Consider the following 72089-nt stretch of genomic DNA (forward strand, 5'->3'; position numbering starts at 1 on the left):
ATATTTGTATTATTCTTTATTATCTGTGTCCTGTCCTGTTGCTGTCTCTCTGTTGCACTGTGGAGCTTCTGTCACTAAAACAAATTCCTTGTATGTGTAAACATACTTGGCCAATAAAGCTCATTCTGATTCTGATTCTGATATATCATGAAATTTAATTTCATGTCATGGCAACACACAATGGAATCGTGGGTTGTGTTTGTAGGATGCCTCTAACAGTCACAGCATGTTTTTATTTATTATTTTTTTTATTCCCCAAGCAACCCACATGTTATTTGCTACTATAAATGGTTAAAGACATGTATTACTTATATATATATATATATATATATATATATGCTGTATATAGATGTGTTTGAGAGGTAACTTTATAATCTGACTTGACAGCTTGTTTTGGACAAAATAAAGTGGAATATTTAGGGTGATGCCTCTGAAGAAAAATTGTGCTGAGTTCATATGAAATCTTATAGATACAGTCTTCAAGATTAATTTGCACTCACCGGTGTACTGCGGGTTACCCAACCTTATTCAAGGGTCCCTTCGTGGCATTACAAACAAGTTCAATTCTGGTTATATTTGCCTATGCAGCTGTCTCTACTTCAAAGAAGATAAGCAACACACATTCAATACCTCTACACAGATTTTTATTCCACCTCAGGAATGAAAATTACAGAAAAACTGTTTATCACATGCTTGAAAGTCCATTTTTGATACTTACGAGACTGCTGGGTATTCTGGTTCTGCTGATCGCTCTGGGCCCTTATGTTGTATTTAGGTTCAGACAGGGACATGGTCTCTGGCATACTGCTTGATGGGTGGTCGTTGTGATTTCAGATCTAAAATCCTCACCGATATTACAATATTACAAAATGTCATATTCTCAGTATTCCTTTGATCAAAGTTCTCTTATCTCTGTACATTGTTCCTGATCTTACATTTTTGTAGAGTGTGTGTTCTTTATTACTATTCGTTTATGATTTCAGTTAAATGAAATTAACTGATGTGGTGATATGTGGATAAAAAATCCAAGGTAACGATTCAGCAACATTTTATTAGTTGATTTATTTTTTTATTAAAGTCCATGACTTTAATAAATTCACCTTTTGGATTTGGTTATGCATTATGCATCATCGCTGCTTCTGGCAGCCTTTCCGTTACTTTTTCTCCTATGGTGAACCGATTTCAATATTTTCCCTGTGACTCGCTCACCGTGTGAACCTCGCTCATCTGTTCAGGTTTAGAATGTGCAGCGAAGTGGAGGATCAAATTATTTATTTGGAGAGGGACTATGAATGGAAAATATTAAAACTGCATGTAGATAATGATCTGTGATTTTTTTTATTCATCCTAATGCAATGAATTAATTATAGGTCCCCTTTCCTTTTCATAACAGAGCAGGCAAAACCTTTGCCAGGTGAACTGCTTAGGCTTCATTTTATTAACAAAGCTTAATTCAAAGCTAAAATCTTAACAAAACATACTGAATCTTTGTCATAAATGCACAATAAAAGAATTATCTTTTAAAATTGTTTTTTAACTGGTGGTTTACTGTTGTATTTTATTAGGTTTGTATCTAGCTCAGCATTCACTGAAAGATTTGACAGACATGACGATGTATCAATGTTGAACCATCATGAAGAAGGTTCAGATTTCTCTTCAGTGTAAATCCATCACAGTTTCTTTAAGTCACTCTGCAATTGTTTTAAAAATTTGGAGCTGTTTGGAATTAATTGAAGCAGAAGTGGACATTCATTACAGATAAATAATTTCTGAAACCAAACGTTTAACAAACACCATTTACTGTCAAGTTTATGTTCTGTTTCATGTTTGATTAAGTGAGTATGAACTTGCTTTACTGTTTTCCTTGGATTTATTATTAAAAACTGTGTTTTTGGATTACCCCTTCATCTTGCGTTAGCTTCAGCAGCTGTACGTTACAGAATAACCAGCCCAAAAGGTAAAGTTTTGCTGCAATTTTTTTCCCCTTGCCTTTTGTTTTTCCCCAGATGGATATCCCTGCCATCCAGCTCCTCTGCATGGAGCAAGGAGACCGCTCCCTCGAGGACCACACGAAAGACTTCATAGAACTGGCAAATCTTATCACCTTTGTGGACCGCTCGCTGTGTGTTTTCTATCAAACCAGCCTCAGTGAGTGGTACCATGCAAGCCTTCCCGTGGATGGCCCTCAAGGGAGTTCCGCTTTCGTGGAGTGGGTGCTGCAGTGGACTGTATTTCTCTGTATGTCCCGATGAGAAGGATATCTCCAGCCTCACTCCCAAATGCATGGTGCATCCGGATGCATGGAGCCAATTGCCAGACTCGTGAGCCAGGTCGTAAACCCACAACTGAGCCAATAACCACCCCAAAGCCTGAGCCTCAAGAGTCGTCTGACCAGGTGCGTGAGCCGGCAACACCACATGTGCCTGAGAGAGTGCTCATGGAGATCGAGGGCTTGGAGGGAAGCCCCTCCCACACTCCCGCTGCTGAGGTTGCGCAACTGGCCACTAGACATTATACTGAGGAACTTATGGACATTTTTAAAGAGGATTTAATAGACTGTTTTGGAGAGGTAATAACCTATTCTTCTACACCTCCTGAGTCTCCGCTGGTTCCGTCCAGCTCTCCTGAGTCTGCTGAGTCTCCGCTGGTTCTAGCTCACCTGAGTCTCCGTTGGTTCTAGCTCTCCTGAGTCTCCGATGGTTCCGTCCAGCTCACCTGAGTCTCCGCTGGTTCCGTCCAGCTCTCCTGTGTCTCCTGAGTTTCCGCTGGTTCCATCCAGCTCTCCTGAGTCTCCTGAGTCTCTGCTGGTTCCGTCCAGCTCTCCTGAGTCTCCTGAGTCTCCGCTGGTTCTAGCTCTCCTGAGTCTCCGCTGGTTCCGTCCAGCTCTCCTGAGTCTCCTGAGTCTCCGCTGGTTCTGTCCAGCTCTCTTGTGTCTCCTGAGTTTCCGCTGGTTCCATCCAGCTCTCCTGAGTCTCCTGAGTCTCCGCTGGTTCCGTTTAGCTCTCCTGAGTCTCCGCTTGTTCCGTTCAGCTCTTCTCTGTCTCCTGAGTCTCCGCTGGTTCCGTCCAGCTCTCCTGTGTTTCCTAAGTCTCCGCTGGTTCTGTCTAGCTCTCCTGAGTCTTCTGATTCTCTGCTGATTCCGTCCAGCTATCCTGTGTCTCCTGAGTCTCCGCCCAGCTCTCCTGAGTCTCCGCTCGTTCCGCCCAGCTCTCCTCTGTCTCCTGAGTCGCCGCTGGTTTTGTCCAGCTCTCCTGAGTCTCCGCTGGTTTCGTCCAGCTCTCCTGTGTCTCCTGAGTCTCTGCCCAGCTCTCCTGAGTCTCAGCTGGTTCCGTCCAGCTCTCATGTGTCTCCTGAGTCTCCGCCCAGCTCTCCTGAGTCTCCACTGGTTCCGTCCAGCTCTCCTCTGTCTCCTGAGTCTCCGCTGGTTCCGTCCAGCTCTTCTGTGTCTCTTAAGCTCCCAGTGACTCTCAAGCTCCCACCCAGCCTCCCTCTCCTGCCTTCTCTCCTAAAACTGCCCATTTCCTCAGCCCTGTATCCGCTGGTTCCTGTCAGTCCCTCAGCTCACACTCAGTCAGCGCCCTCTGGGTGCTCTGATCTGCCCCGGGACTTCCAGTCTCTAGCTCCCCCTAGGCTGGAGATCCCCTGTCTCCGCCTCCAGTCTCCGAGTCCTGGACTCCACCTCCGTCCTTCGACCCATCTACTCCGCCTTGGCTCCTAGCTCCCTCATCTCCAATGTGGCCCATCATCCCACTGGCTCCACCTTGGTCAGTTGTCGACCAACTTCCACCTCAGGACTCCACTCCCCTGGGTGCACCTCGTCCTTCCGTCCCTCTGGCTCTGTCAGGCTCCTCCTTCCCTCCGGCTCCGCCTTCATCCTCAGTCACTTTTCTGGATCCCTGCCTGCGCCTCAGTCACCTGAACGTTCAGCTCCGCCTTGGCCCTCCGGACCTCTGGTGTTTCCCTGGCTCTCCGTCTGCTCGGCTCCACCTGGGTCTCCCCCTCCAGTGGCTCCGTCTCCCTCGCTCATCCCCAGGGTATCATCTGCCAATACTCCACCATGGTTACTCTCTCACTCGACTCCGCCCTGGGGCCTCATCCTAGCTGGTCTCTGGATCTCCATCAGGCTCCTCCTGCTCCTGGCTCCTCCCTCCCTCCCTCTACTCTGCCGTGGCCTTATGAACTATGCCCCTTTCCCATTGCCTGCCTCTCGCCTGCCCCACACCCTCCTCCTGAACCCCCACCCTCCCTCCTCTGTTGGACTGTTTGTCAGCGCAAGGATGAGCCTTTCCAGGAGGGGGGCGATATGTCCTGTTTATGTTCTGTTTCATGTTTGATCGAGTAAATATGGACTTGGTTTGCTGTTTTCTTTGAGTTATTATTAAAGACTGTTTTTGGATTACCCCTTCGTCGTGCACTTAGTTTCAGCAGCAGCATGTTACATTTGCATTCTTTGCTTGGTAAATGTAATTATCAGTAATGCTCGAAAAGAGACATCATCACCATTGTCATATTGTAGAAAAACTTTCATTATTCATTTAATTTTTGTTTTATTTATATTATTATAAATATTATTAATGATATTATAATGTTATTATAAATAATGTTTATATCTGTGTGCATTGTATTAATGCAAGAACTACAAACAACAAAAAATGATCAGATTAATTGCTGTTGAATATTTTAAATCTTGACAGTATTTTACATATTCCATACACATGTGGCCTACCACTATACCTATACCATATAAACATCAGTGTGATTTCATATTCATTTATTTATTTATTTTGCATCCCAGTGAAGAACTACACTACACTACTTAAATTGGTAGAATGGTGTGAGAATAATGATCTTGTTATCAATACAAGTAAAACTGAAGAAATAATATTTGGGTCTAGACTTGATGGTTGTACATCCCCTGTTGTTATTCATAATGAAAAAATCAGACAGGTCAAAATGTACAAGTATTTATGATGATGTTGGATGTTGGAGATGGTGGATGATATGCTGTCTTGGAAAGATCATATCGATACTCTCTGTAAAAGAGTAAAGCAGAGAATTTACTTTCTTCGTCGTCTTAGGTCTTTTGGAGTGAGTAGGAAGGTACTTTTGCTCTTCTTTATGTCTGTGACATATTATAAATATACTGCAATAGTGTAACTCTACATGGTTCAAGAGTCCATCAGATAAGTTAAAAACAAAATCGTTTAATTACATAAAAACCTGTTCAAGGATTGTTGGTCAGCCTCTCGAGAAGGTATATGATTTAGCCTATAATAACAACTTTTTAAGGCTAGCTAATAATATAGTAGTCGATTCTAATCATTTCCTGCACAATGAGTTTGTCTTATTACTGTCGGAGGTACGGGGTCCCAAGTTTCAACAGAGTGCATTCATTTGTGCATCAGGCTATCCTTGAGTTGAATAAGACACTCAATCAAAAATCATGAGTATAAGAGGTAAAAGTGAAAGTGTAGAGTGTAGTATATGTAATGAAGGATGTCTTAGCTTCAAACTGTTAGATATTTAAATAGGGATAGTGCTGACTGACACTATGGAACAGTGCCCAGGTGATGTCCCTCACCTGTGAATAAGAAGGTGGGGTATGTGATTAGCGGGGCTCTTAAAAAAAGCGAGGATTCACGTTATAGTGCTCTCCTTGCCCCTTTCGTTGTTCTCCCCTTCTTTGTTTTGTGATAAGATTTTGTTTGCTCCGCAAATGGTCACCACCACTGTGCTTTACGAAAATGAAAGAAAACTTGAACGAAAACTATATCCACGCACGCTTGTGTTGGACCGAGTACTCGATACCCAGAAGGAACGCGACCAGGCCAGAGTGAAGACGAACTGTTTATAGGTGAGTGGCTTCTCTCTGGGCGTTTAGTAGCTAACATACACATCTCCATCCACGCATTTTGGAAAGGACTGACTCCCACGTTATTTGCATCACGTAAGGAAAGTTGTTTGTGTTGCGACAGGAAAAATAATAATAAGAAGAAGAAAACCCCTAGACTGGCCGTATTAGCTGTTTGTTTAGTAGGAGTATCCACTGTCATAACAAAACGTTTAGTATATGTAATGTAGGATGTAATGTAATACTAATGTATGTGTAATGTATAATATGTGATGTCTTTGTACTGTTTAGATTAAATGTATTTGCTGGTGTTGAATGTGCTTTTTTATGTAAAGCACTTTGAATTACCACTGTGTATGAAATGTGCTATATAAATAAACTTGCCTTGCCTTGCCTTGCCTTGCTAAACATAGATAATGTTACGCAAGAAAAAAATTCAGACTTGTCTGACAATAGGGTATTATCATCATCATCATCATCATCATACCCACAATACCTAAGACAGAACCACCAATCAATTAGAAGTTGCTGTTTCTATCAGAAACAACCAGTCTCATGAATCAGTGTAAGTGACATAATCAGCATAATGACATAAACTAAATAATTCACACAATACTGAATATACTTGATACGAAACACACTAATAATACACAGAGTAATCATTGATTGTAGATCAATTGTTTGTTGTTTCAAATCAAAGTTTGTGAGAGCTCACTGTTGCGATCTAAAACGTGACAGCTCCTTACAAAAGTGTAATCTATTACATGCAAAAGTCTCCTAAATGTGTCTCCAACCTATTTGCAGACGTGCAACTGTGCAGTTTTTCTTAGTAAATCACCAGTATTTGTTACATTCCATAATCACATTAACCGCAATGAATCTGAATCATAATGAATTAGCATGCAAGAGTTTCATCTAAACTAACTTGGCTGTTTTCAAATAGCAGGGCTTCTGCTGTTCCCACAATGGAAATGTAAAGATCTGTCTGAGCTCGGACTTAAGCTCTAAATTTGGCTCATCCGGGTTCATCAATCTCGGCATCTCGCTCTTTATCTGTCAACAGGCTTGCAGCGACGTTTCAGTCTTAACACCTCTATTGACTTGCCTGTGTATTTGAGAGACTGTTTCTTATTTTACAGCTATTCGATATTCCACAAAGAAACTGTGGGCTTACATCTGTGGGCTTAATTTCTATTTAGAGGATAATAAATGAGATGAAGTGAATACAAGCTCATTAAAGAAGGTCTCAACACCTGACAGACTGTCCTTTATCCATTAGGAAAAATGTTACTTACAATGAGCGTTTTGAAATATCAATTACATTTTTGTTACGGCACTATGGATACGCTTATGTTTGTTAATCTAGTCTTTTTGAGTTGATGACCTGCTTCTGACTCTAAATGCTTTGTTATGATACAGACAGTTTGTGAAGGCTAATGAGAACTGAGAAGCACTGGAGAATCATGTCCGCTCAATCAACAATTCCAGCAAATTACATGCAAGCTGCTTAAGTGCCATTACATTTTTCCTTGGAGACCTTTTTTTTTAAATGAAACATTCATTATGTTTGTTGTTGTTAGAATAAATCATGATCAAATGAAAAAGCTAAACTTTCTGATGGGATACCATCATGATCTCTATGGTCAACTCCATCATGCAAATTGTGGTTCACATAATTTAGGAAAGTTTTTTTTGTTTTTCTGTCATAAGTTATCTGTATCTTTTGGAAAATCTGTTTTAGAGTGACAGAATTTAAAAAAAAAATTTTTTTTTTAAATAATAATTTGTAAGAAAATGGAAGAAGCAGATCACACCAAAAGCATGGTTGAATACCTCTGAACCGATTCATAGAATAATTTACAAGGATTTCTTGATACACAAACTTTCTGCAATCAAATAGACTGTTTTGTTCTCAAAACTTAGTTTTAACCTTAATTTGTAGGACATATTTGCATATACTGACTCACAGGCTAGAAATGTAAAAAACCTAGTGATACATGCACATAGTCAGGTCATTTCCAAAAAGAAATCTGATATTTTAGCTTCAAACTGGTTTTGGGACTCTTATGGCCAACCTGTAATTAGCACAAACCGGCCAGAATATATTTGCGTTGTTTAAAACAGCACAGCAGCATGGATATAGGCTTGGCAGCAGTCCACAGTTTAGTCTATGATGACCACGGTGTAGATTTTGAAAATCAGCTGCTGTTAGTATTGGAGGCGTCACAGCTCAGTGTGCACTGAAGTGCTGCCAGGAACTACTGGTCTTTAATTTGGTCAGGCAGGTGTGGGATTTGGTCCCGTCTGGGTCCTTATTGCTTGACGAGGCAATCACCAGCCTGATCAGCTGTGCACCTCATTTGTTTATAAGCTTTGTAATGATTTATGAAACCAGTATGATTTGACCCCATCAAGAGTGTTTGAAAATCTCCACCAATATAAAACTTTGGTATTTTAAGTGAGAGCCTGACTTAGTCATGTTAAGCGTTGGCAGCCTTACTTTCCAATATATTTCAGTGCTAATGACTAATCACTTACTAAAATGAAATCTGTGACCTAATTCAAATATCACAATATAAAAGGAAATTAATTTCTTGGATCAACACAAGGCCACTGCAATTAAAGTTAAGAGGGGGGAAATGATATTGCCAAGATGACTTTTACCTTAATGTCTCCTGTGTGTTCATAAAATGCTGTTACCAGTTATCATTAACTTTTAATGTTAGAAAACAGTCACACTTTATTTTAAGGTCTAATTCTCACTATTAATAAACCATTAACTACGACTTTTGCCTCAGTAAACACCTAATTTGCTGCTTATTAATAGTTATTAAGCTAGTTGTTAAATTTAAGTATGGAATATGATTAGGGATGTTAAGCCCTGAATGTTTTAGCTCCTCAGTACCTGAGTGAGCTCTTATCACATTATACTCCTCCACGTCCGCTGCGTTCTCAAAACTCTGGCTGTTTGATACTACCTAGAATATCAAAATCGACTGCAGGCAGCAGATCCTTTTCCTATTTAGCACCCAAACTCTAGAACAATCTACCAAATACTGTCGGGGAGGCAGACACACACTGTAAGTTTAAATCTAGATTAAAGACACATTTCTTTAACCTGGCTTACACATAATACACTAATACACTTCTATTATTCAAATCCATTAAAGGATAGTTAGGCTGCATTAATCAGAATCAGAATGAGCTTTATTGGCCAAGTATGTTTGCACATACAAGGAATTTGTTGTAGTGACAGAAGCTCCACAGTGCAACAGAAGGACAGTAACAGGACAGGACACAGGTAATAAAAACAAAATAACAAGAAATAGCCAATAACCAGTGTACAAAGCAGCAAAAAAAAACAAAACAATATATAATATAGACAACTATTTATGCAATTAGATCAACCGGAACCGGGAACACTCCCCATAACATACGATGTACTCGTTACATCGTAAGAAGAACGGCATCTACGTTAATATTTATCTGTTTCTTTCTTATTCTGTTTCTCAGTCCGTGTCCGGATCAGATGGTGGATCGGCACCGGGAGATGATGTCTTCCTGATCGTCGGCGGAGGCCGAGACACCTGGATGAGCCCCGGGGACATATCCCCAGTGAAGACCTCGACTTTAAATGCAATAAAACTAATACTAAAAGAAAATAACATAAAAATATAATAAAATAGCTAACTACATAATACTATTATTGTTAGAAATTGCAACAATATAAAATAGAAATAAATATATTTATACATTTAAAATTGTAATTAAAACAAGTAAACAATAAGTAAACAATAATCTCCTGGCCAGAGGAGAACTGCCCCCCCCCCCCCCCCCCCCCCCCCCCCCCCCCCCCGACTGAGCTTGGTTTCTCCCAAGGTTTTTTCTCCATTCTGTCTCAGAGGGAGCTTTGGTTCCTTGCCGCTGTCGCCTCTGGCTTGCTCAGTTGGGGTCACTTAATTTCTAGTGATTATCGTCAATTTGATTTCACAGATACTATTTAAACTAAACTGAGCTAGACAATGACATCTCTGAACTCAATAATGAAATGCCTTTAATTGAAAATTGAGTGTTTAATCTTATTTTAATACATTACTGACACTCTATCCTCCAATTGGATACTGTTAAGTGCTTTGACACAATCTGCATTGTTAAAAGTGCTATATAAATAAAGGTGACTTGACTTGACATGTAGAATATGGTCATGCAGAATATGTGCTTTATAAGCAATAATAAACCGCCAATATGTTAATAATAGGCATGCTAATAAGTAACTAGTTTATAGGGAGAAATGGTCCCTATACAAACGTTATACCAAAAACATTCCATGCAATAACTTAATTTATTTATTTATTTATTTGTAATGGCTAAGAGTGGTGGATAATTTGCATAACACATCAATAAAATAATATCAAATTCAAGCTACATGACATGATAAATTTGAGTCACTTTGACAAATGTAAAGACAAGACCAGGGTTACATTTACCACTACAACTGCTTAACCACCATATATGATCACTAAAGGAATCAGCCATGTATTCACAAAGGTTTCCGAAACTGCAGTAACTTTGATGTCATTATGGCATCAACTTTTAATAAAGTATTTGTATTCTGATTTAATCTGTTCTTGTGTATATTTAATACTAAATAGCTTTAGATCTTCAAACAAGATGCAACATAAATCAAAAGCAACCTGAGTGAACACATACAATTTTTTATTTTTTTTATGATTTTTATTATTTGTATTTATTTTATTTTATTTTAGAAGACAAATTGTATTGTTCCCTTTAGAGTAACTCAATGCTGCGTCCAATGGCGATGCTATGGGGAATGCCTCGGTGTAATTGTGTCTGAAGCACATGTGCAATAATTCCAATCCTAATTGGAGCTGTGTAACTGCTTGATTGTGGCACATGTCTGTGTGCCGCAGAAGCTTTAAAAGACAACTGAAACAAAGCAGTGTTAGCTTGAGTCTTCTGCAACTGCTCTGTGTAAAAAGTTTTTATTATATTTGGTGTTGCTGTAGTGTCAAATGCAAGTAGTAGAAAAATTATAATGCCGACTAGTTTAGATCAAGTGTGCCTCCCTGCTTGGGAGTGGAGGCAATTTTAATCCCATATTACCATCCCCATGGCCACAAATTACTCCTTGATCATGGGAATGATGGAATATGGGTATGTGGTAATGCCTAGAGTTGAAGAGATGCTAGCCAACAGATGCTATTTCTTCCCTGAGTTTGTATCGTCCCTTAAGGCCTGACATTGCCCACGACACCCTGCAGGATAACATCTGTTTAAGTGGCCAAAGCTTATGCCTGCACAGCCTCCTTTAGGCTTACCAGGCTGACCAAGAGATTGTCATCATCAGGGATCTCCTCTCAGAGGCCAGTGGGACAATCTACCAACCCAAGCCGGAGATGTAGAAGTTAAGGGTTTGTTGTCCTAAATTCTAGAGATCCCTCCATGAGAAAACTATAAACCCTAAAGTGTAGAGGATTCACTTTATGGTTCAGAAAACACTGGTTGGACCTAGTTAACTGCCCAGTTGCTTCAGTATTGCAGTTCTTTCAGGATTGTTTCTTTGTGGGTCTATCCCCATCCATGCTTAAGGTCTGCATGGTGGCCATAGCTGCTTCCATGCAGCATTAGGCAGTGGGTCTTTGGGAAGACACCATTTGGCAACGTGTTACCTTTATGGTACTCGCAGGATAAGGTTGGCTGTTCATGTGAGAGCTCCGGCCAGGGATTTGGCCATGGTTTTATAGAGGTTGACCATGGTACCCTTCAAGCCTATGGACTCAGTAAAAGTTCCTTACACTAAAAGTAGCTTTACTGCTTGGCATTACTTCTGCGAGCCCTGTCAATTGCCACTACCATTAGATCTGCAGGCTCTGTCAGTTTCCTGCTCAATATTTCCTGGATAGGGTCAAAGTTCTTCGCCCTAGACCAGGCTAGGCTGGTTTTTGTCAACACACATTTATTAGGTTTTACAGTCTAGATTTAGACCCCACATCAGGGTCTCAAGTTTTGTTCTCAGACTCGTTCACATTAAAGGGGTCATGAACTGAGAACCAAAATCCCCTTGATCTTTTGACATATAAGAGGTCATTGTATTATAAAAACATCCTGTAAGTTTCAAAACTAAAAATTTTTTGTCTAAAAACAGCTTATATTGAAGGCAGTCTGCCAAAATGACAACGTGTGGAATGTTCTACTCAGGGCCATCCTTTGGGTGGTGCAACGGGTGTGGTCACACCTGGCCCCATGGCAAACAGATAGCGAATGGACACAGGGGGAGGAATGCAATCACAAACAGACTGAGGGGGCCCCACTCCCAACCTTGCCCTGGGCCCCGCATCAGCTAAGAACGGCACAGGTTCAACTCTATGATGCCTCCGCAGAAGAGGATCAACACCTGCTTATACATCACTGCCTGTTTAGCCCCGCCCACTGATTCTACAGCTCTGCCTATTTAGCCCCACCCTCCGATTTGCGCAAGTAGTGTTTACCAGTGTTGGGGTAACACATTACAAGTAACGAAAGTTATGCAATCAGATGACTTTTTTAAGTAACTAGTAAAGTAATGCATTATTTTTAATTTAGAAGGAAATATCGGAGTTACTTTTTCAAATATGTAACGCCAGTTATTTTGTTTCTCATGTCTTGACTGACAGCCCTCATGTTCCTATGTTGAGAGAAATGTGCAGAGTGCAGAGGCATTGTGTGCGCTGTGTGAACATGATCTTACTGTATTTTTAGACTAAATGTGAACATATACAGTCATGGCCAGAAATATCAGCACCCTTGGTAAATATGATCAAAGAAGTCTGTGAAAATTAATCTGCATTGTTAATCCTTTTGATCTTTTATTTAAAAAATTCACAAAAATCTAATCTTTCATTGGATAATAAGAATTTAAAATGGGGGGAAATATCATTATGAAATAAATGTTTTTTTCTCAAATACACGTTGGTCACAATTATTGGCACCCCTAGAAATTATTATGAGTAAAATATCTCTGAAGTATCTTCCTATTCATATTCAAGATTTTGAGCACTTCAGGGTTATTATGAATATGAAATTATCCAGCCATGGCTTCCTGATTCACAGAAATATAAGTAGGAGGGATAACATAGCCCAAATTCCCTTAATCATCCATCACAATGAGAAAAACCAAAGAAAATATTTCTGATGTGCTGCAAAAGTTAATTGAGCTTAACAAATTAGTGAAGTGGCTTTAAGAAAAGAGCTAGGGCAGTGAAAATTCCCATTTCCACCATCAGGGCAATAATTAAGAATTTCCAATCAACATAAAATGTTACGAAAATGCCTGGAAGAGAACGTGTGTCTATATCGTCCTAATGAGCAGTGAGAAGGAGAGTTTGAGTGGCTAAAGACTCTCCAAGGACCACAGCTGGAGAATTTCAGAAAATAGTTGAGTCTCGGGGTCAGAAAACCTTAAAAAAAAATGGTCAAACAGCACCTACATCACCACATGTTGTTTGGGAGGGTTTCAAGAAAAATTCTCCTAGCTCATCCAAAAACAAACTCCAGCATATTCAGTTATCAGACACGACTGGAACTTAAATGTAACTTGCTTCTATGGTCAGATGAAACTAAAAAATGAGCTTTTTTAGCAGCAAGCACTCAAGGTGGGTTTGGTGAACACATGGATAAAAAGTACCCCATGTGTACAATGAAATATACTACTGTATTTTTGATGTTGTGGGCCTATATTTCTGCTGGAGGTCCTGGACATCTTGTTTAGACACTTGGCATCATGGATTCTATCAAATGCCAACAGATAAAATATCAATAAGTGACTGACTCTGTTAGAAATCTTATAACGGGCCATATTTATATCATCCAACCATACAATAATCCAAACACAAACCACAATTCCCTGAGAACGGAATGAGATGCTGCATCACCTCGCCATACTTCCTACATGCCTGTGAGCGGCTTGCTTCAGCCAATCAGAAGCTACCACTGCTTTGGTCCGAGTGTCTTTTGTAGCTTCCGTGGTATGTTGATGCGCATAATGGTCAAACAGCCCAAATCAAGATTGGAGAAGTTGCTCACATGCTTCAGATGCTATTAAACTGAGGTGTTCCGCATAGCATCACCATTGGACACAGCACCTCTTTCCTTTCTCAGGGAACCATTGTTACAGCCATAACCTGAGATGTTCCTTAAAGATATAATGTTTCAGCAAGTCTGGTTGATTAGGTACCAAAAAAGCATGTCAATATTAATCAGAAAAACATAATTTCTTATCAAATGATAAAATGTTAGGGTGTTAGGGTCACCCTGACCTTCAAATATCATGGCATTTAAGGAGGTCATTGTCCAGGAGTTAAACAGGATAGATGTGACAATTTACTGATACATTGAGTGATCATTGACAGGACAAGCTGAAGCTCTGTGTTACGACTTCTCCAAAATCTAATTGAAGTTAGGTAGAAAGATGAGATTGGAATTGTGGGTCTCACAGAGGACCGGTAATTTAAATAATGAAACACAAAGACTGGTTATTGAGAAATCTGTTCTTCTCAAGAAAGATTGCTTAATGTGAATCATACATCGATCCCAAAAGATAAAAAAAAACAAAAAAAAACATCACAGCTAGAAAATGCTCAAAAAAAAGAAAGAAAAAGGAGGCATGTCATATGTTTGCCCAAGATAGGCAACCTGGGTGATCCACACTGCTTCTGTGGACAAATGTTGCATTTTCTGGCAAAAATATACAATAAGGGCACACCAAAACCAAAACCTCTTTCCAGCTGTGCTTCTTTGCTGCCTCAGGGTTTGAATTATAAAGTGTATCAAAACATTTCCCAGGAGAATGATGGGACAGCAGTTCATGACTTCACGGTTTACAGAGGTTTGGTGATGCAACAAGACAATGATCCATTAATCCATCAGAAGATGGGTACACTGTAGTCATAAAGGGATGGACATGGTCAGCAACAATACTCAGGTAGGCTGTGGCATTTAAACGATGCTCAATTGGTACTAAGGGGCCCAAAGTGTGCCAAGAAAATATCCCCCACACCATTACACCACCACCACCAGCCTAAACCGTTGAGACAAGGCAGGATGGATCTATGCTTTCATGTTCTTTACGCCAAATTCTGACCCTACCATCTGAATATCGCAGCAAAAATCGAGACTCATCAGACCAGGCAACGTTTTTCCAATCTTCTATTGTCCAATTTTGGTGATCCTGTGTGAATTGTAGCCTCCGTTTCCTATTCTTAACTGACAGGAGTGGCACCCGGTGTGGTCTTCTGCTGCTGTAGCCCATCTGCTTCAGGGTTCGACGTGTTGTGCGTTCAGAGATGGTATTCTGCATACCTTGGTTGTAACAAGTAGTTATTTGAGTTACTGTTGCCTTTCTATCATCTCTAACCAGTCTGCCCATTCTCCTCTGACCTCTGACATCATCAAGGCATTTTCGTCCACACAACTGCCGCTCACTGGATATTTTCTCTTTTTAGGACCATTCTCTGTAAACCCTAGAGATGGTTGTTCGTGAAAATCCCTGTAGATCAGCAGTTTTTGAAATACTCAGACCAGCTCGTCTGGCACCAACAACCATTCCACGTTCAAAGTCACTTAAATCCCCTTTCTTCCCCATTCTGATGCTCGGTTTGAACTTCAGCAAGTCGTCTTCACCACATCTAGATGCCTAAATGCATTGAGTTGCTACCATGTGATTGGCTGATTGGCAATTTGTGTTACCAAGCAATTGAACAGGTGTACCAAATAAAGTGGCCGGTGAGTGTATATATACACAGATGTGCTCATAAGGTTACATACCCCTTGCAGAATGTGAAAAATGTTAATAACTGAAACAAAATAAGAGGGGATCATGAAAATTGGATGTTATTTTGTTATTGAGTACTGTCCTGAATAAGCTATTTCACATAACAGATGTTTACATATACTCCACAAGACAAAATAACTGAATAAATAATAACAATAATAGTAGTAAATAATAATAGTAAATTGTACTCATTTTGTCTTCTGGGAAACATGCAAGTATTTATGTAGCTTCTGTTGTCCAATACTAAATGAAAAAACATGATCGTTAAACAAAATGAGAAGAATTTACACATCATAATCCTGTTCAAAGGTTTACATCCCCTGGCTCTTAATTCATTGCGTTGCCTTCTTAAGCATCAGTAAATGCTTTTACCTTTTGTAATAGTTGTGTATGAGTCCCTCAATTGTCCTCAGTGAGAAAATAAGGATCTCAAAATCATACAGTCACTTTTGGAAAGGGTTCAAATATGCAGAAGATGCTGGAAAACCAAAGAATGTGCAGGAGCTGGAGGATTTTTCTGAAGAACAGCAGGCAGTTGAAATGCTCAGGACCAACAAGGGACTCATGAACAACTATCACAAATATAAAACAGTCGTGGATCATCCAAAAAATGACACATAGTATTAAGATTTCAAGCATATGTAAACTTTTGAATGGGGTCATTTTTATAAATTCTGTTATTATTTTGTCTTGTGGAGTATATGTAAACATCTGTTTTGTCAAATAGCTTATTCAGGACAGTACTAAATAAAAAATAACTTGCAATTTTCATTATCCCTCTTATTTTGTCCCTCTCATCCCTCTAATATTTTGCACATTCTGAAAGGGGTATGTAAACTTATGAGCACAACTGTATATTATAATTTGAAATTGTGAATGCCCTGTTAAAAAACCTTGGAACAGAGCATCGAAATCAGACAGACAAGTATTGACTGGGCCAATATGGATTTTGTTCAGGTACCATTAATGTGTATCTGTAGTAGTAAATGGCTTATTAAGTAATCAGATATCAGACCTATTTTGCACTCTAAATGAAAATTGATCGTGAAAAAAAATGGACACATATGAAATATCTTTGAAGGTTTTGCAAGGAAGGGTATTTTAGAGTTGAGTGCTTGGAGAAAGAAGCCATGTCAGATAGATGTCAAAACCAACAGAACCTAGACACAAATATTATTATAGACCCAACCCTGTTCCAATCGACTATCGACTGTCCGGCAAAGTTCAGCTCCAACTCTAATCAAACACACCTGAAGCAACTAATTAAGGTCTTCAGGATCGTGTGAAAATTAAAGGCAGGTGTGTTTGATTAGAGTTGGAGCTAAACTTTGCAGGACAGTCAATCGCCAGGAACAGTGTTGGGCACCCCTATTATAGACACTGTTCTATTATGAATTTGCATTTTTAAATTCCTAACCCTATTACAGAGAAGTGTCTCGGACATGCATACACTGTACTTATTATTAAATGAACTGAAAAGGCCACACCATATCAACAGAGGTGTAAAAAGTACTCAAACATTTTACTCAAGTGAAAGTACAGATACTCAGTAAAAATTGTACTCTATTAAAAGTACAAGTATCTGGCCAAAAACATACTTGGGTAAAAGTAAAAAAGTACAACTTTAAATTGTACTCAAGTATTAAAAAAGTAGAAGTACTTTCTTTTCTGACAGACATTCAGAAGTTTGGTTAAAGGGAGAAAATGAAACAAAATGCAATGGCACAGGTCAAACACGTATATCTAGTGCAACAACAACAATTAAAATGCAGCGCAGCAGAACACAGAAAAAAAAAATACAGGGAAAGGGATTAAAAGGAAACTCCATCCTTTCCACCCTCATGCCATCCCATATGACTTTCATTTATCAGATGAACACAAACTAAGAGTTTTAGAAAACAAATCATGTGCATGGGTCATCCAAAAATGACACTTCAAAAACTACACAACGTGAATATGACAGTAACTCATGCAACCCCTGTTATTGAATCAGTGTCTTCTTAAGTGAAACGATAGGAATATGTAAAAAGGATACAAATAGTAATATTTTAAACTTGACCACCGTGTTCACTTTGTGTGGTTTCTGAAGTGATTCTGTTCCCATGCATTATCTGGACTAAAAATATTGTGTTCATCTTAAGAAAGAAAGTCATAAACATCTGAGATGATATGAGGGTCAGAATTTTCATTTTTGGGTGAACTATTCCTTTGAAGAGCAAGATGTGATGCAGAGAATGGAAACATATTCCAGACAGAATACAAGAATGTGTTGAATTAATGAGGAGAGTCATAGAATTACAACATTAATGTTTTGAAAGGCCACTTTTTTTGTGTTGTCTATTCAACATAACTGTCTGAAAGGATAATTAATCTTTTAATTGTTTATTTGGACCATTTTGAGTTTTTTATCAGCAAATATTGATAAATAATTATTTAATTAATTACATTAATTAAAGAGCAAATCATGTAATTATTAAGATTTTTTTATTATTATTCATTGACAGTCCTAATTCCTACTCAATGTGTCATATAATGACATATTATAAATACAACTTATCAACTACCTGGTAAGAACATTACTAAACATGAATTACAATTAATTTAACATACAATGTTTATTTAAACACTTTTGGAGATTTTTATTTAATAAAAAAATATTCTCACAAAAATATTAATTGTATTTAAATTCTCATCACTAATTTTATTTGCACTCAATCTTGTGCATTCAGCTAATTAATATTACACAGCTAATGACTCTATCGAAACAAATAATGAATACACTTTTTTGGGGGAAAACACAACTTTGCTACCTCAATATGCTTCCTCAGATTTGATGGTGAGCTTCTGAAGCATGATGCAAGTCATAACTGAAGTAGAAATGTGTGTGTTTTATGCATGAAAACAATAATCATTTGTTCTCACATCAGGCGTGCACGTTTGAGCTATTTAATGTGCATAAGATAAAATAAAAATGTAATGTACTTTTCAAGATGAAATAAAATTGTAAAAGTACAAGTAGTCAGTTTAATTGTACTTGAATAAAGTACAAATACCCCAAAATAATACTTAAGTACAATAATCAAGTAAAATTACTCAAGTATTTTACACCTCTGCATATCAAAGGCACTGTGACTGTGTAATGTGATGAAGAGAGTAAGGCCAATTTCACAGCAATCACTATTTGACTGGATGATTGTACATAAAAGTGCCCTAGTATTTTACATGTCTATTCTTATGCTCTGATTGGGTGAATGGTTTAAAAACAGTTTTGTGCATCTTCAATTGAGGAAGGAATAGCTTTTAAGATGCTTGACGTGTGCTGCCTTTAATAGGCTTTTTAATGTGCAGTCACAGTTACGATCAGATCAGGCTCTCTTGTAAGCATCATATGTGTGTCTCCTGGGGCTTTGTGGAGGTGGGAACATCTTGCGTGGAGATCCTGGTCTGCGTGATCAGAGATGCCAGCCTTGTCTTACAGTCTCCTTGTGGCTCTGAAGGAAGCCCCTCTCCACACGCTGGCTGCCCGTCTGAAGCTCCTCTACCATCTGCTTGGGTTTCACCACAGAGCGCACTGCTGACAAACTGAAAACACACGCGCTGGTTATTAATGAAATGCGAGCCAAGTGTCAAACCATTAAGCCATTATGTCTCACAAATCCTCACATTTCTCAGAATCAAAAGGAAGGGAAAAATATATTTTGCAAAAAGAAAAGAAGGCCTATTTTAGTGTTGTGATAAAACAGCCTCACACCATCCACTCCCAAATGAACCATGCCACAATGCAACATAATAAAAATAGAATTTCATGAGGTTGGCACACACATATTGATCTTATTTAATTTTACTTCCACGATAATATGTGTAAATACAGGATGGGTTGATCAGCTCTAATGACAGAATCTGCTACTGTGGTGGTACCATGGTAAAGTGATGGCATCAAGTGGTTATCATATTAAGGTATTTACATCAAAGACTACCATGACACTACTATTATGTTTTAAAAAAAACACACATTGTATTACTATATTGTTTTTGTTAGTGATGTGGATATTGCACTCTCTATAAAAGTGGCAAAAAATAGCAGCGGGACAATAAACAATCCTCCCTCGGAAAGATTTGAGGATAAAACAGAAACCTGCAAACATGAAAAAGTTTGCCTCGAAACCTTAAAAAAGAAAGATACTTCAGCCAGGATGGAGAGTAACACTCTTCATCACTCATACTGAGTCAATCCACAAACGCTTAATCAGCTACAGACAATCTGAGAGAGAAGCTAACCGCTCGATATCTCGCTCTCGAGTGGCCTGACAATATCAACAGCAGCAAAGGGCCGCCGGATTCATCACAACTCTATTAAACACTCTTCAGAGATGGACCATGAATGATCTGGGTATACTATTAATGAGGAAAGTTTTCCATTATGTGATGTAGCATATCAGAGACTGAATCAGACAAATTTAAGATGCATCCGAACATTGAAACATGAGGAGCTGGAGTCCCACCGAGAGGCCCAAGGAAACAGGACGTCGTAAATCAGACTCCTAGCTCCAACTAGTCTGAAGCAAGCAAACTAACCAGCAAGCCTCTTTCACAAAACAGCTTACAACCTTGAGACAAAAGAACACTTCTTGATAATTCCAATTCAGGAAGGAGACTGTCAAATTTGTTGCAAGTAATCAAGACTGATGGTCACATGTAAACCTGTGATAGAAAATCACGAGCTACAGACTCTCTTGGGCAGGTCTTCCCCCATACAAGACAAAGACTTGAATTCCTTAGGAGACCTTTTAACCTCTCTCAGAACATGCCTCTTATTATCCATAGAACTACACACTAGAGACAATCTGTTCAAATATTATGTATGTTTTTTTTATCATTATTGAATAGCTGAAGGATTCAGATGCGTGTTTGGTATGTATGAGTGTAAAAAATCATGCTTTAAATGTTTCTTCCAATCAATTCTTTGTCAAATGCATCATAGTCTTGTTACAGAAATCATGTCCAAAAGTATACTTTGCAAGAGCCTGTAAAATTTGGGCCATGTGACTGATAACATGCTGATTTATGGTGGAAGGAACACCCCTAGCTAAGATAATAGCCTATCTAATTGGTCAAGACACCAGAGGGGATATGTCCAGAAGCCAAGTTTAAAAACTCAGGACACCATCAAACTCTCTCTTCTTCTTCTTAAAAATCCTCTTCTTCTTAAAAATACTCTCTTGGCTCTCTTGGTCCTCTCCCTTCTCCTCTTCTTCTCTTTTGCCACCGCGTTTTGATGCTGCTCTTTGAGCGTGCTCTGGCCCAGGTGCCAGCTGCTACCATAATGAAAAGAAAACCAACCTAGTCTCGTTACATCCTTTTATTCTTTTACTTTATTTTCTTTTCCGTTGTGAGTTTCGTGTACTCAGTTAAGTTTTGCCGGCACGCCTCGTCTCCGAGTTCAACTGGAGTCTGTGACCGCCTCAAAACTTTTACCAGCCACAACTCCATAGGCTTCCCAAGATGTCACTTCAACGACTACTGAACTCTCAACCAATCAGACACTTCGGGGAACCCCTTTCCTGCGACTACTACGACAAAAGGGATTCCCTTAGCAAAGCAAGCAAGTACCTCCAGATTCTAACTGAATCAGGTGCAGTTAATATAAATTTTAGCCTCATTGAGAAACTCAAAGCGAGGGTTAAATAAGTGATTGATGGTTGTTCAGGTCTATGCAATAGCACATATTGCTATAAACTTGGGATTTCACATTTCCATTCTCTAAACTCATCCTTTCCTCACTTTCTCTCTTTCTGCAACTTGTGAATGCTTGTGTTCATGTGTTAGATTAGTTTATGTCTTAGGTTTATACAAATAAAATCTTATTTATATTGAAAAGAGAAGTATCTTGTGTTTTGTGCCCTCAAGTTAATGTCTTAATCTGTCGATTTCGTTACTATGCTATTTAATAGTGTTTTCACTATATTTTGGATTTTAATATCCAGTGCAGAGTTTGTTATACGGCTCCTTCCGTGAATCGCCGTAACACTGATTCTGTTCAAATCCCTATAAAATCATAAATGATTCCCTTTGACCTAAATTAAACTATTTCTTTAAATTACATATTAATATTACGTTTTTTTTTTTTTTGTTACAGTGAAAACAGCCAAGATAGCATTTTTTTTATTTTCTTTCTATTTCTTTCTTCTTCTTTTTTTAGGAAGAGAGAGATTTATCCATAGGAAAAAGACCGTTAAAAACAACACCGTTTTTACCCTGTCAAATACGGCTCTGTCTACAGCAAGCTGTTTTATTGCATGTTGCTTTAAATGCAAATGAGCTCTGCTCACCCCGCCCCTCTCTTCTGTGGGGTGAAGAACCGCTCTCTGAGAGACGGTAAACTTTAGTCGCATTCATCATGAAACTTGCTAACAAGCACATTATTAGGAAAGGCGATTTGCAAAGATTCATTAAAAAACCTTACACTCACTTCTTCTGGAGGTGAAGCTGGATCATGAATGATTCGCGCAAACATGAACACATTTAGGTAGATCAGGGGTGCATTCCCTTTAAGTAATCCACTGCGTCTTCAGCGGCTCAGATGTCGGGAGTAAATGACGACTGCTATGTTCATTGTTATATCCAACAGCAGAACACCTCAATCGCTTAGGAGACATTCTTGTCTACATCTGCTCTGGAGTTGAAACAATGGTGGACTGATGACCGCTCACTCAGGGCGGGTCTAAGGTAAGACACCAGTCCAGTCTGTGCTGAAACGCTACTGTCAATAATCGTGGGAGGGGAGATTGGCTCGATTTGAGAAAGGGAAAATTATTTAACGAGATAAAAAAAAAAAAAACACTGAATCTTTATCATTATAGGGGGATTGTGTGCACACACTGCCAACACACATTTCAGTTCAAACAACTTGCACACAAAAGTGCCTTTCGCATCCGATGACCCCTAAAAACAGAGCTGAAAGACAATGTCTTTGCAATAAGACATGATTAAGTTTCTCAAATTCAGTTCTCTTATATAACATTCACAAGTTATTATTGAATATTGTCCACCTACTTCATATAGGTGGGTATTATCGAAATGAAAACAGTGCTATTTAGCCGTCTTATAGGCTATAAATCACACTTATCCCTGCCTATCCATCTTATTCATTACAGCTACCAATTTACCTGCTGTCTATTAGATTCCCTCTTGCCACATGTCATCCAAGCCATCAATTAGGTATAATGAGATCACATCTCAGCTACAGAACTGTTCAGAGAATTGAGCTCCTCCTGGTCGAATGGGGCTCTGATACTGGGAGCTTTCCATGACACAATTACAATTACATATTGATTTATCTGTCTGTGTCGTAATGACAGATTTGTGAGCACATAAATAAAATCACAAAGACTCAAAACATCAAGACACCATTTACAATAGTTTAGAGAGCACAACTATGATTATATACAAAAGTTAAATATACACTGTATACAATTTGCATCATTTCAAAATAGGCAAACATTTTAACGTAACAAACAGCAATTCAGCAACATTTTTTTATTATTAATATTTATGTATTTTATGTTTGCTTTAAACTGTTAAAATCTGTTATTTTGTAAGGCAATCTAAAATATATATTTTAACATTTAATTTAAGAAACATAATATTTAATATGTCTGAATGAACCTGACCAAATCTGACAGTGCCAATGAATGCCATGTTTATGGGTCAGATCAGGCAGGAATGTCAGCTGTTGGAGAAAGGCTGAAAAGCATACAAGCACGCTCGTGACTGCTGTTAGTCATTTGCAAATGTCAGTCTATCTATGTTAATGTCAACATCACAAACATTAATACGCACATAGCTTGTCTAGTTAAGTTGTCACATTGACGGCTTCAATCTGTTAGCAAATAGCTTTCATAATTAGATTTTCTCATTTACACATTTAATGAGCCCCTTCCTTTGTCGAGGTGATTTATTTCCTAGAGGATAAAGCAGACCTTCTCCACATATATAAAGTCATAAAATGAGAGTTGATAAGCCGTTTGCAAAATAAATGACCCTTCCAAGAAAAGCCTAGAAGTTTTCTTTGGATAAAAACCTTGAGCAAATCAACCATTTATGACAGTGACAGAACATCAATGTTATTTATCTCTGCAGCCCGAACAACACAACAATATGAGCAGACTATTCTTTGCACATAATACTCTTTTGTAAGATTAGTTCATGAGTTAGTTTACAAATTTGTCCACAAACACTTTTTGGAAGCAAGTGGCTCCAAAATGTGTGATTTAAAAAGTATAATGTTAAAGTTCATTGCATTAATAACATAATTAGTTGAAGCGGTCATGAAATGGAGAATCAAAATGTTCTCTATATTGCAATTATTTTATATACAGAAAGCAATCAAAGATCGTTCTCTTAATAATCGCTGGAGCAGTCAATTCAAGATCAGCACGAGTGCATCAATGATTTGATTTCTGCATTTTCACCAAAAACTCACATTATAATCATCGACTTCGTTAATACTGCTCAATCTCTTATTTACATTATTTTCACTGTATTAAGATGAAAGAATGTGTGAGATAGCAGAAATCGCTTTGGAATAAGGAGATCATTACATTGTGTGCTGAGTAGACATGACTGTGTCTGGCCACAGTGCAACGCTGCAACCTTCAATGCAACTGGAGATGTGCCAAATATAATGCTGTGATTAACACTTTTCATGAATATTAATCTTTGTGGCTGTTATAGTAAATAGTAAGTAGTAAGTTTAGTTGTCGAGAGAATTTCCCATGTAGTGCTCATTTAATATGCAAAATGTTAGCCAATCATAGCAGTGGGCGTTTCCATTGAAGTCTCACACAAACACGCCCCTTACACCGAAGTGTTCAAATTAGAGGCTAAATTCAGGGTGGAAAACAAGCATTTACATCTTAACTATGAAAGTGTTCAATCAATCAATCAATCCATCCATCAATAAGATTATTAGTGTCCCTCAGGAAGCATTTTTATTTTACACAAGTGTCCCAGCAGGATAACCAGAGGAGTGGTTCATTACATTAACCATTTGATTTAGAAGTGGTCCATTCAGACTCCATTCAGCCACAAAAGAAAAAAAAAATCCTGTCAATATTAGTCACAAGGCAACTTTTCAACCATTCACAAGAATTGAATTTTACACCATGGTGCTGACAGTGCTAGAGGTTATAAATTAATGACCGTCATCTCGTCTAGGTTCATGAAGAGCTGTCTGATGGACAATCCCCATCCGTTCTTACTGTGAATGTGTTAACAGATCGGCTCACTTAAATTTGCCAATCATCTAGATTCCCACAGCTGTGGATCTTGAATTTTCTCTTCCAGTTGATTGTGATTATTGGATGAGGATTTCTGATATATGAATTTTCAGCCAATTAAATATTGGAGCATAACATAGCATTACTACATATTGTCAAGGTGCACACAGCGGGGAGGAATGAGGAACACGGAGAAGAGGATGTAACTCAAAATAGCAGTCTTTAATAAAATCCATCAGGGCAAGACAAGACAGGGCAGGGCAGGGCAAGACAGACAAGGAAAGGCTGAGACAGACAGGAACACAGGGGTTTTATCGTGTAGACCAGACAAACGAGAAACTGAACAGGCAGGAACTTCAATACAAGGGTAATTACAGATAATAACTAAAACACGGCTGGAACAGAATTAACTAATGAGGACAGGAAAATAACCATATAAGGACACAAGAGGCAGGAAACACACGACACAGGACTGACACAATAGGTGAGTTCGACTTGAAGAGGCGCTGTGCAGAATGACATCAAAGTACCACGAGAGCGATAAGAGAGCAGATGGATCCTTAAGCTTTCGAATCGCTCTCGCGATACTTTGTGTGGGGAAGTCGTGGCCTAATGGTTAGAGAGTTGGACTCGTAATCCAAAGGTTGCGGGTTTATGTCTCGGGCCGGCAAGGATTGTAGGTGGGGGGAGTGAATGTCCACCGCTCTCTCCACCCTCAATACCACGACTGAGGTGCCCTTGAGCAAGGCACCGAACCCCCAACTGCTCCCCGGGCGCCGCAGCGTAAATGGCTGCCCACTGCTCCGGGTGTGTGTTCACTGCTGTGTGTGTGTGTTCACTGCTGTGTGTGTGTTCACTGCTGTGTGTGTGTGTTCACTGCTGTGTGTGTGTTCACTGCTGTGTGTGTGCACGTTGGATGGGATAAATGCAGAGGACGAATTCTGAGTATGGGTCACCATACTTGGCAGTATGTCATGTTTTTTTCTTTCTTTTTTTTCTTTTTTTTTTTGATGTCATACACTCAGGGGTTTCAATTTCATCTGACAGTAGGGGGCGACAATAAACATAAAATTTCTCAAGAGCAATTTTTGAAGGGGACACAAATAATACAGCCATAATTGTACTTGTAGCCTATGGATAGATATGTGTACACAGCATGTGTAGCCTATAGCATGGAGACCTTGTTTAAATATGAGTTCGGTTCATATTGTTCACCACGCGGTCATATTATAATTATTATTTTGTGTCCTCCACATAGTATTTAGGTTTCGTCTAGGACTGAGGACTTCTCTTTAGATATTCACTGATCTGCCACTTAACATCATACTGAGCAAAACCCAACACATCAGTAGGTCTACAATATTTGCCTAATATCAGTTCAGGCTTATCGCCGTAAATATATCGGATATCATAATTTTTTGTCATGACTAATTTATTAATGATCCAGCATCATCTGTATTAAATAGAAAGAATCATTTCACACGATGTATATATATATATATATATATATATATAGGTGTTGGGAATCGAGAGTTGATTCCAAAGGTTGGAATCGATCCCATCAAGATGGAATCGATGGGATCGATTAGCGGGGTGGTGATGGCGCAGTGGATAAGACACATGCCTTTGGTGTGAGAGACCCGGGTTCGAATCCACTGTGAGACACCAATGTGTCCCTGAGCAAGACACTTAACCCCTAGTTGCTCCAGAGGCGTGCGACCTCTGACATATATAGCAATTGTAAGTCGCTTTGGATAAAAGCGTCAGCTAAATGTAAATGTAAGATGAATTTACTTTTTGGGATCAATCCCATCAAGAGGAATCAAGCTTTTTTCAGTTCAACAAAGCTTATCTATGGGTGCTTCTCAAACAGAGTGCTGCATCCTACAAAGGCTGCACACATTTAAATTCACGAAAATAAACTGAAAGGAAAGGAGTCGGTACTGAGATGATCTGAATTTGAGGATGCAGCCTTCTGTTGGAGAAGCACCATTCGCCTCCCTCATGCTCGATAAAATTTAGGCCCTGGCCCGAGACGCTCAGGCCCTATAGCCCGGCCCGTGTCCCAGAGCTTAACAGAATTACCAGCCCGAGCCCGTCTTTTTCCCCTTCTCCCAAATCAGATTATACTGTTTCAGCTATTAAAATAGTTCAGTTTTGTATGTAATGGCAAAGTGATTATATTTAGTTTAGTTTTTTTATTAAGTTAATTTAGAAAAACGTTTGGAGCATTTTTTTGTTCATTAAATAAGTTTTTTCTTTCTTAAAGTAAGGACCAAGCGGACAGCGGCAGACCGGCAGGATGATCATAGCCATCAATTTAGCCTTCTCAAATCATCACGACTTGCCTAAAATAAAATCTATAGATATACGAAAACAGTTCAAGCATATAACAATGTTTAAACGTTAAACCTAGATAAATGTGCGCAGCATCCAGTAGTTATTTTGCGGAGAGTGGAAGCTAAAGAGCAGGACATGGAGGCGCCAGCGCAATCAATTGCATTTTTTTTCAATGGAAACAACTTAGGCCGCAATTTTTGCTCATAAAAGTAAGAGTAATACATCATTCGTAACTGTAAAGGGTCTACTTTTATTTGTTTGCACTCACAATATCAACAAAACTTTTTATAAAATATATAAAATAATTTTATAAAATAAAGAAAAAAAAATGTTCATGGTAGTTACTTTTGCTGGGGCTTTGCAGCAAGCTTCAGCCTATTGAGTGTATTTGAAGGCAGAACTCTTTGCTTTATCTGCGCTGACGGCACTTGTGTGCGACTCTAAACACCATCGAGTCGCTCTTGACAGTCGCGGCAAGGCAATTTTTTTCATCACTAATTGATGGATGTCTAAAATATAAAATTAAGGAGAAGCCTAAAACAGGCCCGAGGCCCAGCCCCTGTCTGAAGTATGACGTGAAGGGGCTCGGGCCGAAATACAGGGCTCTAGCGTTCCCCTAGGTAGAAATCACATCACAACAACAAAGTGTAGACAGGGTGTAAATAAGAGATTAGTTGTGCAGTGTAGAGAGCTTCATTGATTATAATGGAGCTTTGTGAGATCGCAATGAACTGAAGTGAGTGACAGCTTTTAAAGATTATTAAGGGAGTTAGTTTGCAAATGTGATATTAAATTAATACAACAGTTCAATAAACAATAAGTTAATATTAAGTGATGTACATTGTATGACTTTAACAATATTGCCTGATTTTGCTATATTTTGTCCAGGAAAATAGTTTCAGTCTCCATTCAAACACAGCGTTGTTTCGTTTATGAATGAACCTGCATTTTTAAATGAATCTAGTGACTCAATGATTCAATTACCCATTCATAAAGATAGTCACTTGCTTCGTTCCTGAATGAATCAGCCGTTCAAACGAATCAATTGAGTGAATGATTCAGTGATAAAATCAGTGACTTGCCGACACCTGCTGGCAGTTTTATTTTTATTTTAAAGTGTAATTTCATTTATTTAAATCATTTCAATCAAAAAGTAGTTCTGTGTTCAAAATGTTATATTTAAAATATTAATCTCATAATATTGTTATGAATTTAAAACATCCATGCCACCTCTGAGCCTAAATTTACCTTCATGCCACTTTTGTGTTCTTCTGTGCCACCTTAGTAGTGTACAATTAATTTAGTTAATATTGATTTGTTTTTATTGGTAATTTATTCTTCTTATTCTACCTGTTCTTATTATTATTTTTATTTTTATTTTTCATTAGAAATTTTGGAAAAGCTTATAAATATAGATTTTTGAATTTGACAATGACATATTTTTAATAAAATTAGAAAATAAATGTCATTACAAAATAATAATAATAATAAAAGCCCCTGTAAATCACTTTAAGGAGTCAAATACTATTACCTTGTAATGGGAAGGCTAATTTTTGTTATTGATCAGAAGATGCTTTGACAGTCCTCTTAATTTTTTTTTAGATGGGGGGGCACTTCAAATGTGGTCACCCTAGGGCACTACACTGTGTTAATCCTGGCCTGACAATTGTATACGTCCATACATAATTGATAATTAATACAAACAAAGGGCCAGATTTACTAAACAGGGCATATTAGCCCAAGAACGCAATTCCAAAACAGTGCCAAAGGGCAGGTGATTTACTGACAGCGCGCAAATTAAAGAAAGAATTAAAGAAGTAAAAGTTATTAAGGGTGAGGGGATACAGTAACAAAATTAGACCTTTTATCTGATTGAAAAAATAATAATTATAAATCATCCTATTTGACAGAAGCTGTTGTGTTTTTTCAACCTTCTCTCTCTCCACAGCCAAAACTACATGTGAAATATGTGGGCAACAATAAGAATTCCACTGTAAAAGTCATATACTGTAGTGCAACTAGCTGACATGTAACATTCACTATAGGGCCTTTTGGATTCCACAAAAGAATCATTATTGAGCAAGGAAATAAAATCTGAGGAAATAAAATGAGCCATGAATGTCAAATACGCCTAAAGCTGTTTTTAAATGTCATGGTCAAGGAGATCCTGGAGATGTTTGCACATCAGAGAGTGAAATAGATGCATCTCATGTTTTTCTGTAGTCTTCAAAGACGATAATTTAGTGACAAATCTTGATGACTTTAACTGCCTGGGATTGTATAAAAAACCTGTTAAGAGATAAACACAGTGTTTAAGGTGTCAAAACACCGGCATCCTAAACCACAGATGGATTTTAAAAGCTGGCATTCGGGAGGAGTGACGTACACATGGTCGTTACTAGAGAGCTCTGATTGTTGTTTTATCATCACTGCTGTCTCATCACATGATTCCATGCTGATGGCAAATAAAGGGTGAACAATGATAGAAAATGAAGGCATACTGCATCGTTGGATAGTGTTTACAGAGATCATCAAATGTCAAAGTACACGCAGCGCTTCTGACTGAACCTTACATTTTTGGTTTAAACTTAAATTCATATTCGCATTTAGATTTTGTGTTGCGTTGCATTGTGGGATATAGCATTCCACACAATGTGTGAATCTGCTGCACCGCCGCCTGAGGGCAAGCTCTGCGTAGGCTAAGTGTACATCATAGGGTGCATGGCACTATGATGCACATTGAGACTAAACACGTTGTGGTCAAACTATGTTATTCTCAAAGCAAGTGAATCTGTATTTAAGTAGTATTAGTTACATTTACACTTGTAGTCCAAAGTAAAAGCAAATGCTTTTTGGCCATTATTCTATCATTGTTTTTCCCATTTGTCCATGCTGTTAACAGAACAGGCCTGCAAACCATCATTGGTGTACAATCCCCAGCCGTCCTATTGATTTCCACCCAGAATAGAGAACTTTACACACCAGAGGATTTATTTTTTACCAACCACAATTAGTAATTTATAAACAGTAGCTGTTTTGTCAATAGCAGTCAAATTTAATTGAATGGAAAGATAATTAGTTTGCATGATTAAAGTCACCTCAGTTCAATAGGCTGTCAGATGAAAAGAGCACTTCATGTGAAAAATATCAAAAACCTGAATGCCAATTTTTGTGGTTAATCTGCATTCATAACTAGTTTGATGCAAGGTGCTATATCAATTTGCAGCAGTAAACAGCTTCTTTACAGTGACGTGTGATCCTGTGGAAAATGAGAAGCTGCTCTCACAATAAATACATAAATAAAAAATTCCCCTCACATAAGCAAATACAATTGGCATACAAATGAAACCAAACTAGAACCATGTCCATATGAATTATAGGAAGCAGTGTGTACCACTGTCTATTTCCTCCATAAATAACGCTCTATGAGATTTCCAGAGGCATATGTTGGATCTATCAGCGTTTTATCTTATCTTATCTTATGAGTTTAGATGTATTATAGATGTATTGATGTGGGGAATTGCACATGACATTGGATTCTAGTGATACGTGTGCGTCCTGATCCCGCTGGGAATAGATCCAACCCAGCAGCTAGTCTGAAAAATCACTTCTAGTGGCTCTTTAAATTTCTTTTGAAGTACATATGGAATGATGACCCTTTTCCTTGATATAAGTCCCCAACAGATAATGGAAGACCTGGACATTGTATAGATAGATAGATAGATAGATAGATAGATAGATAGATAGATAGATAGATAGATAGATAGATGGATGGATGGATGGATGGATGGATGGATGGATGGATGGATGGATGGATGGATGGATGGATGGATGGACAGACGGATAGACGGACAGACGGACAGACAGATAGACAGATAGACAGATAGATAGATAGACAGACAGACAGACAGACAGACAGACAGACAGACAGACAGACAGATAGACAGATAGATAGATAGATAGATAGATAGATAGATAGATAGATAGATAGATAGATAGATAGATAGATAGATATGCCTGCATAGTATGACAGATCGCGACTTCTGCTGCTGTCTGCAAGATCTGAAATTGAGTTCACCACATTTTTTGTGGTTAAAGCTGTTGCCTAATTTGCATAATTCCTTCCTGGTGCTAAAACAACATAGGAAGTGTGTGCAAATAAACACAAATGGAGTAAATGGCGCAGTTCAGTTTTGCTTATTTTTTTAAGAACGGAATGCTGCGACAAATAAAATTACCTTTCAATTTAATGTAGAAATGCATGGAGCTAGTATAAGCAAAAGGAGATACATTGAACCCATTTTAATTGGTCCAATGTGTCTACAATCTACAGTCTTCTATAATGACCCCTGCATGTGGCGTGCATTGCATATGTTGCATAAACCCCTTTTTATGCATTGGCTAACTGCTCAAGTTATGGATTTTACACCATAACTATATGCAACATGAAGGTTTTTTTTCCCCCACATTCATTCTGTATGCGATAACATGAACATATGTTGTTAGTCTGATGTTGAGTTTTTGTTCTATTTAGAGAAACGCACCTTGTATTGGTAATGATTGGATTTGTTCCCTTGAAGGGTCTTTGGGTGGAATTCTTCATCATCTGTAAATCTGGATGTTGCAATAACTGGTCTAATAACTCCAGGCTTTGTCTAAGACAAATAAACAATAAATATTTCACAAAATCAGTTAAACATCTCTACAGCCAACACATAGTAGATGTCTAGAACTTTGTGCTCTGCCCTCTGCTACAGCTTTTGCAGTGATCAGCAATTCAATATATGAATTAAATTCAAGAATATTTTTAACATGAACATCTTTCAATTGCATGAACCCTGGAATTTCCTCTAAGGCTCTGTTGCAAAATCTAATCTTACATCACCTTTCCTTTTATTTACACTTTTAATCCTTTCTGAACTGAGGAGATTAATTGTTGCAGTTTTGCAAGTTAATTTTTTGTCTAATCTCTTACTTCTGACTTCACCAGCCTCAACAGTCCGAGGTTATCATTGTCTTATTCTCCTCTTTATAATACGCCAGACATTTTTAATAGGAGACAGATCTGGACTGCAGGCAGGCCAGTCAAGCACATTCACATCCACTGAATGAGGCCTAGCAGTGTCTCACTCTAATGACCACAGATTTCCTGGGAAAAGATGTCATTTTCATGGCAGCAAATGCCACTGTACAGTCCAAATATATGCTTCACCCTCAACAGTACCTTCACACACATGCACGTCACCCATCCCGTGGGAACTGACAGAAGTCTGGATGTCCCCTTTGTTTTTGACATGGAAAACTGTATTTTTTTTCCCACCAAAAACGAGCTGCAACAAGCTGACTTATCTGACCACAGCCCACATTTCCACTGTCTGTCGGATCATCTGAGAACTCGGCAGCATCTCTCCATAGGATTGATGTATGGATTTCTCCTTGCATAACAAAGATTCAAGTTGCATTTCTTGATGCAGCGGCAGACTGTTAAGTGACAATGATTTTCTGAAGTACTCCTGAGCACATATGGCTATATTTAACACTGTAGCATGATGGTTTCTCATGCAATTATCTGAGGTTTTGAAGGCTATACACATATAACTGAGATTTCTCCAGATTTCCTGAATCTTTTCACAATATTATGAAAAATCCTTTGCAATCTTGCACCGAGAAATTCTCTCATTAAGTTGGGCACACAGTGGTATAAGCCACAACTCATCTTTGCTTGCCTGGTAATAGATCCCCTCACCTATTACCAGTTCATCTGCTTATTGTGGAATGTTTCAAAACAGTTTAACTTGCATATTCTATAGTCCTTTCACTTTTATTTAGCCTCTGTTTCAATTTTTTGGAGTTCTGCAGTCATCAAAATTGAAATATGTTGATATGTACAAAATGCAGTTGATTAGAGAAAGCATTGGAAATATTTTCTTTGCAGTTTTGTCAGTTGAATAAAGATTAAGCAGAATTAACAAAAACAGATTGCATTTTACAAACTTTTTTAGAAATGTACTTTACATTCATTTACACATATATAGGGATATGGTGTAGATTTCAAAGCAGCTTTAATTTAAGTTTTTTTTTTTTTTTTGCTATCATGCATTGGTCAAGACCGAAGCCATGTTATTAAAGCAATTCACACTTTCAGCAATACAGAAGCCTGTAATTTTTCATTGATTTTACACAAATTCCAAGAACCGTTTTGTCTTTCAGTCACTGTACTCTATATTTTAATCACATTTTTAATGCTAACACACCGCTTTCAATTAAATTTATTTTTTATTTTTTTCTGAATGAATGATGAATGATGCATTGCTGCATTTTGCTGTAATTACATGAAATCTTGGTGGTATTATTTACAATAAAATTAAATACAGTATAATAATCACACCAGCAAACTCAGGGACAGAGAAGTGTAGTATTCAGATGAACAGTTCATTATAATAAAAAGAGTCACATGTCTGAATTCATAATATTCGAAAAACTTTAGGCTTGTTTCAACTTTTTATGCTTCACAGGTAAATTACTATATGCAAAGAAGATAGAAAACAAACATAATTAATCTGCTTAATTTCCATGACATATTCTATAGTAAAGTCAAAAAAAGTGAAATGATGTTATTCATATTCTATATTCATACTGATTTATGTGAGAAATCATTTAAACTTCAAACATATAAGTTTATCATTTATGGAAATGCTCTGTGTTGTTATATTTTTAGGTCAGTGTGTTGGGATTGATTATGTGTGTGCGCTGAGTAAGAAGAGATAACAGGGTTATATGTATGGAGTGTTTTGGTTTGAGCAAGTTTTGGAAGTGAAATGAACTGTTTGGCAAATTAACTGTTTCAAAATGTACCGTTTGGTTTGTAATGCAGACTGTATGGAGAGTTTTGAAAAAGTGGCTTCAGTATTGAGCAGTGAATGTTAGCAACTGAAAAAGACTGTATGAGAAAATGTAATCAAAGTTTGAGATATAAATACATTTCTTTCTGGAAGTGAATATATAATGCAAAAGGCAGAAAGCTACTGATTTATAGTAGTGTCTTGTGTTGAGCACATCAGTGTGTTCTTGGCTAGTCAACAGAGCTCTTCATATAATGTGTGTGTGTGTGTGTGTGTGTGTGTGTGTGTGACATTTTGGTGAGAAAAACATTTTGGAAAGAGATAGGATTTTGAATGCAGGGTCTGCTTTTGTTAGAAATATGCAGAGCTTTGGCTTGTGTTAGTGTTTAGAGGCAATGCGCTAGAGATTTAGCAAACAAAAAAAAGCCTGTAATTAGATGTACCTATTTTATAGATATTTTTGAGAACTGAATTAATTATATTTATATTAATCTTTATTTAATTTTTTTCACTTTTTCCATGAAGAATCCATGCTGCCTTATAATTTGGCCACAGCAGGTATCGTAGATCACAGCATAATTGTGCTGCATTTATTCTTTCTAGATCAGCCTCAGAAGTGCATGATGCTTCCAAATCTCATTAGGAACAGCTCATTAGGAACAGAGCCAACTATTCTTTTACAAAATCATCAGTCCGTATCTACTGAATGATGTAATGTAGCAAAAACTGAGGTTATTTTCAATGCAAATAAATATGAAGCTCAAATTCATTTAAATAAAAATCAACTGCTTACCAGTGTTTTTTCAGTAGTTACCGAGGGTTGAAAAGAAGAGCTTGCCTAGGGGGGAAAATAAATAAAATTGTGAATATTAAACATTATTTTACATTTGACGTGTTATCTCCCACAATTATAATATTATTTGAAGTGATAAATATTATTGATTTTATATCATATTAGTCAGCTCTGGAGTCTAGACCCCTCTAATTAAGTCTGTAATCTTTTCAGAGTTTGTAATATTCCCTTAAAATCATCCTGTTGCCAAAACCTGTGGAACAAAAGGATCAAACTATCTCTTCAAATCCTGTCATTTGTGTATGACAAGAAAATTTGCTCCAATTGTCCAGGCGAGATGAAATTCTGCTCTCAGAATGTAAACAGGGTCTAAAATACCATTATTATAAAGTGAATACCTCAGTAAAGGTTAGAAAACCTCACAAAAGCCTCCTTATTTCTAGTCTTACTGTAAAAACAAAGGAGGAATTAAACATGGCTGGAAGATCCTAGCAATAGTAAAAACCCTCTTTTTTTCACTTGTGTAATTCTAGTGCAGTGCCAGATGCTGTAGGTTAAATAAAGGGATTGGATCTGAATGAATACTCTGAAGGCTACAGAAATGTTTGAGTGTAACTGGTGGGTTGAAACCCCATAATGGGTTGCAGGTGTGTTCTGACAAGGTTGTGAACAGCAGGAAAAAAATGGTTGTACATACTACATAAAAAAGGACATCCTGTTGACATGAAAGACTGTGCATCCAATCAGTTTTCTATACTACTGTCTAAAATCTAGGTGTAAAATATCAAATCTGGTCTCTAGATTGTCTTGCATGCTCAGATTCACTGGCATTCACTTGACTAATAGAATTGGCTCTGAAAATGGGCTAAAGCAAATGTTATCAAAGTGTTAGCAATATTTCTAGAGTCCTGAGCTGGCATTTCAGCATGAAATACTGCAAAATAAGAATATTTCCAGAACTAATACTCAGAGAGTTTTTATAATGAATGATTTCTCAGATTCGCCGCCTTCATATGAAGCGTAAAATATGTACAGAGATCAAAAATGAATGGAAAAACGTACATATCTTGTTTCCCGTCCCAATAGTTTTGGAGATGGTGATGACGTCTGTGGCTTCAGTATAAAAGAAAAAGAATGCGTTAAGGAAGGTCTCAGCAGCTGGAAAGTGGCACACGTTTCAAAGCACAGAGCACTTAATTAAAATGACAAGCTGGGTTTGAGCAGCAGGGGCTATAAGGTACCTGGCTAAGACTGATCAGAGTAGAGGACTGAAGTCTTCATTTTGCTAACAGAGGTCTTCTTTAAAAATAATCAGCAAATTGTAGCACTTACAAAAAAACTTAAATGACAATCCATTCTATTGATTTTTTATTTTTTTTTTCTCCTTGGTGAGGAAATTTGATAGTTCAGTCACGGCAATGTTTTGGTCTCTGTGAAGACACTTACACTGTACACACACAAGAAATGTTTTATTCCTAGAAAATCACTTTATGTTCCACTGAATGCGATGCCGTTGTGACTAATCAAAATGAAGATGAGATAATTCCTAGTGTTAATCTTTAATTACATACCCTTGATGCCTCCGCTGCCACACTGGGATTGTTCACATGGTCTGATTGACTCTGGAATAAATGGATCAAAACATGAAGATTGGTGCAAAAATGGATTATTGTTTAGGTGCAGAATGTGTTTTGGTGACAGCTCACTCTTTGGATCGAGTCCTCGAGGACTTCATCGATGGTTGCGTACAGTTCTGCAGTCTGCTGACGCAGCTGCGCAGGAGAGCACATCTGCACAGAGAGAAGAACACTTCACAGTAATGTCTAGTTTGGGATAATCCAGAACATTAAATACTTCACAAATTTCATTTCATTTCTTCATCTCCATTTCATAACTAAATCTGTTTAATTGGACGGCAATGGGCGTAAATTAAAAGATAAGTTATCAGGTCCGCATTGTCAACCACAGCCTCATCTGTCTGGCCCACCCTGAGAGTATTTTGGCCCTACATGGTAGAGCAGGGGTAGCTTGACTAGAACATTCGAAGGAAAACCAAAATATACCATAATATAGCAAAATCTCTACAGGTTCTAGTTGTCACTCTACTGTATTCTGTCATATCACCCAGGCATTTCGGATGTTCGGGTCTCATTCTACCTCTGCATGTGGGTCCTCCCAAGAATAGTTGTCTGCGGGGTTAGATGAAGCCTCTTTCTTGTTGACCTCTTCATCTATGGCCTTCAGAAAGGGGAAAATTAAGAGTTGTAGATGACACATTAATCTTCTAATGATAGTCATAGACAAGTGAGTCGGTAGTAAGGAGTTGTTAAAGCTGATAAATCCCAAAGGTGAGTATACTCTCTTCTTATACTAATTATCTCACAATATATGACCCTGCCCAGTACATTTTAATCTCTACTATAATATTTAATGAGGTATGCAATGTGTATGAGTCATCATGCTCGCTCTGTTAAGATTCCTTTTGACCACTTATGAACAATTTAATTCTGCTGTCCATCAACAGAGAAAAAAATCGATGATTTAGTTTCACCCTTCTCCATTAGCATCCAATGAACCTCTTTAACGATTATACAATTGCATGGAATCTGAAAAAACAGCAGCCATATAATGGCTTATACTGACAGTGAATGAGATCCAATTATTAACTGTACACTAAATAATAGCTGTCATTTAGAGCAATTATAAAAAGCAGCTCACCTGCTGTTCCAGGAGCAGAGTATTTGTGGGAATAGCAGCAAGTGCCTTGTAGGTGGATTTGATCTTGTATGTCTATATTAGGAAAGAATGATTTAGAAGTCAAAGAAAGTCAAAAGCAAACTTAAACAATCCATAGCTGTGCTATGCCCTAAGGATGGGTGCCATGATTCATTTGAAAAACAATCATATCACAATAAGACAGTAGATAAACTGTGAAAAAATGTTTTCAAAAATGTATCTCTCCTTATTGGAACCCGATAGACAAAATTAATGAATATAAAAAGCCAATACCCCCCCCCCCCCCACACACACACACACACACACACACACACGAATCACTTTAAAACAACTGACAACTCTAATTTGTTACAGACAAAATTAATAAAATTCCACAATAATTTCTGCGTTTAAACCTGAAACCATAATTTTCAATTTTGAATATAAACCACTCTAAAAATGCACTTTAAATAAACGCCATGGTTGTTTAATTTTTTTCAGTGCATGCCTGTTGACTGCCATCAAATGACACACCATCAGTTTACCATACCTCAAGCTGTATGTTATGTGGAAATAACTTCTGCAGTTCTGCTACAGATAGCTGTGCAACTATATCTTCTGTGGTAAATCATGCAACTATTGCCTAAACCAAGATCACAAGCAAACACAAAATATGCAAAGTGAAAAGCATGCCCCTTGCCAAAGATTTACTGTTCATGCACGAGTATGATGATGCATATCATGTTTGCCAGCGATGTGGGAGGCTGTGATTGAGAATGCATGCCACTCACTGAATGAAAGTCAATGCTCAGCAGTAGATCATGCAAGTTGCATGCAGGTAATGGCGAAAGGGCATGCACTGTACCTTTCTATTTTTACAGTCCCCATCTGCGCAGTCAGGTGTGCTGCCCCATAGGGACGGAGAGGGTGATGAACAGAAGGAGTATGAGGGTGAGGGGGAGAGTTGACGGCTTGGGACGGCTGGGGAGGGCGAGAGGGCGCAGCGATCTGGGGTGGACGAGCGGGAGTTTGGGTGGACTGGGGGACAAGCAGGAGAGGCTGGAGGTGTGTAGGACAGGCGGGTGAGACCCACAGGTCTGGGAGAGGGAGACAGCCTAAAAGCCGGGGATGATAGGAGCACTCTTTCGACATCACTTTTGCCACCATTTTGGAAAAGAGTGTTTTGTTTACTCTTAAGAAAGGAGGAAGATTTACATGAATTTTGAGCAGGTTTTGATACCGAGGAATCTAAATTGTCAGATGAACTTCCTCCATCTTTCAGATACGGTGCATTGGAGATATCAGATGATTTCTGACCCTGTTTTAGTGCCAGTGAATATTTTTCTGACCTATCATGGGATTTTGTTTCATCATTCTGCATTAAGGATGCTAAAGGTTTGTTAGGTGCTATAGATGCAGGGTGATCCACTGACACTGATGGATTTTTCTGGTTCTCGGTGCTGGAGCAAGACAGAGATCTTGATTTAGGAGATGAGGAGTTCATCCGGGATAGAGAGCTGCACAAAAGAGAGCTAGGAACTGTCGGTAAATGATTTCCTTTGTGATCTGATTTCGACAGGTGAGAATTGGCAGCCTGGACTGTAGGTAAGTTTGGTGAAGGGCTGTGTTCTGTAGTACTGGTGAAATGTCGACATGATTCAAGTCTTTCTGGTGGTTTTGTCAATGAGGTTTCATCAGGTGTCCTGACCATTGATGATACTGAACGAGAACTATGATCTGGTTTCCATAGTTGTGTCTTTGAAACCTGGTAAGACTCAGTACAGGGTCTATCTGTGGAGGTACAAGACTTTGCTTTGGAGATGTTCATGGGTGCAACAGAAGAGGCAGCTGAGCATGCTGAACAGGAGGACATGTTAACTGGGCTGATCGGCCAGCAGGGTGTGTAAGGTCTTTGAAAAGCAGAGGACAGGATGGGCAGACGACCTTTCCTGAGGATGGCCGTTAACAGGGAGAGCTGGGTTGGAGGAGGTCTGTGCCGGGCACGCGGCGTAAGAGGACAGGGCGAGGTTGCCCCACTGTCACAGCAGGGTGTTTCGCAAGCAGATGACATCTGCAGCAGACTGGAGCCCGGAGCCAAGGAGTGCCGCTTGATTCTCAACACAGAGGGTGTGAAGGCCCCGGATCTTATGGAAGAACATGGGGAAACCGTGCCACTAAAGGGGCCAGGAGAACCATCCCGGGAGAACATGTGGAGCCCTGACCAGCTCCTCTCCTTGTCCCAGCCCTCAGAGAGAATAGACTCCTTAGAAGAAGTAGGGGAAGTGAAAAAATCCATGGAGCTGGCAGGGCTAAGGGCCTCCTCTCTCTGAGATGAGCTATTTAAAAACAGACCTGAGCTGACCTCAGCAGCCTCTGAAGTGTTGTGAAAGCCTAGCTGAGAAATGCCAGGGTGTTTGTTATCAGTGGTTTCCATGGTGGCTGGGCTAGGCTCAGTGGTTATGCTACCAGATTCTGTGTGAGGACCAGCTAGCGTGGTGAGTGGTTTAAGGGTTACATTTTCAGTTGACTGAATCTGAGAAAGAAAGAAAATTAAAGCAATGATTGCAATGATGTCTGATTATTATTTTCTGCAAATTGTTCAAAACATAAAGACCACATGGGGTTTATTAATGGGCCTGTTTGCTTTTATAGTCAATATTGAAAGGCTATCTACACATTAAAGTTTCTGCTGCATCAGAAGCATTTCCCAGCTTCAAGTGCCACTTAGCCATGCGACCAATAATTGTAAGTTTTGTTATGTAGGCACCTGTTGACCAATGCAAATTTCAGACAAGCAGATTCAGTCGTGCTTTTGGAAATCTAATCTTAAATATCAAGTTCATAATTCCAGCACCACTTGGAATGAAAATCTTTATGTTTAAGCAACCCAATTTGGCTTGCCTTAGACAGGAGGAGTCTTTAAAACCTGTTCAGAAAAACAATCTTAAGCTTCTGTTAGACATTAATGGCACAGATTAATTACACACAATAAACATTCATATCCATCAGTTGCTCGCTCAGAACTTGATCTACTGTGTAGGCACACTAATGTGTGTTTTTAATTAACAAGGGATTGCAAGTACCTCTGATCAACACAGAAAACAGCCATGTGTGACCAGCATATTTAATATCATGATGTATCCCATTAAAAGATATTAAGAAGTCATCCCAAAGCAACTCAAATAATTAAGCTGTACTCTACAAACAGTAATTGTCTCTAAATTACTGTACTTCTTGAGATTTTTGTCATTACATACTAATAATATGTGATTTTAAAGAGGGTACAGAATGTACCAATACACTCACCTCACTTTGAGTAGTGTTCTTTTCAGGGTCTTGGACGTAAACAACCTCTGCTTTGTAGACACCCTCTTCCTCCATGCTTTTCTCGGTGTCCCCTGGCTCTTGTGAAGTCTGACATTGGAACAGGAAAAGTTACAATGCGATACCAAATCTGAAATGGCAGCTGTCCAAAAGCAGGCGTCTGCTACAGATGGCTATTTCTAGTTCCTGAGCATCTTGACGATATAAGAGAGTTACTGAATGCATTTATATGTGCGTGTGTTTCCCCTTCCAGCTTGTACATCTTTTTACCAGAAGTCCATGTCCCTCATGTATTGCTCACATGCAAGTACACATGACCCACCCTGATTGTGTAAGCCCTTCAGCAAATGCCTTTCACGTTTTCGCTTTCACACACACACACACACACACACATAGGTCATCGTCTGTTAAGGGACTCTGGGAAGAACTTGAACTTGAATCACTACAGTCTCACTCCCTCCATCAGATTTTGTGCAGTATTTGTACCTTAAAGTAATAGTCTGCCCAAATATGAAAATTCTGGTATTACATTCTCACCCTCACCCTGTTTTCTTGAGACCCAGATGCTGTTACAGTGCCTTGCGAAAGTATTCATGCCCCTTCATTTTTTCAAATTTTTTTAATGTTGCTTCCTTATATTAAACTGCTTTAAATTACTTTTTTTCACATCAATCTACAATACATACACCATAATGACAACGCAAAACACAGATGTGACAATATATGCAAATTTAAAAAGTGAAAAACTGAAATAAGTGCTTAATTCCTTCAGGAGCTCTACAGGCAGTTCTTTTAACCTCAGAACTAGTTTTTTGCTCAAATATGCATTTTCAGCTATAAGAACTTTCAATGAAGGGTGTGTGCCTTTTCAAATCATACCCATTCAATTTAATTTACCACGTTAACGCAACTCAAAGAGTAGTAGTAACACCTACAAGCGCTATGAATGCTTATTTTTAAATGTATATATTTATTTTACTTATTTATTTATTGCTTTGTTATTATGGTGTATGGAGTGCAGACTGGTGTTAAAAAAGTAATTTATGGGGTATGAATAGTTTCACAAGGCATTATATCAAAGCAAGTGTTACTGCAAAAAGTAACAAAAAGACTTGGAATTTAACATATAAGTGATACGGACTGATTTTATGAGACTTCTATAGTGCTATTTTAAGCTTGTTCACATGAACTGTTATTATATGGCAAGAGCTGCGTAAAGAGTTTTTAAAATTTTCAAAACATTCATGTTCTATGGAAAAAATAAGAGCATATGGGTTTGTAACAGCACAAAGTAAATAATTGACCGGTTCCTTTACTGTGATGTTGTTCCTCATGTTTTTGAGGGGCATGGTATGGCATACATAACAGGAACCATACTGAGCTGTCTCAAGAGTAGTTCTCACCTTGTTTGGTCTGCTTGCCTTAAGTACCTTTTTCCAGACCCTGTTCTCAGCAGGCAGTCTTTTAAGAAGTGGCACAAAGGTGAAAGACTTCAGCTTGGTTGCAAATACAGTGGTGACCTGTAAAATAGATATACTATTAAAGTGATTTCAGTAGACACAGAGGAACAGCATGAAGCAAATGAAAACAACAAAGAGCCATCAAGCTTCTGTCTGCACCAACAAATGATAGAATCAGAACGAGTGCTGTATCCAGATGAGCAGAAATGTTTCATCTTCACATTGTCTGATTGGAGTATTCAGTGTATACATAAACGGCGGTGTCTTCACTCTGAAACACGAATCAAGAGCTGTGATTACTAAATCACGCTGCTGCCATTCACATCACTTCGTTTTGTAATCATGCCTTTTCTGGATTTCGGTTTAATATATTTAGTAAACAGAGCTCCTGAGTATGTGCCTGTCTTGCTAATAGTGACAACTTTATACTTGTTTCCCACCTTAAAAATGATGACATAAGACAGCTTGACACTTCATTTCCTACAACATTTAAGTAAAGAATGCTTGCATAGCACATTTGTTCTGTGCATCCAACCCCTAAAATGGCAGAATAGAGTATAAATTTAAAAGAAATGGTTTACCTTCTGCCGTTGACATGAAGCGGTTTGACAATGATAATATGTGTTCTCCCAGATTGCTTTCAAGCTGTTGTATATTCATTGGAATGTGCTAGAAACAGACGGTCCATTCAGAGTATAAATGTAGGAGTTGGGGACGGCCCTTTCCTGCTCACATTTTAAAATCTGACAATTAACGATTGTTAGCTTGCTCTCTTGACAGAGAAGTGTTATGTTTGTGATTACTAGCAGATGTCATACCTACCTGATTTAAGCAAATGAAGACACGCCTACTCATTCTTTAAAATCCCCATTGTCCACTTTTTAAAATAATATTGAAATCACAGTAAAACGGTATGGAATTTGATGAAAATTGCCTAAACTAAAAACAGCTCTTCAAACTGTTCATTTTCTGAACCAACTTTACGAGGAGCACTCAGTTATGCCGTTAAACAGTTGTGAAGGAGTTCCCATGTATGTTGGGTAGCTATTGTCTGCTATTCCTTCATCATCCATTCTAACACGTCCATAAAAATGTAAATGTTAATTAAAAGAAATTCATACATTGTATTTTGTCTACATAACTAACAATGAAAAAGATTATATAGCAATAATTGACCACTAAATGATGGAGTGAGTAACAAAAAGTTAATTATACAACATCAATAACCCATAAACATCCATTAGTTAGGACAGATTGTTTTTATAGAAGTTGCTAATTGCTCTGGTGTTCACATGAATTGTACCCCTCCAGACCACTTTTTCAAACATTAAACTTCACAGTCTATAGACAAGGTCTGATGCATATTGCACACATAACTGCAAATAATTTTCTTATCTGGCAAGCTCTAATTTGATTGGCTGGCTTTGTATGACTTCTGGGAGTAAAAGTGTTTTTATTAGTCTGCCTAGTAAAAATGTTGTATTCACATGATAATGGCACTTACAAGACATAAGTGCTTTTGAGGATGAAATAATCACTTGATTGCCTTGTTCATGGCATCAAATGTTTGAGATGTTCAGTGCATAGTGTTATTTGTGTTCTTTATTTGATTACGTCATTCAGAGTGTGCAGAGTAACACCCTACTTAAACCACTAATGACGCAAAATGACAGACCCCAATGCTCCCATTATAATCATTGCCTATAATGACACAGAGTGGGGTCACATGGCTTTTATAGCTTGCAGTTCTCTGCTGAGTTTCTGCATAGTGATCTGCACGCACAAACCCTCCAATTATAATCAAAGAAGCTGTCACCCACCTCGCAAAAGAATGTTAAAATACAGTCTTTGGATATTAAATAAATTGTCATTGCAATTAAAATTACTGTTGTGCAAATAAGAAAAAGTAAAATACTTACAGAGAGGAAGAAAATAAAATCTGAGGCTTAGCCACACCTAGCCACAGAGACCTGATTGAGACCTCCTGCTTAGAAACACACAAAGCTTGATGTGCTTCTTTTCCATTTTTCTTGTCAGAAGGTCAGTTTTTGTCAGAAATGTAACTGAATTACTCAATATTTATGTATTAACAATTTATGAACAATTAACAAAAACTATTTTTATGATCCCTCTTATTTTGAAAAAAATAATTAACATTTTGCAGATTCTGCAAGGTTTATTACCTGCCAGTGGTCTTACTAATACTTGATTCTGATTGGCTGGAATCGTATGTGACTAATGGACATATGGTTCCAGTCACTGCCTTTAGTGTAGCACATGTATGTTCCTGCTCACACCAAAATAATCAGGAGTACAGAAACTTGCTCTGTGACAAATGTTAAAATATGAAAAGAAATAAAAAAAAACATTATTTCATGGCCACAAACTAACAATTAATTCCTAAGACTGATATGTCAGCACAGTTTACTAACTCGTCACCTTGATTTAAGTAAAAAAAAACAGACGCAAATGCTGAAAGACAGAACCAATCAATCACAGACAGCGTTCGCTGTTGACGCATGGCTCAGTCACAGTGCTTGTTCAAATAGAGCTGCATTTCCCAAAAGCATCAGAAGCATATGAAACCATTGCCACATTATTACATTACATTACATATCATTATTACTATATATAAAAATTAATCCTAAAAAATACATCTCGATTTCTACACAAATATGAAGCAGCAATAATAATCATTTGCTGAGCAGAAAATGATATTAGATTTATTTCTGAAGGATTATGTGACACTGAAGACTGGAATAATGTTGCTGACAATTCAGCTTTGATCACAGATGCATTTTAAATTACATTTTTAAAATAGAAAAGTTATTTTAATGGTTATATTTCACAATATTGCTGTTTTTACTGTACTTTTGTTCAAATAAGTGCAGCATTGGTGAGCATGAGACTTATTTAAAAATATTACATAATCTTACTAACCCCAAACTTTTGTGTACATGTAATATTTATTTTAAATAGGCTAGTTTGTGTAAGTCAATTTAACCTGTTGTTAAAAGTTCAAATGGATTCTGTTAAGTTCTGTAATTGCTGTTAATACATCTGTCAGAAAAACATATGCTAAGGTTTCATCTTTATGAGTACAGCATTCTGGCAGCCTTTGAAAAAAATAACCATGGTTTTATTACAGTAACCACAGTTTACCACAGTATTTGTAGTAAAACTGTAGTAACCACAAATTTACCATGGTAATAATAATAATACATTTTAGTACTTACTGTATGTAACACCATGTTTATTTTTCATGAGGTACCCTCAAAGGTGCACCTTTGTAACTTATCTATACCCTTAAAGCATGCATACTTGTACGGTACTAATATGCTCCCTTTTAGGGGTATAGGTGCACCTTTGAGGTTACTGCTCCAGTAAAGGGCTAAAATACAATTTTAGTATATTTAATTTCTGAGAGTGTAAACAAAAAAAGGCCTGTGAAATGTAAAAAAACAACAACAACATGGCTTTAAAATCTAATATTAAGTGAGTATAATTACTGATTATATTCTTTTAATAATTTAAAAGATCATTTTAGTTTACAGGTATCGGTATCGGTATCGGTATCGACGATACTGAGCTTGAAAGTATCGGATCCAAAATAAAATAAGAGGTATCGCCCATCCTTACTGACGGGCCAGGATGCCGGGCCGTACTATCCCCCGGAAGCGCCGCGAGCCGAAGAAGGACGAAGCCGCCGCCCCTCACACCCCGGCCGCGAGAGGGGAGCGCATGTGACCACCGGACTCCGCCCCTTACCTGGACCCTTCCTTTCAGAACACTGCCTTCCTTCACAAACCCCGCAGCATGACGAGGACACCAGACCCCCCTGTTTATTTGTGGACACTTTTACCCCCTTTGGACACTTAATTTTATTATTTTGTTTAACCTGACGCCACACCCACTGTCTGTTGTTTGCTCCTCCCGCAACTATATATATATATATATATATTATACAATTTATATATTTAATTAATTCATACAACTGCAGTGTTTCTTGATTCTTTGCCTCCACATCGTCTATTAAATTTGCTCTGGATTATCCCTCACACTTGTGTGATCTTGCTAAATTGTCTCTCTCTTTTTGTAATACGTATCCCTATATCTTTTTTTTCTTCTTCTTTTTTTCTTTAATGCAAGAGAAAAAGTCCAGTGCAAAATTTGAATGGATTTAGCCTTCATTCTTCAAGAAGAGTATTACATTGAGGCCAATTTAACTGGGCAATTATGCTCGACCTTGCAAATTATCTTACTATTGTTCATGATTACGAAAGTGATTATTTTTAGTTTTTTATTTAAATCTTCTGTCGCACAGTCAATTGCAAAACACTTTAACTCACTTTTTTTTTCTTCTTTTTTTTTAAACCAAGACAAAAGAACAAGATCAAAAAGATTCTCCAAAAAAAAAAAACATTATCACTTAAATTGCACAGGACATCATGCACAGCGAGCAAATCCAGATAATGGAATTAACTCATAATTTAGCATCTAATATTTGCAATAAAATCTGAAGGCTTAAAAAGAGCTATGAATGCAAAGTGATGCAGCCGTGTGTTGCCTGGCAGTGCCTCTCATCAATTTAAAAGCAAGAGGCCTGCCTATCTTCATAATGAAGATCGCTAATTAAGCTTAGCGGGAGATTTTCAACCCTCCAGTCAGGAATTAGTCAGAGTGGATCAACTAAATAACAGGAATCAACATGATGCAATATAGAAGGTTTGATAATTGCAGGTCATCTCATGCTTGAACAATTAATGATGTTACAAAACAGGACGGCATTTTTACTGAGTTCCTGTGCCTTAATGATAATAAATCCATAAAGCCATTTCTTAATTTACTGTTGATGATAATAGGCTCTTATGCCCATGACACTGGTGATGAGAACGTATAAGCACTCTCTCTTCTGAATGTACATTGTTTTAAGCCTCAGGTGAGCATCTTTGATTTTAGCTTTGACATTCAAGCTTTCCTTCTGTCATGGATGCAGGATAAAAATAGCCTTTAAAGACCAGCCATGGGCTTCCTGTCTAAATGTTTTGTGTTCAAACAGAGAAATAAAGTGGCACCAAAAGTATTATACAGAGTGTAGCAAAAAGTGGATCAGGCTGCTTCTCTTGATAGTTTGAAATTTGAGTTTTTAATTAATTTAACGTTATCTTCTATGCAAATCAGCAGCTATGTTCACAATGTAGCTACTAAATTATTCTCATGTATGCTGTGACTTTCATCAGCTTGCTGAACATTTCAAATAGCATGACTGTTAATACAGCACTGCAATATGATGAATATAACTTTGAAAGCATGAAAGAAAGAAATCAAAATTATTCCAATTGTGTCCAATCAAATGATCACTACAATGAAAGCGTACCTGAGCAGTAATAGCATGTAGCAAGTCATGGTTTTGCCCAAAAGAGTCAAGGTTTCGCAAGATGCCGTGACCACTGATGGTCTGACAAAAGTCGCCATGTTTTTTTTACCTTTTTTTGGGAGCATTACAAAGTGAAAAATCTTCATTATACTTTTACCATTTTTACTAGTTATTGACTGTTCTCATACACATCCATGTTTCTCCTAGACCTCAGACTGTGACATAAATGCAAGGCTATTGTCTATGAAAAAAAATCATTCATGAGGTCATTACATAAAGATGTTTAGCCTTCACATTATATTCACTATATATAACCTTTTACACTATCACCCTTAACACACATACAGCGTATAGTGTAACCACAGTGACAGTGAAAGCCACAAACAAACACAAGCAGCCAAAGGCCTCGGCAGGCATTTCCTACTCACCTATAAAATCTCTCTCTCTCTCTCTCTCTCTCTCTCTCTCTCTCTCTCTCGCTCTTGCTCTCGCTCTCGCTCTCTGTAGCCCACAGTGTTATGCGGATCATACCGTTCCTTACAGCTCAAATTTCCAGTCTGTACCCACGCAAGGGGTGTGTTTGTCCCAGGCTGTTTCCCAGCATAGTGTTTTATCCAGAACACAGAACCCAAATACAGCATCTCCTTGAACATGAAGACCCAATGCACTGAATACTGGGCAGCTTTCACCGGTTGGATTTATAGTTTTCTAAAAATAATCAAAAGGGACAAAACCTGCTCTGAGCTCACTGACTAGGAGAAACTTTGCAAGTATATGTCAACTTATCCTACTAACCCTAAACCTAACCTAACAGTCTACTCTGAGAGATAGTAGACATCTAGTTGCAAATTAATGAGAGTTAGTTAACATGTAGTTGCAAAGTGACTTATAGTTAGTAGAATGTCTAAAGTGGACTTTCAAAATAAAGTGTAACCGTTATTTTTACCCAACTACAAACTTATTTGTCCAGCAGCGGCTCCGGCAGTAGGTGGGGCATAAGTTTAGGGACCATATTGCATGGTGTAAACTGATGGTGACAATGCCATTTTAGGCATTAAAAAAGTCTCCAACACACAATGAGGTTGTGCTTAGAAAGACAGACAGATGCAGGATGCAAGGACACTCCAATGACTATGTGTACAAAATATGGTGACAAGGTATTTTGGGGTTTTTTTGCACAAAGCCTTGAAATAGAGGCATTTTTAACAATGAAAAGACTGGCAAGAATCCAGTACAGTAATTATTTTATTCTCTTATTACAGAAAAATGAGATATGGGAGCTTAGGGTAGGCTGCGGCACAGGGTTAATTTCTGGTTCATTTCATAATATGTTGTATTCACAAAAACGTAAAATATGAATGAATCTTAAAAGACTCAAATTTGTTGAGCTCAGGACAATTTTAACAAGTCACCCTGGTGACTTAAGTTAACACTACATGTTCTAAATATAAGACATAAAAAATGTGCAATAGAGTGATGTCGTCTTTTATTGTGATTACACTGACCTTTGGAAGCTGTTAACTGGTCTTGTTATCGGTTTTCACTGTAAATAGCCATCTATTTTCATTCCCTGCTGTATGAAATCTTCTTTGGCATTACCATAGGCAGTAAGTACTTATCTAATGTTTGATTCAGATGTTGCTGTCTTGAGAGGAGCTTTGCAGTCAATGCAGAATAAAAAAAAAACAAAAAAAAACGAATATCTCTGGCAGCAGACTGAAGCCACATGTTTTGAATGCCAGTGAGTTAAATTTGCATAAATGCTAGTAAGTCAGTTGGGTTTTAAAATCCACATGTGGGTGTGTTGTTGGGTTTTAGAAGAAACTCCCTCTCTCCCACTTTAGCGAGCACACCCATGCCACTTCCAGCTCGCCTCTGCCCGCAGCTCAAACAGTCTAAAGGCTGTCAAGGGCCTGTGGGTTTTGCCATATGATAAGAGACTGCATCAAAGATGGGAAACTAGCAGGCTTCTATCTACAATGCTCAGAGAGGCAGCTCTGCATTGTCCCTAGCATTCTACTGCTATAACCCTTTCATATGCATATCTTTGAAATGAGATTTGCTTAAAACTCAGCTGCCATTAAATACACATAGTTAACACATACTTGATTGTGTATGGTTGTAAACTTATTTCACAGCAACCTGTCCGGTTACTTGTTACGGATTAAAAGTTGGCACTAAACAAACAGTAAAATGTAAAGCATCTCGCATAATGCCTCATAGATAAATATAGCTTATGCAACACCACACACGCGATGCAGAGCCAACACAAGGCGTTAGGTACACAACACTCACGTAACATTCCCCGGCCCTGGGAGTAATGTTAATAAGAGTCAGTCAAACATATTATCATTTATACAGTGATAAATATTATACATTGGTTGCTCTAGATTTGCCACTGTGCAGACATACAGACACTGCCCTAATTAATTTAAACATTCTAAAACATGCAGTATATGTGTCATATATTAGATTGTTAAGCATAATCTTAAATAAGTCTTCAAAACTCAAATTACTGGTTTGGTTAGTGCTGAGAAATTAGTAATGAGTAGTCAAGTGGTTTGCAAACTAATTTCACATATTTACATATAGACAAGTCAAGTCACCTTTATTTATATAGCGCTTTTAACAATGTAAATTGTGTCAAAGCAACTGCACAATATCAAAAAAGGAAAATAGTGTGTCAATAATGTAAAATGATTAAAAAAAAGATTTTCAGTTAAAGGCATTTCATTATTGCATTCAGTGATGTCATCATCCAGCTCATATCGCTGGAAATGAAGTGTCCCCAACTAAGCAAGCCAGAGGCGACAGCGGCAAGGAACCCAAACTCCATCGGTGACAGAATGGAGAAAAAACCTTGGGAGAAACCAGGCTCAGTCGGGGGGCCAGTTCTCCTCTGACCAAACGAACCAGCAGTTCAATTCCAACTGCAGCAAAGTCAGATTGTAAGGGCTCAACTATAGCTCAGCCGTCACAGTTGTCATGCTGAAATATTAATGGTAACACTTTATTTTAAGGTTATATCTATTACTTGCTTATTAGCATGCATATTACTAGAATATTAGCCATGCAGTAGTGCTAATTAAGCAAATATTAATGCCTTATTCTACATGACCTTCTTCTACAGCCCTAATCCTACCCAATACCTAAACTTAACAACTACCTTACTAACTATTAATATGCAGCAAATTAAGAATTTATTGAGGGAAAAGTCGTAGTTAATAGTTAACAAGTGTTACCTATTCTAAAGTGTGACCGTATTAATTCCTGTACACCTGTTGCCTTTCTGTTAATGAACTTTTCAGCAGCAAGTATTTCAACATTTGTTTTTTTTCATCTTCATTGACAATGGCCCTATACTGCCCTCAAACATATGTTGAAATTAAAAGTCTAATTCAACTCAGCTACAGACATCATACAGCAAAATAAAAACTTTTCAGGTTAACTGTGGGAGTCCTGAAGGAAGAAACCCACACAATAGTTCCCTTGCTGTAACCACTCACGTTTCCATTCTATAGCCTGGGGCTTTTTGGACATTTGGCCGCTTACCTTTCCCAAGGTCCTGTGTGGTTCTTCCAAAGCCATGTGTGTTCTTGTGCTGAAAACTTGGATGTATAGAGACTGCTATACTAGCATTCATGTGCCCTCCGTGTTCAGCTTGACATGAGTGAGAGTGTGTAGTGTCGTGATAACTCTTGAGTGCCGTAGCTTCCATTTATAGAGCCAAGAAAGCCTCAAATAGACTGCAGACAGCAGGGAGCCCATGACAACAATTACAGCCAAAACATTGCTGTCCATGATGACTGGACAATGTTACTGGAAGTATCACAGATGGGATCATTTACCTCTGATGCTTTTTCACTATGGTTAAAAAAAATGTTAAAGTGTGCAGCTAGTTGTAAGAATGTGTAACTGAGGTTTTGTCAAAGTGTTTTCTTTGTCTTTTTTTTTTCTCTTCTTCTTTTATTATATTTACCCAATATTTGCCCATGGCAAGAAATTTGACCATATCACAATGTTGTTGTTTTTTTTTTTGTCTTAATATTTTTCTTTATACAAACGTTATTTCTGGTCCTCGAATCTGATTGGCTGAGAGCCTTTTCAAAGAGTGTGATATTCAAGCGATATCGGAACTCTAACCGTTTGACTGTTTGTATCACTCCACTTGTGGTATTTCTCACAGCGAGTGTCTTGGCAGATGCCCAAATTCACCCTTATTTTATAAATGATACTGTTTTTATTTCACAGAATGTAGTTTTAAAGGGGTGGTTGATTGCGATTTCATTAGTTTTTAACACTAGTTAGTGTGTAATGTTTCTGTTTGAGCATAAATCTGCAAAGTTATGACGCTGAAAGTTCAATGCAAAAAAAAAAAAATGTAATTAAAAATGTAATTATTTTTAAATTTATCTTTTTAAAATTATGGCAGTTTAATCGTAGGGACTACAGTGAGCTACTTTCCAGGTTTGTGACGTCACAAACCCTCATAAACCCCGCCCCTCGGGAACATGCAACGAAGGGGGTGAGGCCATGTTGTGCTGCTTTAGAGAAGAGGAAGAGAAATCTAGACGTTCACGTAATAATCTATTCATATATGAATTGCGATTCTGTCTTCTAATGATTCTAATGGATTCGCAAGTTTCAAAATCAATTTTCTAAAGCAGTGGTTCTCAATCCTGTTCCTCAAGTCCCTCTGCTCTGCATATCTCTCTCTCTTTCTCTCTCTCTCATTCAGATGAGAGAGAGAGAAACAGAGGTAGAGCAAGAGGCCAGGGCGGAGCCAGCAGAGCAGGACGCTTGGGTGGCGCCAGCAGGGCGAGGAGCTTGGTTAAGACCAACAGGGTTAGGGGCTTGGGTGGCGTCAAGATGGCCTCCGGGCCAACAGCAGGCTCTAAAGTGAACTCTGAGAACTCCCGGACTGGAGCTGGACCTTGAGTGGACTCTGAAGGATTAGCCTCATTTAAACCGATTACTACACCGCACTGACCTGCAGTCCTGTGAAACTTCTCTTTGACAGATTTGTGCTCAGGAAATTATCCGAATGAGTGTGAGAGCGATGCGCACTTTCCTTATCGGTCTGCATACAGTGGCCTTACTAATGTGCTCTGCATCTCTGATGTTTTAAAGAAAATTACCATTTAAAATGGTACCGCTCAAATAAATATGCATGTGAATATGCAAAAAAATAATAAATAAATAAAAAATAACATAAGGTTATTTATTTATTTATAAACATTTAGTCTTGTTTCCATGAAGGGAAAATAAAAAATTTAAAGGGAGTTAAATAGTTAACTGAGGTTCAGGAGCGAGGCCACGCCTCTACCAATCACCTCACTTCCTGAATCCTTCATATATCGGGCCGCCTGTTTGTCTCTTTTTCTCGAACCCACCCTTCCCTCCCCTTTAATCAAATCAGCTATCCTTATTCTTTTCAGGTTGCATTGGGGAGTCCTAATCGTCTGGCCTAAATATACAAATGAGATGATACCCCCCTCCTGAGTCTCTTCGGACCTTCAATTCCAGACGCCCATATCAACCTGACCATCATCATATCCCCTTTACTTTTCATCTTCTTCCAACTCATCCCTAACATTCTGAACAATAAACTATTCATTTACATATTTGGTTGTGGTGTGGTCCTTGCTAGTGAAGTGCATTTTTCTTATTTTATTATTATTTTTATATTATTTATTAGTGTAGTCCAAACTTCATTGTAGTTCTTGAAAAGGTTTTTTTTTTTTTATTAAATATTTCCCTTTGGAGTGAACTTTGAGATTTGTATCTTTGTATGCCCAAACATACAAACTACACACTGACTAAAATTCAAAAAGTGAAAAAGCATAATAGGACCCCTTTAATAAATCCACTGATTTGAAATCCCTTTGACTACTGTACATTTTTGACAATACAGACATTAGTTATGTGGTGACTGCATCCATTTCAGATATATAATAATAACTGTTTTTCCAGAAGACTTAAATTATAGTAGCAAAAAATGATTTTATAGTGAAATTAATAGTGCGGGCCCTGTGTGGGCATAGTGAGGGCTTCCCGTGCCGGGCCAAAGTTTTGCCAATGAGCAAATTCTCAGAGGCCCTGCACTGGCAGCCCACTGGGGGCCCTTAGGTTAGCCCAATAATCCTCTCAGCAGTCCTGACTCCTGACCGTCTGTTGTAGTCTTTGGTTAAACATGAGTTAGAATTATTTTGGGTATATCTAATAGGTCATTTGTTGTCTCATTACAGTTTTTTACGATCGCTTTGACATTTTTTCCAATACTTCTAACAATTTTCCTAAACTCTTAACGCGCCAACCCACCTACAACAAAACAGTTAATTTCATGCTCAAAATCACACTAAACTCTAACACTAATTTTCAAATTACAATAATACACTAACACAATACACCATATCTACCTAAACACTGCAAACATGCCTCAAAATTACATTTTTATTCCAAAACACTATCACATGTTCTCTTCCAACAGGAACATTGTCAATCATAGCACAATATCATAAAAAACACTAACATCAAATTGAATTACAGAAACTGCTTTATTTTAGATATATATCTGACCTTATACAATAAACAGTATTTTTTAGTCTTTTTTTCTTTTTGGGTTTAGTAAATGCATGTATTTTGACTTACTGCTGCAGAAATGCAATACAAAATTTGAATGAACTGTCTCAGAGTTGCTTTATAGAATGAACGGTTTATGGGAGAAAATTGCTGCATTAAAGGCTTTATTTGCAACAGGACATTAGAAAAACAAGAAAGGAAACAAGAATGCATGAAAACAAAAGATATGCAATATAGCTGTAATTTATAATGTGAGAGTACAGAATATACAAACAGAAAAAGCCACAGAAGAATTATAAATAAATGTCGTCTAATCTGCCCGGTCTTCTGTGATTGGCCAAATGTTCTCATCCACATCACACCTGATCTTCTCTGGCAGTGTTCAGCTGTAATGGTATGCAGCATCCATTGAATCCAGGAGGGACATTTGGTCAAAAGCCTTCCATCTCCAGGCTCAGGAAAACTTCTCAGTGGGGTTGAGGTAAGGGGAGTAAGGGGCAAGAAAAAGAGACATCATTCTCGAATGGGTGTCAAACCAATCTCTGACTGCACTGGGAATGGTGCAATGCCACATTATTCCATGTGATCACATATTGACAAGTGGTCTGGTCTCCCAACTGTCCCCTTTCTCTGGCATCAGTCTTTGGTGCAGATCTTCTAAAATCTCACATTTATGCAGGAGTGCACTTTTCCACACAAGATCAGCCCAAAGAGGACGTATTTTACTGTATATCATATGGTCATGTGATTGAAAGAACTCCAACACCTGAATGTGTTTCCTATGGGAATCTAATTTACATTTACATTTAAGAGACGCTTTTATCCAAAGCAACTTACAAACGAGGACAATAGAAGCAATCAAAACCAACAAAAGAGCGACAACTTGCAAGCGCTATGACAAGTCTCGCTAACGCAGTACACACAGAGTTGTTTTTTTTAATGAAAGAAAACAAGTAGAAAAGAAAAAAAGCTAGTTTTTTTTAAAGAAAACAAGTAGATAGAAAAGAAAAAAGAAAGCTAGTGTTAGAGGGTCAGATAGATACAAAGAATAGATACAAAGAAGACAGATAGATAAAATAGAATTAGAATAGAGTGTGCTAGAGTTAGAGGGTCAAATAAAGATGGACGAGATGTTTTTAGCCGATTCTCAGGGCTCAGCTGCTGGGATTGAGTTGGGCAGGTCATTCCACCAGGAGGGAACAGTTAATGAAAAAGTCTGTGAAAGTGATTTTGTGCCTCTTTGAGATGAATAATAAAGCGACGTTCACTTGCAGAACGCAATCTTCTAGAGGCACACAAGTCTGAAGAAATGAATTTAGGTGCAGAGCCAGTGGTGGTCATTTATGCCTTGAATTTTATGCGAGCAGCTATTGGTAGCCAGTGCAAATTGATAAACAGAGGTGTGACGTGCGTTCTTTTCAGCTCATTAAAATTAATCTTGCTGCAGTATTTTGGATTAATTGTAGAGGTTTGATGGAACTGGCTGGAAGACCTGCCAAGAGAGCATTGCAATAGTCCAGTCTGGACAGAACAAGAGCTTAATTTATTATTATTATTACTTGTAACTTATATATTTGCCTAACTTCAATCAGCTGTTTCTCATTAGCAATGGAATAAAAATACAGGGGACATATTTGTGTTTCAGTTCACAATATGAACAGCTGTTCACTTTGACTTTAGCCTACAGGTTAGGTTTAGAACATGATGTTATCTGTTCTGTCATACAGTGTGAAAGCATTTGAAAATTTGACAGTAAAATTAAATTGTTTTGGTCTTGGTTGAGCTTGTGTGTAAAAGAAGTTCAAGCATTTTAAATTTGTGTTAACTGAATGCATTTTGTGTCAAAGCAACAAGAAATGTGTCAATTGTAATGCCTACATAGACAGATGTTGTGCTAACTGCGTTAAGAGTTTAGGAAAATTGTTAAAAGTACTGAAAAAATTGTTATAGCGATCGTAAAAAAAACTGTAATATATTATTTGTTCTCTTAACTTGAGACCCTGCTGAAAAAAAAAATAATAATAATAGAACCCTGCCCAAAACACAATAGAAAATGTAATGGATTTAATGGTTATGATGGGAATTGTATTGGTTTTAATGGAAACTATAATGGTGTCTACTGGTATGTGATGGATTCTATTGGTGGGATGTTAAATCCTATTGGGAAACTGCCCAAAACACACTACAAAAAGGTGAAACTTGAAAAAGCTAATGGTTTATAATGGTATATTAATGGAAACCATTAGAATTTATGTGATGTTTCTATTGGGCTTCTTTTAAGCAGGGGACGCTGCCTTTGTACTTTTAACTGAATTGCTTAGCAAAGTTTATAATGGCTATTGTTGTTAAATACTATTGTTCAATCAATAATGTTTTATATAAATAATAGTAGGCCTCATGTTTACGACCAAATCACAGCCGTGCTGAAATAGAACTATATCACGCCTCTACTTATGTGATATTGCTCTAGCATCCCAATACTTTTTTGACCACTGTAGACTTTTCTTGCTAATTCTATGAAAGCAACTGTCCAAAACACCAACAAAATAGTGAATTATGGCAGTTGACATAAGTTAAAAACAAACAATATGCACTTTAGTTTTCTGCTGTATGGATTGAATTTCTTTATTCATAATAGATTCATAATGAACTGCTTTAACTCCTCATGCTGTGCCCAATGATGAGCATTTCAATTTGGTGTTTGTTTTTGGACTCATTTTCATCCTTATGAAAACCTCAGTCTATCAAAACTCATAAAAAAAAATCTGAATTGTCTGTAAATGATCAAATGCGAGTGTCACTAGGGGAAGACAGTGATCATATGAAAAAAATAGCACAAAAACACCAGCTAGATTAGATTAGACTTAATATACTTCTTATTGTTATTATATTTGAAACTATAGTACAATTCCTGGTCTTCTGGATACGGGATGTTGTTTTATATCTTTTTTGTTTGGCTTTGTTAACTCTATCTACTGGCAATACTGGCAAAGACGGCACCTTTAGCCTCATGGCTGTTATGGATGATCGATGATACCTGACTCAAGTGCAGAATTGCGACATTACTCTTCTATTGTAGATACTGCCTCTAAATCAATCGTTCTCTATAAACTCTAGTGATTTTCTCTAGTGATTTTAAAATGAGTGGGTGTCAGGAGAATGTGCTCAGTGAATCTGAAACTGGGAGGTGAAAAACAACAACAAAAAGCTGTCAGTAAGTGAACCGTTCTCACTCTGTTCTCCTCAGTTAATTCTGAGTTTACTGAAGCTGTGCCTGGAAAAGGGAAAAAAGCTTAGACAGATCCTGTGAGTTTGTTTGAAATGGGAAAAGAAGGGAAAAAAGACTAGCCACCCCTGGCAAATCAGTAGTGCTTCAATCGCCCGGCTTATTCAGCGTTCAACTTCAAAATAATGAATCATCAAGTGTCTCCAAATAAATAGTTTTACTCTTCTGGTAGGTGCCCACCTGCAGCGTCCACCTCCTGTAATTATTAATTATTCTTAACCACGCCAGTAAACTCAGTCTAAAAGAATGGGCCTCAATCTTCGCAGCGTGGCGTGTTGTGCATTCTAGTCGCAGCTGGTACTGTCCATCACTCCATAAGCCTCCGCACGCTGGAATAATCACTCCCTGTAACCTCCGAGTCATGCGATTCCGCCAACGCATCAGTCACACAAAAAACACCTTTGTGGCACAGTGTGATGAAATGTTTTCTCTGTTTCCTCAGATATAGCCCAGTCAAATTTTGAAGGACAGGATTTTGTCATGGCAACCAAACAAGTCATTTTCTTTTCCTGTCAAGCTGTTCGATCGACTCAGAAATTTGGTTTTGACAAAGTTTATCCATTCATGAATGAATGAATGATGCATTTATATAGCGCTTTATTGTGTATTGCTGTACACCCAAAGCGCTTTACAACCATGTGGGGGGGTCTCTCCTCAACCACCACCAGTGTGCAGCATCCACTTGGATGATTAGACGGCAGCCACAGCACAACGCTCACCACACACCAGCTACAGGTGGAGAGGAGAGAGAGTCATAGAGCCAATCAAGTGTATGGGGATTATTAGGAGGCCATGATAGACAAGGGCCAGTAGAGGGAATTTGGCCAGGACACCGGGGTTACACCCCTACTCTTTACGAGAAGTGCCATGGGATTTTTAATGACCACAGAGAGTCAGGACCTCGGTTTAACGTTTCATCCGAAAGGCGGTGCTTTTTGACAGTATAGTGTCCCCGTCACTACACTGAGGCGTTAGGACCCACACAGACACACCCTGCTGGTCTCACTAACACCTCTTCCAACAGCAACCTAGTTTTCACCAGAGGTCTCCCATCCAGCTACTGACCAGGCTCAACCCTGCTTAGCTTCAGTGGGCAACCAGTCTTGGGCTGCAGGGTGATATGGCTGTGGCCATCTGTTGTGTTTGAAAGAGGTTGTATTCATCAGAGGTCTTCATCCAATCTATTTCCACTCTTGTCTTGAGGAACATACATTCTCTTAAGCCTAGAGGATTTCATTAAAGGATTGGCTTCTAGCAGTGCTTAAAATATTCCCTTTAAGATAACCCTACATCCACATAAATTAGAAACAGGCACGTGTTGTGCTGATTAGCTCTGCGTGCTGCAGAAGGGAACATGCTAGATTATCTAACAAATTTCAGGTTTAGTTGTACACTTAAAACAGACCTAATGTTATGTAATTCGATTTAGGGAAAATTGGCCAGATTATTTATTTAAAAAATACCATTTTATTCACCATCTTAAGTATGCTTCGGTAAACCGCCAGGATTCTACATTCCATGTGACTGTTTGCTTTTTGAATGCAAATTGCTTCATATGAATTTTTTCCCGGCCAGAATTGTCAGTCCATTACTTGTTATCCATACTCATAGAATGGAAATGTGTCTTTGGCACTGGCAAAGAATATCTAACTAGAAAAAAATTAATAAGACATAGGTCGAAATTAGACAAAAAGAAATATAAAAACATGGTGCATTGCAAAAATTTATATATGACGGGCAAAATGAGGACATGATGCATGGTGACCTTCAACATGAAGGTTGTTTATTTGGGAACACACTAACTGTAAAAATTCATACTTTTTCATACGGGTGATCAAATAAAACGACAATGAGTTACCTGTCATAAACACGGCATCAACATGTGCCAGTGTTTTGTGTTTTTGTCCATCAACATCCAGTAACACACTTGATATAGTAAGTGATGCATCTAGTTATGAAATCAGAGACTGTCCCTCCAAATCTGATCAGAAGTGCTCACAGGGGACGCATATTACACCGTGTGTGAACGCCGATCTGTTTCAGCTGTTCGCTTGTGATTGGTTACCCGAGCTGGATGCTAATACCAAGTGTAAACAGGACCTAGGTCACTTTGGATAAAAGCCTCTGCCAAATGCATGAATGCAGATGTAATGGTGCTAAACAAGACCCGTCATTAAAGCCTGGAGAACAACCACGCAGGAGGGGAAGTCACCGAGATTAATCAATATATCTCACAAGCTCTGTTACAGAGCTGATAATGATATTGTCAAATCATCACCTCATATGATTGATAAATCAGAGGTAACAAGGGGTAACATTACCTGAGCACAGGGCCAAGAGGAGAGAAAGGCCACAGCCCTGAGGGAGAGAGAGTGTGTTTGCATGAGCCGCGGATTGACAGTGTAGAAAATAATGCTGTTATTTCAGCATCCCATCCTTTGCCCATCATCCTGTAAGCTTAGCAAGCTAAATACAAAATTAACAACAGCCTAAACACAGCCATGACCCACACAGACAGTGGGTTTAAATGTGTGGAGATAACGCTTCACTCCCATATGACATAATATGAACGTAGACTGTTGTAGTAAGCACATAGATACACTTTTTATATATACATGGATGAATATAATTAAAATATGTCCAGTCACATTTCACCCCAAAAATAAAACTTTTTTTCTCATATACAATAGTGGCTTAATTAACCGGTAGCACAACAAATATACCGTTACATGTAAATACTATTCTCTTGTATCAATATTTTTCACAATATTCTACTTTTTAGATGCACCTGTATGTATGTATATATATATATATACATATAACCCCCACAAAGAAACAAATGTGTGTGTGTCTATAGTTTTTATGAAGTTTTAGTTATTTTAGTGACTCGAAATGAAAATGTGAAGTTTTAAGCTTTTTTTCTTTCAAAACGCTTATTCTATTTCACATAAAAAAAATTTTATGGTTTTAGTGTAATAATAACAACAAAGATAGGAATCACAGGTGGGATCACCTTTACAAGGGTCTAAAATAGCATTGTTTAATTTTACTAAGAAAAAAACTTACTAAATACTGTAAAAACTTATTATAATACTTAATTTTATATCATTTAATTTTATAATATAAATACGAGTTTCCCCTTGTATTCATGTAAGCAGGATTTGTTTGGTCTTAAACAAGGACCTTAAAGGGAAACTCCACCCCAAAATGCTAATTTTTTCAAAATGCAAATCACTTACCCTCATGTCCTTCCAAACCCGTAAAAGCTTTGTTCATCCTCGGAACACAATTTAAGATATTTTGGATGAAAACCGGGAGGGTTGTGACTGTCCCATTGACTGCCAAGAAAATTACACTGTCAAGGTCCATAAAAGTATAAAAACATCGTCAAAATAGTCCATCTGCCATCAATGATTCAATCTGAATTTTATGAAGCGACTTATTAAATACAATCAAACAGTATTCGACAAGTCTGTGCTCTCTCAGTGGTCTTCATAGATCACCGTGCTTCAGTGGTTCAGGTGCCACCTGTGCTGCTAGGCTGGATATCCACCTCAAAATATTCACAACAGCTCTACACTTCAGAGATATTATTCATACCATTACACACCTGACTGGCACAATCACATTTTTTAATTTTATTTCATTTTTGGCAACTTATAAATGATGCAAGTAAAAACATTTAAATGAAGCATACACAAAGCAAGTAAGGTCTATTTAAGAGCGTGCAAATTTAAAGAAGCAACATTTTAGAAAAATATTATCTATTTACTTTCCACTCTCTCTATATCGCCGTCACACAATGGTGTTCTAAAAGAGTTCAGAATTTTTATTGGCGCAAGCATCCTGTTACTGTGGACTTTCCCTGAAGTATCGATCCCACGTCACTCATTTTCTGCTCCGGCGATTGTGGACCACAGCCAGAACAATTTCACTTAACCCGAAGGACACAGGCACATCTGAATTCACAAAGAGAGAGAGAGGGGAGAGAGGGTATTAATCCTTGTCCAAGAACTTATTTTCTGGAAAAAAGAACACATTTGTTATCTTTGTAAAGCACAAAAATTATCTGGAAAATTGACTGGAGTCTGGCAGCTTCCTGATAGAAATCTACAGTTAAATTACGTTCTCTGTTCATCTCGGTTTTTCAGTTTCAGGTGACAGTGACTATTTGTGCCGTTGTGTTGTGTAAATATAACGAATCACACCCCAGTGCCTCTCTTCCATGCAAATCTGAGATCTATAGCGTGTTTACATCTGTAGATGAATAAAGCCACATCCTGGACCTGCTTATGCCATGCTAATAACCACATGCTCTTTGTTAAGTATAATTATCTCGGGACATCAAAAATAAATAAAAATCAGTTATATGAGGGTAATTAAAATTGAAATGAAATGACACTAAAGCATGAAAAGAGATGAAGAACCTGGAGCCTGTGTGCTTCTCTATCTTTCACAGAGGATAGAAAGCGCTGTGCAAGCAGTCAGAGTAGATGTGACTGTCCGAGTCGCTGAAGTCAGAATCAAAATCTTCATCATCTGGACCCTGCGTCAGGGGCTCCACTTCCTCATCTGAGGTAGAGGGGTGAGTCAGAATAATCCGAGGTATCTGTCAAAGGGTCACATTGAAGTGAGAAGAGAGGGGAAAAAGAAGTCACTAGTTTCACAGAGCTGTCAGGAAGTGGCATTTCAAATTAGCTGCTTATTTAGTTTCATCTTTACTACTACGGCTATGAGATTCCCTTTTAAGATCTTATTAGGTAGAACAAAAATCATTTGACATTTTCTGTTTCCTCTTTTCAGTTAACCTCTGTCTTTAAACTGCTTAGCAGACACATTTCTGCAAGCGAAGCATCTAGGAGACGTTACCATAGTTCTTATGCATTTAATGTACCTTCGTGTAATCCCAGACAGACTTAAAAATAATAAGATCTCCACACCAACAATTCCATACAAAGGAAGTGGGTCTATTCATAACTTTGCTAATAAGGCCCAACATTTGTATTTGGTGTGAAAAGACGCCTTTTGTTTTGTAAAACCATGTTTAATATCTAATGCAAGTTTGCTACTCAGGTTAATACATTTTTTTTCTTTTTGCATAAAATAAATTATTGAGGCCATTAACACATTTCATAGAACGTCAAACACGCACATATTAGGTAGAAAAAAAAAGAAAAGAATATATATATATATATATATATATAAATATATATATATATATATATAAATATATATATATATATATATATATATATATATATAAAATTACTAATGAATCGCACATTTGTTCTGAAATTAATCGTGATTAATCCCACCTAACATTAAAGTTTTTAATTATACTTTTATATTGCAATAATTTCATATTCAATCTTCAAATTAATGTAGAAACAACAAAGTATATTTTTAATATTTGTTTAATACCATCTTTTTTTATGACTGAAGGCAAGTATCACTGATACCAATTTATGTCTCTATGGATTTTTCCTAATATTTAACCATTGACTATAGCAATTCAACATTACAGTATAATTGAGAGCTATCAATATAACATTTATTAGACTTTAAAAAATAACTTCTAACTTAAAACAATATTCACAAAAACCCATTATAATAAATGACATATAGCCTATAAATGACCTGTGCCCTTCAGCAAAAAAATATAGCCTAATTTAATAAAGTTATCAAACACTAAATTCTAAATTGCGCGCATCTTAAAAGTGTCCCGTTTGATGTGCTCGTAAAGATGCTCTGCGGCTGATTAAACTAAATTCTTTAGCAGTTGTGAGTGGGGTGGCCAAACCTAGCCCTGCGTTAATTGCGTTAAATATTTATATATATAAATATATACAAAATAATATATATATATATATATAGTTAGGTCCATATATTTTTGGACACAGGCACTATTTTTGGTAACACTTTATTTTGATGGTTCTTTTTGAACATTCTGTTGATACTAAGTAATGCTGCAACTACTTGTCAACAAACTCTCATTAGAGTATTAGTAGACTGTCTGCTTCATCTGCTAACTCTTTATTGTGATGGTGTCCCAACAGACACTCTACTGACTGTGAGTAAGTTTGCAAGTACATGTCAACTTATTCTAAGCTTTACCCTACTAAGTCCACTAACACACTACTAACACTCTAATGAGAGTTAGTAGAAATGTAGATGCAATGTTACTTATAGTCAACAGAATGTATTAAAGGGACCATCAACAAAGTGAAACCCTGTTGTTATTATTTTAGCTGCTGACCAAAACATATTCAAGTTACTATTATACATGAATATGGGCTTAAAGTGCAAACTCTGAGCTTTAGTTTGAGGGTATTCAAATCAAAAGTGGAGGAAAGGTTAAGGAATTACAACTCTTTAATATGTACCCCCCCCCCCCTTTTTTTCAAGGGACCATATGTAATTGGACAATTGACTCAAAAGCTGTTTCATGGACAGATGTGGGTAAGCATGTAAAAGGTCTGGAGTTGATTCTAAGTGTGCCATTTGCATTTGGAAGCTGTTGCTGTGAACCCACATCATGCAGTCAAAGGATTCCATGCAGTCAAATTCCATTCAAGTGAAACAGACCATTTTTAGGTTTCAAAAACAAAACAAATCCATCGGAGAGATAGCAGTAACATTAGGAGTGGACAAATCAACAGTTTGGTACATTCTGAGAAAAAAAGAACACACTGGTGAGCTCAGCAACATAAAAAGGCCTGGACGTCCACGGAGGACAACAGTGGTGGATGATCAGAGAATCATCTCTGTGGTAAAGAAAAACCCTTTCACAACATCCAGCCAAGAGAAGTACACTCTCCAGAAGGTAGACATGTCTACAATCAAGAAAAGACTTCACGAGAGCAAATACAGAGGGTTCACCACAAGGTGCAAAAAGGACAGATTAGACTTTGCCAAAGAGCACTTCTGGAAAAGAATTCTTTGGACGGCTGAAATTAAGATCAGCCTTTACCAGAATGACAGGAAGAAAAAAAGTATGGAGAAGGCTTGGAAAAGCTCATGATCTAAAGCATACAACACCATCTGTGAAACATGGTGGAGGCAGCGTGATGCATGAGCTGCATGGCTTCCAGTGTCTCTGGGTTACTGGTGTTTATTGATGACGTGACAGAAGACAGAAGCAGCCGGATGAATTCTGAAGTGTATAGAGATATACTCTCTGCCCAAATTCAGCCAAATGCAGCAAAGTTGATTGGATGGTGCTTCATAGTACAAATGACAATGACCCAAAAGCAACCCAGGAGTTTTTGAAGGTAAAAAGTGGATTATTCTGCAATGGCCAAGTCAATCTCCCGATCTCAACCTGATTGAGCATGCATTTCACTTTCTGAAGACAAACTAAAGGCCCACAAACAAACAGCAACTGAAGTCAGCTGAGTTTAGACTTAAGGCAGTTATTGCCTGCAAATTATGATTATATTTGTTTGTCCAATTACATTTGAGCCCCTGAAAATGGGGGGACTGTGTATAAAAATGGTTGTAATTCTTAAGCTTTTTATATTTTTGTTCAACCCCTTGAATTAAAGCTTAAAGTCTGCACTTCAATTTCATCTTGATTGTTTTATTTTTAATTCTGTTCTGGTGGCGTACAGAGCCGAAATATGGACCTAACTGTATATAAGATGGGAGGAATACGTATATGTAAATGCTTACACAAAAGTATTGGAACTCTGCATTACAATAGCATTGAAATCTAAGTTTTTCCTCATATCTCATATAATTTCCACCACCAGTTTTGTGTTATATCTCAGAGGAACACAAAAGTTTTGTGAGTGAACCCAAAAGCATTTAAATATATTTTTCTTCCATTAGAGGCCCCATAAAAATATATTTAAGTTACCTGCAATAAATATCGTATCTTATCTTGCTTTCCAGTGAATTATGTAATTCATTTTTATCCAAATAATGAACTAAATATCCTTAGTCACAATGAAATCAAAATTGACCATTCTTATTTTATAAATTGCATGAGTTATTGTAAATACTTTACCTGAGCTCATCATTATTTTTATATGGCCTTCCCTCCAGCAACCTGTCACTTACATCGCAGCAAAACAGCAAATGACAACAGTCCAGAAATCCAATCAATTCCCAGTGGACAAAATCAAGTCCTGCCCTACATTTTTCTTATTTGAGAAGCCGTATCACTCGGCTATATGTCATGATAGGAAAAGAAAACAAAAAACGAATGCAGCTTGTGTTTAATGCTGACTTTAAAACAATATAAATTCAGAGAAGCACAACTGTAATTGTTCTGGAAATCAAGATGAGATCTGATTTCTTATCAGATTAATTTCCTCTCTGCATACACAAATGTAGATAATACATTTAGCTCATTGTTAGGCTGGACAGTGTTTGTTTGTCTATTGTAGTATGCTTTAGACCAGAGCTGTCCAGCCCTGTTCCTGGAGATCTACCTTCCTGCAGAGTTCAGGTCCAACCCTGATCAAACACACCTGTCTGTAATTATCAACTGCTCCTTCAGTTCCTAATTATTTGGTTCAGTTGTGTTTGATCAGGGTTGGAGCTGAACTCTGCAGGAAGGTAGATCTCCAGGAACAGGGTTGAACAGCCCTGCTTTAGACTTTTCTCCGCCAAGACTCAATGAGAAAAGGACAACTGGACATGAATGTTTTTTTCATGAATGTTTTGTATAGAGGTATGCATTTCAATGAAGGACAGAACATTGATAAAAAGCATTCCTGAGATTTCATTGTTAAAACCCATGCATCCTCACAGAAACACATTCTATGCTTCACGCGTACCGTCATGGTATTTTTCCCAACCTGTAGGGCATTGTTTTTGAAGGTCTCCATGTCTTTTGTCAGCTGTAAGTCCTGTACTGGATCATTCTGGTAAAATAACATAAAATTTATCAGGAGGGAAACTGGAAAATAAGCATTACAGTTCCAAAACTGTTTGTATTGATTTTAATATCAATTGTTTAAAAAATGCATTATAATGGGTATGGGTAATTCTAATGGCATTTCTCACCATTTGATTGCTTTTACTCCTGTGGCATATAATATGACCCTTTTAAAATCTTTATAATCTCGACACTCTTTACCTAGAGCTTACCAGTCCATTTCCATTGCAGATGGTAGCTCCTATTCTGTTGGTCATTGGGCTGCAGTCCAGCGTGGGATCAGTGGAGGATTGTGGGCCACTTGATCTGTTTTTTCTCATGGTTACATCCCACTCTTGGCTGATCTGGGGGTCTGCTGTCTCCATGGTGTCAGACCTCTCGTTCAGCCACGACTCCACAGGCACGCATCTCTCCCTCAGCACTTTCATCTTTATGCAGCTCCCAGCATTCCTCAGGACGCTGACAGCCTCATGGTGGCTGACCTCCTGCATGTCTTGGCCATTGACCTGGTGCCACAAATGAAAAATGAGCTGCAGTGATTTGAAGGAAAGAGGCAGAAAGATGACAGAAAAAACATGAAAGCCAAGGAATGAGAAAATGCCAACTATTTATGTGAGGAAATGACCTGGGATCTTCAAGGGAAAAGATGTAATTTCTGCACCATGAGTGTAACCAAACAAAATTGCAGAGAAAATGACTGTTTTCAAACAGGTTTTCCAAAGATTTGTTCATCTGGCATTTGTAGGAAAAAAAAAACAGGCTGTCCCAGTAGGTCAAGGGTTTGCTGGTCAGCAGTCGGCCCCCTTTGCAAGCAGCATATAAATAATAAATATATATATATTCTATTATAGTAGATGTTTTACCAGTACCTCAATTTTAGTGAGCCCTAAACAGCATGAAATAGACTTATGTCTATTTTCCTTCCCTTGTCTGCTGCCTTCGATGTTACAGCTCAGGTTTACAATGGTGTGTGTAGAAAGCAGCACAGAGTCACAGTGTTAACACTTTTAAGGGAAATAAACCTATGAATGGCTTTTGAATTCTAGCTGTCACTGCATATAAACTTAGGATCCGAGAAAATACCCCAAACTGACATGAAACAAACTTCTTTTTGTGAAATATTTTGTTTGAAAAAATGTGCTTGTGCTGTCTTTCTTTAATGCAGTGACATTACTACAATTGTAAGCGTGACTTGCATGGCCAAATGCTTTTCCCCCACAATGCCGCTTGGCTGCCTGTTGCTTAAAAGCTCATGGGATCACAACAAACTCTTCATCAGCATCTGTGTGATGATGCCCTCCAATGGCCATCAGAGAAACAACTAAATCCATTCTGATAAGGTCACGCAGCATAAGACATACAGTACATATGCAGTGCAATGCTCAAATTCATGTGTCACTTGGTAGAATCTAACCAAATTATTATAGTTTCGAGCTTAATTCTTTATGATTTTTAAGCTTGTTTCCTCATGAGGACCAAGAAAAAGGTTGCTATTCTAAATCCCATAACATTGGGAATAACAGGGCACACAAACACACACAAAATCAATAGTAATTAATTGTATGTTTGAAGGCAAGTATTCCCAGTTGTACCCATGCGTCCCAATTAGTCAGTAAATGACCGTATTGTGAAACAGTACATGTACATTATGATTTACCTCCAACACTCTGTCCCCAACATGAACCCCGGCCTTCTCCGCCGGTCCGCCTTTAGACACTCTGGAGATGAAAATACCCTGACACGAAGAAAACAAATCAATCAGTGCCCAGAAGGAAATTACTTGTTATGGGGGAAGGAAATCAGGCGCACTTATATCATCAGTCGAATTGCTGGCTGGATGCATGTTAGTATTCCAGTTCATGTGTATTTTATATTGTAAGTAGACCCACAGGAGTTTGATAGTAATAGTGTGTAATGAGATTCAGGCGGCGAAGCTACAGGGAGATAAGGCCTACCTCATCCTTCTCTTTGTACGGCAAGGAGCCTTTCCCTCCTGCAATACAAATTCCCAGTCCTTCTCTCTGTCCGTTCACTTTGATCTGCAGCTGGAGCGACAGAAAACACCATCACCCCAAGAGTCAAACCCCAGTAGAGCTACATTACAAAATGAATTGGGGCAGAATCACCTACCTCGCCTTATGCTAATGCAATCAGAGTCTAACATAAATCAGACATATAAATTACAAAGTCATTTAGTTGAAACCACTGAGTTTAGTTTAAAAGTTAATTAATTTTCCAGAGCCTCAGGCCACTCTAAAGTACATTATGTGCAATTCTAAGCTGCTCTTTCTGCTTGCTTTTACAAGAGATCAGAGACAAAGGACACTAAATGAACTGTAATAGTACACATATTTGATTATATGCATGCCAAGCAGTTCTGTCAAGCATGAGTATGTTCTGTTTTTAATAATTATAAATTCACACAAATCAAAATCCCTACCAGAATCACACAAATCAAATATGTCACTCTGTAAAAATTTTAGGAAAAGTTCAGGAAGAGCCTAATAATTCAGTCCTGTCAATCCCGCCACCTTCTCGTCTCACTATCCCATTCTTTCTTATTCTGTTCAATACTGTTATCTGGGGGGTTAGCCTGAGATCCAGCCAAGCCTTTGGGATCCTGATCCCATTTTTATTAATAATGCAGAACCGATAGAAATAGTTGAAATGTCAAATTAAATCATTGTAAAAAATCATTACATTTAACAGCATACCTATCCATCTGAAGTTAATATTAACTTATTGCTCACATACACACCACAAAGTTTTGGCAGTGACATTTTCATGTAAATTATACGTCTGTGTGTGCAGAACAGACCAAAATCATGTGCATTTAGTAGAATACAGGAGAAATTAGGTGAGGAGCTTGGTAAGGTAAGAGAATGGCTATCAGAAAACAAACTTTTATTACATCTGTAGGTAAAATGGAATCAATACTTTTTGCTTCTAGAAGAATTGAAGAATTTTAGCATTTAATGAGATATATATTATATATCAATTTATAAAAATGATGCACAATGGAGTCTGTATTTCAGATACAACGCTGAGCCTTTGCTGTGTCCAGTTATGTTATAAGCAGAATATGTGGAAGACTCAATTCGTATTCTTAATAATCTGAAATTGGCTTTAAGTTAAAAATTCTAAATTATATAATTGTTTTTTGAAGACATTGCAGTAATTACAGTGAAAGCCTAAATTATAAGCAATAATAGTTATTTTAATTTGGGCTTGAGTTTTTGCCATTGTTATCAAAAAGTCAATTTCACTGTTTTCTATAAAAGAAAATGCAGGCTGCAGTTGAGTTGAGTTTTGATTTGTTCATTATAAGCATTCTCAGTATGACAGAATTTGAACCTAGCCCCTTTACATACTATAAAATTACATCACTAGACTGAGAGATAATCAGCACCAGAACTGTCGCTGATGCCCCCTCAAAATGTCTAGGTGCATGATGTCTTTGCGGCTGATTAGCTGCCTGTACTCTTACTCTTAATGGCACGTGTGAAACGACTGATTTTTGGGAACAGGGCTGCACTGACACAGCCGGATGGCTGAGCTTCTCCGAGCTGGTGTGGCACTCTGGGTCGTGGGCCATGTCTCGGTGGAGATGGGTCACCAGGCGCTGAGTTTTGTATCTCTGAAGCTTCCTGTCATGGCCATTTTCTCCCCACTGAGGCTTAGGTCTGCGTCCCGCTCCCTCTAGCTCTGAGAAATGACCTAAGCTGTACTGATGGAGAAACAGTGATTTAAATTCTAAATTTTTATTTGATGTAAAAACCATTATAAATGAAAATGATATTCACTCAGTATCATAACATATATCAAAGTAGAGTACCATGGCATTACAGTGGTACACAGGTACCATGGTACACAGTGCTTGTTTGTGAGAGCAAGCCACTTTCTATTGTACCCATGATTTTTTTGGGAAAAATCAGTCAAGGAGTAGATGTTCCACAGAAAATTACAGCATAATGGTGTGTAATGACATGAGGATGAGTAAATAATTGTAAATTTTTCATTTGCTCAAGCCAAAGATGGTAGAGTATACCTTTGAAACAGACAGAAACATGCTGGTCTTACATCATCAGACGGCGCTTCCATCTCCTCTGCATCTTTCTCTGGGCTGGAGCTGCAGCCATGTCCACCAGAGAGAGGAAATAAGTTGAGTCCTGACAGACGGTCCTTCCCTGTGACCCAGCGCAGACCAGGAATGGGCCAGCCGTGGCTGCTGTTATTCACAGAGGTTTTAGCAGCTCTGCACCCCTATAGATGAGACAGGAACAGAAGTGATGAAATATTTTCAGCTGTTTGCTTATTAAAAATGTCACCTTTACACAAACTGTAAAATTGAAACTGAAAAGCACATATCTAATTAAAAACGTCTCAGGTCCAGAAGGGATTGTAGGTGGGGGGGAGTGAATAACCAGCACTCTCTTCCACCCTCAATACCACGACTGAAGTGAGACCCTTGAGCAAGGCACCGAACCCCCGACTGCTCCCCAGGCACCGCAGCAATATGGCTGTCCACTGCTCCGGGTGTGTGTTCACGGTGTGTGTGCACTTGGATGGATAAAATGCAGAGCACAAATTCCAGGTATGGGTCTCCATACTTGGCCGCACGTCACTTCACTTTCACTTTAGATTGTGTGTTCCTACCTGCCCCCGTTACATTGCGGGTAGGGATACACACAAACGTTGCATCATCTGTTTAGGACAGGTGCAATCCCTCACATATGAGGAGCTGGTGAGGTTGTTACTTGTGCTGTGGCCAAGTTAAAAATGTATTGGCCAGCCAGGAAGCCAGAAATTAGACAAACTCTTCCTGCATGTTAGATTACAACCACCACGCCGGGGCCTTCCATTTTTTCCCAAAATAAACCCTATTAATCGACTCTTCAGCCCCACGGTTTCAAAAATTTTCCAACATTATGGGGCTGAATGAGCAGGGATATGGGGCGATGCCGAAGGTGGATCAGATATTTCCTGTATTTTGGCATCATCTCTGAAGGCCCAGAGGTTCCCAACCATGCTGGTTAGAGCAACGTCGGCCTTGATGGGTAAAGCTTATGTGACGGCAGGTCAGGCTGGTGGATGTCTTCACACCATGGTGGTGTTAAAGGCTTACCAGGCCGACCTGCTTAATGGAATCACTGAAACACTGAAGTTTCACAGTTTCACTGAGTACAGCACACATTTTCACTGTTTTTTTTTTTTTTTTTGACTATCTGAGATAGCTCTGGCCCAGAGAACCCGGTAGCTTCGCTGCATAGAATTGATGTATATCTTTCCCCTAGAGCAGGGGTGTCAAACTCAGTTCCTGGAGGGCCGCAACCCCGCAGAGTTTTGTTCCAACCCTACTCCAACACACATACTATGCAGTTTTCAATTAAGCCTGAAGGACTTGATTAGTTGGATCAGGTGTGTTTAATTAGGGTTGCATCTAAACGCTGCAGGACTCTGGCCCTCCAGGAATTGAGTTTGACACCCCTGTCCTAGATTAACAGACATTCATGCAGCAGCATCAGAAA

At 38.1% G+C, this 72089-nt stretch overlaps 1 protein-coding gene across 2 annotated transcripts; it reads right to left on the reverse strand.

The window, feature by feature from the left end:
• Window positions 1–17174: 17174 nt before the first annotated feature.
• On the reverse strand, window positions 17175–51513 carry LOC306882069 (uncharacterized protein). Of its 2 annotated transcripts, none has more exons than XM_079436515.1 (12): window positions 51362–51513; window positions 42376–42492; window positions 40955–41062; window positions 38514–40181; window positions 37652–37723; window positions 37091–37171; window positions 36640–36723; window positions 36505–36555; window positions 35996–36046; window positions 34934–34978; window positions 31843–31953; window positions 17175–19262 (listed from the first exon to the last, which is right to left on the reverse strand). In XM_079436515.1, the coding sequence occupies exons 1-12, from the start codon at window positions 51395–51397 to the stop codon at window positions 19065–19067; spliced, it is 2622 nt and encodes an 873-aa protein (XP_079292641.1). In that variant the 5' UTR covers window positions 51398–51513; the 3' UTR covers window positions 17175–19064. The 2 variants fall into 2 exon arrangements, with proteins under 2 accessions (XP_079292641.1, XP_079292642.1); XM_079436516.1 differs by having other exon boundaries at window positions 42403–42492; window positions 51362–51497.
• Window positions 51514–72089: the final 20576 nt, after the last annotated feature.

Source organism: Barbus barbus (assembly GCF_936440315.1).
Source record: "Barbus barbus genome assembly, chromosome: 16".
In the NCBI taxonomy this organism is placed as follows: domain Eukaryota; kingdom Metazoa; phylum Chordata; class Actinopteri; order Cypriniformes; family Cyprinidae; genus Barbus; species Barbus barbus.

Coding starts and splice junctions, on each gene's coding strand:
- LOC306882069 (XM_079436515.1), bottom strand. CDS start 51,397: ATGGCTTTGGAAGAACCACACAGGACCTTGGGAAAG. Junction 41,063..42,375: donor AGGCAAGCAGACCAAACAAG/GTGAGAACTACT, acceptor TTCCAATGTCAG/ACTTCACAAGAGCCAGGGGA. Junction 34,979..35,995: donor TGGGACGGGAAACAAGATAT/GTACGTTTTTCC, acceptor TTTCCCCCCTAG/GCAAGCTCTTCTTTTCAACC.